This window comes from Protomyctophum bolini, assembly GCF_963924005.1.
Source record: "Protomyctophum bolini genome assembly, chromosome: 5".
In the NCBI taxonomy this organism is placed as follows: domain Eukaryota; kingdom Metazoa; phylum Chordata; class Actinopteri; order Myctophiformes; family Myctophidae; genus Protomyctophum; species Protomyctophum bolini.
The window spans coordinates 40,928,709-40,991,480 of NC_137866.1; the positions used below are offsets into that span (position 1 = coordinate 40,928,709).

General features: G+C 43.0%; 3 protein-coding genes across 4 annotated transcripts in view; all 3 read left to right on the forward strand.

Moving 5' to 3' along the window:
- The window catches only part of LOC308315702 (kinesin-like protein KIF11), a 13,256-nt gene extending 7,501 nt beyond the window's left edge, over positions 1-5,755 (forward strand). Inside the window, exons 17-26 of the mRNA XM_080763817.1 lie at positions 107-279; positions 426-551; positions 1,339-1,494; positions 1,784-1,923; positions 2,315-2,475; positions 3,017-3,135; positions 3,594-3,813; positions 4,093-4,280; positions 4,767-4,850; positions 5,548-5,755. Coding sequence (XP_080619943.1) covers positions 107-279; positions 426-551; positions 1,339-1,494; positions 1,784-1,923; positions 2,315-2,475; positions 3,017-3,135; positions 3,594-3,813; positions 4,093-4,280; positions 4,767-4,850; positions 5,548-5,637 — 1,457 coding nt within the window. The 3' untranslated portion in view covers positions 5,638-5,755. The remainder of the gene's footprint in view (positions 1-106; positions 280-425; positions 552-1,338; positions 1,495-1,783; positions 1,924-2,314; positions 2,476-3,016; positions 3,136-3,593; positions 3,814-4,092; positions 4,281-4,766; positions 4,851-5,547) is intronic.
- An 8,264-nt stretch (positions 5,756-14,019) lies between these two features.
- On the forward strand, positions 14,020-14,874 carry LOC308315130 (E3 ubiquitin-protein ligase RNF13-like; the record flags this gene model as incomplete). The annotated part of the gene is made up of 1 exon (XM_080762966.1): positions 14,020-14,874. One exon carries the CDS (start codon positions 14,020-14,022, stop codon positions 14,872-14,874), a length of 855 nt encoding a protein of 284 aa, XP_080619092.1.
- A 14,771-nt stretch (positions 14,875-29,645) lies between these two features.
- Positions 29,646-48,049, forward strand: LOC308315810 (uncharacterized protein). Of its 2 annotated transcripts, none has more exons than XM_080763979.1 (3): positions 29,646-29,870; positions 31,440-33,005; positions 43,159-48,049. In XM_080763979.1, the coding sequence occupies exons 2-3, from the start codon at positions 31,489-31,491 to the stop codon at positions 43,325-43,327; spliced, it is 1,686 nt and encodes a 561-aa protein (XP_080620105.1). In that variant the 5' UTR covers positions 29,646-29,870; positions 31,440-31,488; the 3' UTR covers positions 43,328-48,049. The 2 variants fall into 2 exon arrangements, with proteins under 2 accessions (XP_080620105.1, XP_080620104.1); XM_080763978.1 differs by having other exon boundaries at positions 29,646-29,866.
- Positions 48,050-62,772: the final 14,723 nt, after the last annotated feature.

Consider the following 62,772-nt stretch of genomic DNA (forward strand, 5'->3'; position numbering starts at 1 on the left):
TGCTATTGTGCATGGGGGCTGCTTCCCCCACTGACTCACAAATCGCACTTTAGGACCTGGCCAGTCATGAGGTTTTATTTAGCTTTAACCCATCATCCCTCCATAGACGCAGTGCTGTCGTTGAACGAGGAGGCGATGCGTACCGCTGTGGCCACCATGGAGTCCTTCATGGGAGGAGTCACACAGCTGGTGGCCCAGGGTGTGGCTGGTTTCCAGGACAAAGTCCACCAGCAGGAGGCGCTGTGTCTGCAGAACAGAGAAGGCCTGCTGGAGCTGCAGGTGAGGACCTTAATCGTCGCCATTAATCACCATTTTGACAGAAGGCAGCTCATAAACACGTCGTGATGCGTTTGTGACCATGTAGAATGTAGATGGTCTAGTGTAATTTCTTGGAAGTTGGTCTTCATATCTGCTGTGTGTATTAGGAGGAGTTCAAGCAGGACCTTCAGGAGGCTCTTGCCGGCTCCCTTCTTCCTAGTGTGGCAGCCATCAGAATGCTGAATGAGGCCATGAGGAAGACCGTGGAAGACCACAGAGCCCAGGCTGACAAGGTCCGTATGATGCAATTACATTTACCAATGTGTCAGTGGTTCTTAAACTTCATGTCAAGCACCCCCAAATTGAAGAATGTATTTTGCTATGGACTTTTTTTGTCTTTTAGGGATCACCATACAGGATTGGTCTTAACAATTCTGATGCCCAGGACGTGTCCACATTTTATCAAATAAAACCGCGGGGTGTGTGGCGATGTCTTAAGGTCTTTTTTTTAATCAATAAAATGGGAACACTAAAATATATCTTTTTTTAGGGGGTAAACTGCAGCCGCTTGCTCCCGACCTGTTTCGCTTGCCTGAGCGCACAATTTACTTTATGGAATCTACGCTGCCTCTGTGCAGATTGATTCAAACGCTTATGACCAGACTAATTTCTGACTGCATCATGCACCACCTCACAATGTTAACGAGTCTAAAGAGTTCACTTACTGGCGCATTGTAGTAATGGAATGGATTTAGCTTCATGTATTTTCTTTTTGCCTAGAGGGAAGGCAGCCGTTATCCCAATAAAATATTATCTGCTTGGCACTGTAGCGCCTTTATTCTAAAAGATTCGGCAGCACCATAATAGTTACATTAAAGTAGTGGATTTTGAGAACATTCAATTGGTCCATCGCATTTTAATTGGCCATACAACAGCTAAATCATTTGGCTGACTGTAGAACCCCACTCCTCTGGGTCCCCAAACCCTACTTTGAGAACCACTGAGCTATTATATTTACTAAATGCACAGTGATTACTGCACTCACTTGATGTCTGGCTTTACTCCCTGTCATCCAATCAGGTGGAGGCAATGAAGGAGGTCAATATGTTTCTGACCAGTCATGTTCAGGCACTGGCTGAGCTGAGGACATCCTCCCTGGATGCTCTCTGTTCATTGGAGGCCGAACATGACAGTCTGTCTCAACGGATCCAACAAGAGTCAGAAACCCAACAGCAGGTATGCCACACACATTTTCTAATGCCCCCTTTTTTTTAACCTAACTCATTTTCTATGAATGCCTTTTTGAGCCTTTTTTACTCTAAAGGCGCCCAACACCGGTCTACAGCCAAGTTAAATCGGGCATTACTCAAACCCCAACCCCTAAACTTAACCTCTACATAACTCCAAACTGAATATTTTCCTAATCGTAAGCCTAACCGATATGCAAGTTATGGGACTAGTTATCGGGAAAGAAACTGGTATTGGTATCTATTTGTAAATGAAGCCCTTGTTCTGCTACCAACAGGAGATGGATCAAATGATCCACTGTCTCCAAAGCCAGCTCAGCCTGATGGCTATTAACAACAAGACCCGCTTTGGGGGTCTGGCTACAGCCAGCAGAGCTCTACAGACACCTGTGCTAAGCATGAAGGAAGCAATTTCAACGTGAGTAGACCACTACCTTCACTCCAACCATACAATCGCACTACACAGGGTTTCCACGGTCATGAAATTCCTGGAAATATATTGAAATGAGCAACCTTTTCCCTTTTTTTTTCCAAAAGATGTACAAAATGATTATTCAACAAATGATAATCACAACTTTTCATCTATTACAGCAATTTCATCTAGTTTAAATATTTCCATAAATTAATTTAAAAAAAACTCAAGGCAGATCTAAAAGCTCACATGCTTCGTTTGTGAGCCTGTTGATGGCCATTTTCACTCTTTGGTCCCGGGAAGACTTCTTGAGTCTTGTCTTGAGCTGTAAATGTTTGGCAACCACTGGATGCCATGCTTATTATCAATCCAAACGCAATCGACCCTCTCTGTCCAGATGTTGCAGTGAAGCGGAGAAGAGCGTAGCGGTCCAGGCAGACGACCTGTCCTCCACCGTCTCCTCCCTGGCCAACGCTATCCGCTGCACTGCCCAGGTGTCTGACGAGGCCCTGGAGGAGAGTACCGGCTACTGCTCACTCCTGCACCGCTCCCTCACTGGTAGGACTTTTGACTGGTGTGCTCATCGTAACCATTTATAGTTTTTATACCTCAGTCCGATAAAAAAATTAACTCCTAAATCCTACATATGCTTTCTGGAAATAACTAAATGTATGTTTCTATATATCTGCCGGGTGGAAACCTCATGTCCTGTTATAGATTCAGAAAAGTAGCTGACATACAAGTTCAAACAGTTTTTGATGCTTTGCTTGTGTGATGCTGTAGTATGATCAAGTAGGGCAGTATGTGAACAATTTAGAATACTAAATTCAGTGGGAATTAAGTTGCCAATTTCATCTTGAAAGGGGAGAGACTTATCAGTTTCAATTTAATGGCGTTTATTTTCCCTAGAGTTATCTGATTGGATAAAATTCATATCCTGACCTAAACATACATTTTCTCTTTAAAGTGCCAGAGATAGACTCACTATAGCAATGAATAGAGCTATAGGCTATATGACACATAACAAAAAGACGGAATGGCTTTACTTTACTTCATTCTAGTGTTTGTTCACTTCTGTCGTGCCTGTGCACCCCAACAGGTCTCGGAGAACGCAACGGCAATCACTGCTCCAGAGCTCAGGAGAGGGTCCAAAACCAAGCCCAAGAACAGATGGCCCTCCTTGGGCAGAACTCTGCTGCCAATCTGGCACTCCAAGAGGTAAAATGACAAAGCAGATGAGACATGTGGTTTGGCCCTGCGACACGTCGTCTGTAACCTGTAATGATCTCTTGATCACAGGTTGACATGCAAGTGGGGGGGGATGACATAACAGAACATTTTTAATATCGGTCGATACAGAGTACCCTTCCTGTACCAGTGTATAAACTAATCTAGGACAGTGGTTCTCAAGGTGGGGTTTCCAAATGGACCCTTGCAGGTCTAACCCTGAGTGTACAAGGCAAATGGACCCTTACCATTTCACTCACTGACTTCTGGGTCCTTGAAGTTAGGTTTGATAACCACTGATCTAGGGGGGGAATGGTCTCCTGCCCTTTGAATTCTCAAAGCTTACTGCGCTTTCAGAAATTCCATAAAATCAAAACTTCAATTTCTTCAACTGGTTCTGGTTGCCTATATGTAGACTGACGCCTTAACATTTGTATGGTTTCTTTCAGCGTGTGGAGAGCCATTCCAACACATTGCTCCCAGACACCAGGGCCCAGCTGACGGGGCAGCAGGAGAAGGTGACCCAGACGGTGCGTTCACTCCAGACACGGGTCTCCCAGGACCAGGCTGTGTTTGACCAGCAGCACGCTGACCTCCAGAGCCACGTGGAGAGCGCCCAAGAGCTGCTCCACCACTTCCACCAGGAGCTGCGACAGGACGTCCCTACTGGTAAGAACCAACAAAGACATGTTGACAAGCCCACATTGCAGGTTTGACTGCAGTATTCATATTATTAGTACATTGCTATGTTTCAAATTGGCAAATGTACATGCTTGCAGCACAAAGTGATGCACAGTAAGCTTGTACTGTATCTGCTTTTTTTCTTTTCTTTTAATGGCAAAAAAATTACACTGATGCTTTCCCTGTTTTTAATGGGGCAAAAATACATTTCACAAAACGTGATGGCCCTTTACTGACGGATCCCCCAAAACCTCTGTGGTCCTCCAGGTATGACTCCTCAGCGAAGGGAGTTTGAGTACCCCAGGGAGCTTGTCAAGTCTCGCAGGCGCTCTGAGCTACTGGAGAGCCTGCATCTCCAACAGGAGGAACTGCAGGCCACCATTGAACTGCAGGCCGCGACTGACGCACTGGAGGTAGAACGAGAGCTGGAGGCTGAACAACACAGAGTAGAGCAGGTAAACGCTTCAACCCATTAAGACCTGAGGCCAACTGACTGCCCTACAAAGCCAAAATGCAGTAACGTCCTCTTTGGACACGCAGGCTAATTTGACCTACCTGGCAGTCACTGCACTCTGGCTATGTAGGGCAGAACAGTTTTCTTTAAAATGTATGTTATGTCAGTGGTTGTGTTTTTGGCTAAGGACCCCATCTCAAAATCATCATCCAGTGTCTCTGAGCTCTAGATCGCCCATTACTTCCTACAATTGGCAGTTACCGGGTTTTTCATTTGTCATTTTGGTCATCTACCACGATAGTTTTCAGTAACTTCAAATTCCATGTTGGCCATCTTGGACTCACAAACATCTACTGTTGACTGATGGGGGGAGGGGGCTAAGTTTCAGAGAAACTTAGTGTTTTATTGTGTGCATATATATGAACTTCTGAAATGGAATAGTCCTTGGCTTCTAGGTAGCATTCTAATGATCGAATGTGGTGTCTAGGATTTGCTTGAAGTCTCGGCGGAATCGTTCGAGAACGATGAGAACTTGGTCTGCAGCAACGACAACCGTGGACCCTTCTTCAAGGTGGGTAGTACCAACCGTTAAGATTATTCTGTGCAGTGGTTGTCGAACATTTTAATCTCAACCTGAGACCCTCTTGGGTCCAGGCCATGGACCCTTCCTGATTTCAAATGGACCATGAGGGCATATTCATACTACAGTTTTAGGTGATGCGGTGAGCTGAAACGGTGGTGGGTAAAAGCAGGCGTGTTTGGATGAGTGGTGAAGCACTTGCCACCACAGCTTTGTTCTAGTATTTGGTGGTCACCTTATCAGCTAAAACTGTAGTCTGAATATACCTTAGGGGCTCTATTTTCGTCACCGCTAAACCCCTTATCTCTACATTTCTTTGCCCTTTTTTTTTTTTACTATTTTGCAAAACATTTTTCAATGCTCAACTAGCCAATCTACATTGTGAGCTTGTAGGGCCATTTTAACTATTCAAATTTGTTTTGCAAAATGGTAAAAGGCAAAGGTTTATGGATAAGGGGTTTAGCGGTGACAAATGGAGCCCCAAGTCTCTAACTGAGTGTACAAATGGAACCAAATCTTGTACACGTTTTGTGGGGGTCCTTGAAATTGAAGTTTGAGAAACTACCATCAAAAGTTGTCTTTAGAGGTTGTGGGTATTTGTAAATGTTATCCTGATTAACCTCAGGATGACTGCATTCAATGCTGAATTTATAGCTTCATTTCAGTAATCTCCCCCTTTTCCTTTCAGGCATCCCAGCAACGGAAGAAGAAGAGAGTCCCTGCTAAGACTGAAACGCTAACTCCGAGGTCCAAATTGCCGCTACGTCATCAGAATTAAAGCATTTGGCTTTTTCCATTTTTCATGTTCCGTGTTAACTGTTTTAATGCATTATTTTAATTTCTAGCATTTTAGTGTTTTTTGTTTGATTCAAATAATAAAACGTTTTCATACATCCTTTTTGTAGCTTATTTGAGCTCAAATCACAATCAAACCAAATTCTCAGCCACTAGCCCACTACTGTTGATCCGTTGGTCTTTACCAAACTCTTGTTCACAAATCATACCTTGCACAGATCCTGCTCAGAAAATTCCATTGTCATGGATAAGTTTTATATTTCAAAATGTGAAACTTTCATGTATCTAGTTCTAGATTCATTGCACAATTCTCATTGGTCGGGCCAGTTTACTGGTCAGTCGAGCACAATACCATTGTAGTTTTGCCACTGGGCAGGTGGCAAGTGCTGCTTGATCATACTAGGTGCCAAAAGTCATTCAACAAGCTCAAAATGTGTCACAACACTGAGCTTGTAGATCTTCCCCTTAAGTACATTCTGCTCACTTTAGCTATATGCTTTGAATCTGCAAGTTTGGGACATATGAGCTTTCCACCTGATGTGCAGAAACGGGTAATTCACTGTTTGCATGTGCTTGAACTTTCTTTTTTCCTGTATAGTTGAGGTGCTTTGGGGTAGTTTTTATATATATTTCACTTTAAGATCTCTTTGAAATTGGTCACAAGTCCATACCTACACTGCATCACATTAAATGTCCAATCTACAAGATCCCATGGGAGCTTGTAAATCGGCTATTTTCGAATGACCAATGTACTATATTGGGCTTGTTCATAGGCCTGGCTGCGTACGAGCGAGGCCTGATGCTGCCCCCATGGATAAAAATAGATGGGATAAATTAAATGTATAGGGAATTACATTAAGCCTAAAGTTGTGATTCTAAAAAGAAATGTGATTACATTTAATGATGCATAATAGGCTAGACTGTACATGCAAACTGCAGAACTCATAATTAAATGTTTGCACTTTTATTGTATTGCTGTGACAGCTAGTATGAAGCTCAATGGAGTGGAAATAAAGCTTAAATTATTATAGGAACCTTTTATTGGGCAGTTCACACACCACCATATAATCTATTTAGGACAAGGTTATCAAATCAGAAACTAAGTGCACACCAGCCATTTTGGAAAGAACTCTTACTCCTACTTCCAGGCCCCTTCCCTACTTCCTTCATAGGTGTTACGGAGTGATTAAGGCTTGATCTGTTTCTTTGGTCTATAGACCTAGTGTTTCTCAAACATTTTAATTTCAAGGAACCCCATGAATCTGAATGTGTACATATGGAACCAAATGGACCCTTATCTTTATGGATCCATTTGGTTCCATCTGTACACTCTCAGAGTTACACACCGGTATGGGGCCATTTGCAACCCACTGGGTGTAAGCACACTTGGGCTTCCATGCGTGGAATGCGTCTCTTCCTGGTTTTTAGAAAGCTGGTGGTTGGAAATTCAGCTCTACCTAAGCGGCAGAATGCCGCGTCGGCCAGATTCCCGGAAACACTTGCTCCCGCGGCAAATGGAAGCTGTGTGCAAGCTTCATTTTCCATCCACCAGCTGTCTAAAAACCAGGAAGAGTGTGCCTGCGCTGACTCGAGGACACTAGTGCAGCAGTGTGTTTCCAGTGAGCCAACACATACAATAGAGCGCCGTGGTACGTCCCCATTTCATGACGACTTATATTAGGGGAAATAGCCAATAATCCACAAAATAACACCTGGACCTCTTTGGTGGGGACATAACTACAAATAAAGGTAAGAAAGCCTTCTAGCATGGAATTCTCCTTTAACACATTGGATCCGTATGAGGAGTATACCTGTCCTATAAATGAACACCGAGACACCGAGCAGACAGCAGGATGAAGATGGTACTGTGGCTGAGTGTGACCTCAGTGTGTAGCATCATATACTCTTGTTTCCTAACACTTGTTTTGTGATTTATTTGATGCCTTGGAAAAAATTCAGACTCTTTAAGGAAGTGTGTAATATAGTATAGTTAGTCTAACTGGGTCATGGTTTACCTTGTTTGAGTAGATTGTCCAATTACTAATCACTGTGGGTGCCACCCACCTGCGAGTGTTTGTTTTGACTCAAACTCCTTCGTGTTTGTTAGTAAAACAGTGAAATAAACAAGTTAAAACGTACCAACTTCCACCTCATGGAAGATGAGGAGAGTTGTCACTTGTCAGTGTTGTCAGGGAGTGGAAAGTTGAAACTGCCCAGAGAAATGACGGTGACAGCAGGAGGAGAAGTTTAATTATCTTCCTTGGACGATAATTCCCCAAGAGACCAGGTGCGTTAGCTTACCTAGCTACTCCCTACAGTTAATTAGCTGCTTTAGCATTCATGGTTAACCCATTCTGACCTGAGATCAGATTCATACGAGGTTTCCACGGGACACACACTGGTCTGATGAACCCATTCTGACCTGAGATCAGATTCTAAAAATGCCAGTCGATCTTCGATTTTTCAAAAATAGCAGACCTACAAGCTCGTATCGCGCCACTCGGTGGCGCGATATGAGCTTGTAGATCTGCTATTTTTCAATAGCTAAAGCATAACATGATGCCGACACCAAAATGGGTTCCCGGTCAGAATGGGTTAATAGAGGTGAATTGTTTGTGTGTAATGTCATGTCACTAATTATATTTACAAAAAGTAAAATGAAAGAACTAGGCAGGATATAAAGCATTGTTTGTGTGCTGTGCCTGTGAAGTGAATAATATTGTTTGCTGTTAAACAGAAATATCATATCCCCCATTTATATATTTATATAAAAATATATTTTTTTCTGAAAAACCTCATGTTTCTATATCAGTGGTTCTCAATATTTCATGTCAAGGACCCCAAAAATGATATGTAATATGCCACGACCCCCATTGAAAATATGTTGTTCCAGGGACCCCCCAGAAGCAAAGATTTGAACTGAAACTCTGAAAGAATATGCATTCAAAGATTTGAGGCAAATTTTCACTATTTTTTCAAAAATAGCAGACCTACAAGTTCATAGCGCACTATGAGCTTGTAGATCTGCTATTTTTCAATAGCTGAAGTATAGCATAATGTTTAAAACACCAAAAGGGGTTCCCGCCCTATACTTCTTCATACAAGACTGTCACTAAAGTATGAGAATAGGCATTTCTACAAGCTATGTGCAAATGTTTTTTTTTAAATACTAAAATAACAATAACTGAACAAGTATTTCAACTATAATTATTATTATAAGTCAAGGTCAAACAATTTACAGTAATAAAACCATACAATGTAAAAAAAAAAAAATACTCTACTATATTCATAGTATATTCATGTAAAGTGTTGTTTTCTTAAGGTGCTATATAAATTCAAGTTATTATTATTTATGATTTATGAACCCCTAATGGCTCCTGATGTGCAGGTTGGTGCCTTGCATGGTTTCCGCCGCCATCTGTGTATGAATGTATGTGTGAATGGATGAATGTAATGCACAATCTATGTAAGGCGCCTTGGATAAAGGCGCTATATAAATGCACCATTTACCATTCATGATGTCCGCTCTCCTATATAGCTGTGAATGCTGGACCCTGAAGCCTGCTCTATCGTCCCTGGCCCCACTGTGCTACACCAGAATGCTACGTGCAGTGCTAAACATCAACCAGGATGAACACGTTACCAACATGCATCTGTATGGAGTGATACCGAGGGTGGGTGAGAGAAGATGGCCTCCAGGAGGAGGAGAATGAGGCTGGTCGGTGCCATTGACACTGGGATCACACACACACACACACACACACACACACACACACACACACACACACACACACACACACACACACACACACACACACACACACACTCATACACTGATTGCGGTGGAAGCCATGCAAGGTACCAACCTGCACATCGGGAGCAATTTTGCCCAAGGACCTGCTCTACCTCCTGAGCCACAGTCGCCACAGTCGGGATGTATGGAGGTTGGAGAGGACTGGAGACCCCCCTGGAGGGCTCATCTGAGGACCAACTAAAAGAGGACTGCTCTATCTCTCTCTATCCATTGGTGGGTTCCAAACTTTGACCCTGCTGGCCGCCATCCCTTCTTCTACAACTGAAGTAGAAGACAGCTCAAGGTACGAACCCTTTTCCCCATCTTTGCTGCTGCTGCTTGTGTTGCAAATGAAGCTGTGTGTACACTTCAAGCTGTTGCTGTCATTTTAGGACGCAATGATTGGGTGGCAATTAATGAAACATGTTCAGTCAGTGACTGTTTGTCTCTGGGATTGGATGCTGCAGTCTGTGTTGTGTTGTGTTTCTGCTCTGGGATTGGACGCTGCAGTCTGTGTTGTGTCTGCTCTGGGATTGGGTGGATGCTGCAGTCTGTGTTGTGTCTGCTCTGGGATTGGGTGGATGCTGCAGTCTGTGTTGTGTCTGCTCTGGGATTGGGTGGATGCTGCAGTCTGTGTTGTGTCTGCTCTGGGATTGGGTGGATGCTGCAGTCTGTGTTGTGTTGTGTTTGCCACTGAACAAACTGAGTTGTTGTAACAGAGAATAGTATTATCATGTGGATCTTGGCCACTTCAATTAGCCTTTTAAGTTCAAGCTAGAGGTTTTGGGCTTTCACATGACGACAGCCATCATTTAAAAATGAAGACTGATGTTCATTTACACTACAGTTAGTAGATAGTTAGTTATTGTTACTAAGTGTGCGGCTGCTGTGTTGTGGGTGTGTTGAAGATTGTGTGTTGTGACGGCTATTGTTTAATGACTGGCTTGACGGCAAAACTTATCTCTATGTACTGGTCAATTCCTCATGGCCCGCCGTGGCCATAATTTTTCTTTCTTTCTTTTCTTGCTCTCGCTCTCTCTCTGGTTGGTTCATATGACGCTGGCTTGTGTCAACACCTCTGTCAATGTAGGCCTTTTCTTAAGTCCTGCCAAGCATGTAGCCTCATCCTTCTCTCTCTCTCTCTCTCTCTCTCTCTCTCTCTCTCTGCATGTAGCCTCATCTCTGTCTGTCTCTCTCTCTCTCTCTCTCTCTCTCTCTCTGCATGTAGCCTCATCTCTGTCTCTCTCTCTCTCTCTGCATGTAGCCTCATCTCTGTCTGTCTGTCTGTCTGTCTGTGTGTGACTCTCTCTCTCTCTCTCTCTCTCTCTCTCTCTCTCGTATGTGTAGGACATGTTAGTGATGCGTGGGTTCATACATGTCCAAGCACCCAATTATGTGTGACAATTAATCATAAACTTATATTTGTAATCGTTACAGCCCTACCATTTGGTGTAAGAGTGTGTGTCCTTATTATGGAGAGAAAGTGTGGGTACCTGAGGAATAAAAAATAACATACAGAACATAGCGGCAATACAAAATGCCATCCTACAATATTTAATACAACAATTAAGTTTCGAAATACATTTTAAACCCATGTCCTACTTTCCTTTTTAAATAATGCTTTATTTAAATTATTCATGGAACTCCTATTCCATTGAGTTTGGCAGTACAGTAGTAAGGAATTGCAATACACACACAGAGTGTTTATCAGTTTTTCTGTCTTGATTCCAGGGTTCTCTGTCTTTTCAGTTCAGTTACTATTTGTATGAAGACCACCTCTCCAGAGATGGCCCTCCTGATCACTCCTGGTGATCCAGATCTTATTGACCACAGTGCAAACCACAGCCCAATATAAGTCTTGTTCCATAGCAGACATGTTTTTCATCAAAGACTCCATACAATATTGCATTATAAGTAACGTTAATGTTAAAAACCGATCTGTGGCATTTTCCCCCATACATCTCTAGACCTCTGACAGTCCACTAGCAGGTTCTCTATGGTTTCATCTGGGTTACAGTTTGCATCCGGGCATTTAACAGTTTTTACAGTTTTTACAAAACAACTCCATTTGACCACCTCCCTTACTCCCTTAATGACATCCCTCTTTTTTATGGATATACTTTTACTACCAATGTTCTTTAAACATACCTGTTTTTGTTTTTCATCAAGATTTTTTTTTCTAACTTGTATATATATTGCCATTATAAGCTCATTTACATGCAAAGACATGTTCAATTTTCTCTCAGTTCATCATTTTGTTTTTCAGTGTGAAAGCAAAATAAGTGACATTACACTTTAACCCATTGTGTTATACGTTAGCTATTGAAACATAGCAGATCTACAAGCTCATAGCTTGTAGAACTTGTAGGTCTATTTTTGAAAAATCGTAAAAATGCGGCACAAATCATTTAATAGGTATATCTTTCAGAACGTTTTTTTTTTTTTTTTTTTTTGACGTCAGGCCTGAATGGGTTAATATACTTTTCAGATGGTCAACATTTCTCATTTAAAAAAACATTTTTTTATCTGTCTCGTAAAATATTCTAATTCATTGAGATAGGATTTTTTTTTATGAGCTGTATGCCATAATCATCAAGATTAAAATAAAAAAAGGTTTTAAATATGAATGAATTGATAATATATGAAAGTTTCACTTTTTGAATTATATTACAGAAGAAAATTAACTTTTACAAAATAATGACAATATTTTGAATGCAGCTTTATTGTCACATCACAGTAAAAAAGTGGGTGAAGTTACCGGTATTGTGCATAATATAAGTTCCCATCGTGTCATTTTTCCAAGAACAAACAAAGAAAGGGTAGAGGACGGGGGAATCAAGGCAGAAAAGAAGAAGGACTTACCTTTCACAGAGTATTTCTACATTATTGGTACTTTTACTTGGTAAAGTGGTAGAGTATTTCTTCCACAACCTTTGTGAAACGTTCACATTTCTTTAGTCATATCCATTCAGTGTATGTGGCGCCATCTTCTGTCAAATGTAGATGCATACACATGGCCTTAAAAATTGCACAGTAAAATTTTACTCTGGTTTGGTCCATACAGTATATTACTCTTTCGTTAACACCCTGGATTTTGAGAGAGAGAGAGAGAGAGAGAGAGAGAGAGAGAGAGAGAGAGAAACTTGCACAGTTGTATTTTGCAGTCATGATTTTATTGTTGAATACCTTTTCCTGTTTAGCTGAGATGGCCACTGGGGGAAATGCTTGGTGATTAACAATAACAAACATGAGGGGCAAGTGCAATGTGGGTTATAGATTCAATATGTTTTGGAAGTGCAATAATGTGGAGTTCTATTGTTGAGGTTTGATTGAATGCCTAACAATTGCCTGTGATGTGTTTCAGTAAGGATTGGGCTGGACCATGTCAGGATAGCGGGGGGTTAAGATGTGCTGTTGTGATTGATTATTTACGTTGTAGTGTGAAGGACTTATTATATAACTTGTATAGTTCATGTAGTTCACAGAAACTTGTAACATTTGTATGTATTTATGGTATGTTCTCATTTGAAGACACCCCTGTAAGCGGGATAGTCCATTCTCATTAGCTCCAGCTGGGTATAAAAGGCTGCCATTTTGCCTGAAGTCTGTGCTGGGAGTAGAGAGCTTCCTGTTGTTGGTAGTGCTCCTTTGGTGAATGAACATACCATTGGTTAATCTTTACCAATGCCTCTGTGCTGTTTCTCCAGCCACTAAAACACGGTCATTGAGAGAGAGAGAGACACTGTGTGTGTTTGGACCATGTGAAGACCTGTGGGTCTTCACATGGTTTCCGTCATCTTGTCCCTAACACAAACATTAAATGCCCTTAATTGTTTTTATGATTTTTGTGTGCGGATGAAATTTAGCATCATTGCTATTATATTCATCTTTCATTAATATATAGTGTCCTGTCTAAAGTAACAAATACAGTAAAGTAATAGTGTCTGATCCTTTGGATGTTGTAACTTGTATAAACTTAGGGCTGATTCATACTCCTATTTTACCGCTGTTTCGGCGCTGTAGTGCAGAAATGATTTAGGCTCGTCAGAAACTTTCAGTAGCACCGAAGAGGCGACTTTAGGACGGTACCCGCCCCCCCGCTCTACAGCACCAAACCGACTTTTATTCGGCTCTAAAATAGGAGTATGAATCGGCCCTTACAGGATCGGTAATCGCTGCAATGTGTGCCTGGCTTAAAGTAATGTGCTGCATGCACCGCAGTGGTAGGAGAGCTTGTGAGAAGAAATGACAGAGCCAAGAGATTTGTTGAAGAGGGTAAAAAAGGAGGGGGGCCAAGTACAGACGCCTGTGTCACCCAGTCAAGAGGGTATGGGGCAATGAAAGCAAACTATTCCTTCTCAGCGGAAGTGATTAAAACCAGGAAAAGACTAGACTTACTGTATGCCATATCAACATATTACATTATTCAAAATTCCAGGTGATATTCATATCGATATATCGCTCAAATCTATTGTGACGTCATTACAGTCTCTGTCCAATCGACTTCCAGCCGTGACAGCTGTAAGTTTGGGGATATAAAAGCAGGAGTTTACCTGGCTTCAATTCATAGCGATGCTGTTGACCAAACAGCTCACCATTGTAACTGTCCTGCTCTTTACTTTCCTCAACCTCCTGCCGGTAGAGGCAGGCATCGCTGCTTACAAACAGAACATAAAGCAGGAGGACTTTACACACCTTCCGGCACTTTTCAGCAGATACATACCGGGCGGCGATGGGCTAAGCAGCCGTCTGGTTGTGGCAGAGCCAGAGGACGCCTGTGGGGACATTGCCAAAGCCTCCGACACTGGCATCTCCGTCCTCATAAGGAGCTTTGACTGTGACTTTGATGTCAAGGTCAGCAATGCTATGGCAGCCGGGTATGAGGCAGCCCTTATTCACAACGTGGGCTCCAACGAATTAATCCTAATGGGATCATACTGGGATGTTCTGAAATGGATCTTTATAACCATCCCAGCAGTGTTTGTGGGTGAAGACACCGCCACCGCACTGAAAGAGAACTACACTCATGAGGGAAATCATATTGTCCTCACATCAGCTTACCTTGGTCAGACTATCCTCACTGAATTCATCGAAGTGTTTTTGACCTTAGTCTTCATGAGTCTCATCGCAGGACTCGTTGGGTTGATGGTCCACACTCTTTTATCTCTGAAAGTGTTTCTCCAAAGACGCCGTCGGGCTCGAAGAGTCAAGGAACAGCTCAAAAAACTTCCCGTCCACAATTACCAGGAAGGAGACGCATATGATATGTGTGCCGTCTGCCTGGAGGACTACCAGGCAGGAGACAGGCTGTGGGTCCTGCCATGTTCTCATGCCTACCACAAGAAGTGTGTGGACCACTGGCTGAGCAAGATGATGAAGAACACGTGTCCCACGTGCATGCAGAAGGTGTGCTCTGAGCAGGCGTAGTTGTCACAGCGTGGCACCTCTATGGGATAAGCTGTCTACACCAGATTCTCAACCCGTTCAATTTTAAGGACCCCAGTTTGGTTTGCATTACACCACAGACCCCCAGTTGACAGGAGTTTTTGAGGGGCGCTAGCCCCTCCTATATACTGTACAGCTTCTGTCCCCACATGTCTCATATTTGCCATTGACAATGAAAGGAGAAATTAGGCCATATGTCTGTAAAATTTAGCCTGGGTAATAAGCCTAATATCACACAACACTGTCGCGGGAGGCAATTTTTTTTGCCAACGGCTGATTCAGTCTGGCTTATTAGCCAGGCTATGTGAAATTATGATGTAAATCCGTGGCAACACAAACATTCTGAGTGAAGGGAAGATTTACGTCATATGTAAACGAGCAAATCGGCTAACCAATCACATATACAGCTTTTGTCCCCACACGTCTCATTTACCATTGACAATGAAAGGTCAAATTAGGTCATATGTGCCTCAAATATGATGTACATTTGTGGCAACACAAACATTAAATGCCACTGACAATGAAGGGAAAATTTACATCATATGTAGACGAACAATTTAGCTCCGAGATGAGGTTCCGTCCCGTGATATCCCTCAAGCCCGTCCACAAACAGTGGCAAAAACCCTTTTTGCAGTATCGTTTCCAAAAAGTAAAGGTATCAGAACCGAGATACAGAAACCTATAAGGCCGGCACATAATTTTTTTTGAGCGGATTGAAACAACTGCTTAAATCAGGCTTAAATACAGTCCAGTCAACCCCCGTTCGCATGCGCAGTATTGAGAAAACATAGTAGGCTACTGGCTGACAAAAACAACCGCTTGGTAAGCGGTTGTTTCACCCTTAACTTACAATTTATGTGCCGGCAACTGTATCTCGGTTCTGATACCTTTACTTTTGGGAAACGATACTGCGAAAAGGGTTTTCGCCACTGTTTGTGGACAGCTCAACCGCATTTTGATCTGTGTAGGGATATTGTAACCTCTTCTCTATGCACTATTCTCTGGCTTGCCAAAGAAAACAACTGACAGGCTAGAACGAAGATGAGAGAACACATTACTCCAGTTTTAGCCTCACTACATTGGCTTCCAGTAGTTTTTAGGATTGATTTTAAAATTATTTTACTGGTTTATAAAGCTCTAAATGGTCTTGCACCCTCTTACCTCCTCGACTGTCTACCTAGTTATGTCCCAGGTCGCCCCCTCAGGTCCTCCACTGCTGGCCTGCTTGAGGTGTCTAAAGGGATGGCAACTAAAAGACACAGTGAGGCAGATTTCTGCTTCTATGGGCCAACAGCCTGGAATAAACTCCCATTACAGCTTAGACAGGCACCCTCCGTAGCCATATTCAAAGCACAGCTCAAGCAAGACCCACCTTTTTACTCTTGCCTTTAGTTGAGTTTTTAAACCTGCTTGTTCTTACTGCCTTGCCTGTTTTACTGCTATTGTTTTATTGTTGTTTTATGCTTCTTTACCGTGTTTTCGCTTGCTTAATTGTTACTTTACGTTTGTGTTTTTATCTTCTTCTGCCCTGTAAAGCACTTTGTGTTGCATTTTATGACATTTGAAAGGTGCTATATAAATAAAGTTTATTATTGTTATTATTATTATTCTCTGAGCGTAGATGGTTACAAACGGAGCTAAGTCTCAGTCTTGTTCATATAGAGCCAAATCGCAACAACGATAATCTATAACAGAGTAGGTTATAACATACTTCATTTTTTCCTTTCTCCCAATTTAGTCGTTATTCTGATTCTAGTATAGTATGTATTTTAGTCCCTTGTCACTGCTAAACAAAACACACGCGTGCGCGCACGCACGTGTGACGTACACACACACACACACACACACACACACACACACACACACACACACACACACACACACACACACACACATTTATAGATAAATAAAATAGCATACTGTAATTGGATTGATAGGTAACAGGTTGGATCTGAGTTTTCTTGTGCAGTGTGCTACTGATTATTTCACAAACACTGAAACAGGAAGTTAACCCGTAGAATGTTTATGTTGTCAGTATAATGACGTCCTTTTTAAATCCATGGCCTGTGTCTTGTATTTTAGACAGAGGGGTTCTATTATATACACCACTTTGTACACGTAAAATGTGACATCAGGGTTGGATTTGTAAAAAGAAACAAGAATTGATTAAATCAATTAGTTACCAGCTGCATTATAATTATCTGCGGGGATCCGCTATAACTGCCTCTGTGTCAGTTTCAGCGCAGTAGTCGTTCGTTTCCGCCCGGACATCATTTGCGGTGGGACCGTGCGCACATACATCAGCCAATGAGAAAACCAGCTGGATTAGAGGACTAGCTTGCACATCGATGATAGACTCAGCTTGCTATTGCATAGCAGCTGATAAAATCGGTGGAGGCAGAGCCAAACATATGCCGATGCTTGTGGGCAATTAAGTGGGCTGATATCCAAAAGTAAAAAAGGGTGAACTCAAAAGACATCCATGGCAGAGGCCTTTATAGTCATATGGCTAAGCTAGGCAAATATAAAAAAGCTACCTGTGCGTTAACATTTTGGGACGCAAATTTCCGGGGGTTACACTGGACTCGTTGACAGAGTGGTTAGGGAGACAGAAATCAGAGTATTGTGATTTGCCTATATGGTCAGCTCACACCTACACAGCTGTCTCCTGTTGAACTCGTTAAGGCAAGCTTATCAAGAACTATGCACAGCTCCCCTCACTTTGTAGGTGTGTGGAAGCCGGCAGCATATAAAAAGGTAGATGCCTCCTTCGGCTCTGGGGCATGTGTCTCTCTTGAAGGCAACCTGGAGGCAAGCTTTCCCGAGATTCCTTGCGAAGCATTTGTGTCACAGAAGGGTACATTCAGTAGGCCAATCAGAGGCTCGACTCCCTCTTTCACAGCGGCATTTGCTTTGGCAATATGAAAGTTTGTTTCCTCGTGCCAATAAAGCTCGCTTGGATTTAATTGATAAGTGCCGGTGATTGGCCAGTAGTTCCGCCTGACTTCCGACTTCGCTGCTAGGAAGTTCCTATAGCTTCGCTGGAGACACATCGCTCCAATGAACTGCAGCGGCCAATGAGGCATCTATTCTTTTAGCTCATCAGTTTAGCAGAGCTGGGAGGCAGCACACTGTTGGCCAGGTGTAGCTAATCAGTGCTGATTACACCTCAGTAATGGGCCTGGCTGTGCACAGGGCACCCCTCCATGGATTCATCTACCGGTATATGTATTGGCTGCAGACCCTCATCTGTAAAGAGTTTGTGCCACAGTGCCAGGGACCCACATAAGAGAAGATTTGTGTTATTTTTTCAAAATTATTCGAAAATAGTCACCTTGTTGTGTTGCGAGCTTAGATCAGCTATTTTTGAATAACCAAAGTATAAAATACGGTTGAAGTGGTTAAACTGACTTTCATGCTATATATTAAGTAATTTAGCTGGAGACCCCCACCACTTTGAGAAGCACTATTGTAAGCAGCATTTATGTAATGTTCTGAACTACAAGCCGGATAGCAGCCCAGCCTAGTTAGGGACCGGCCTTTCACTTATATGTCAGCTAGTATAGCCCCAGTGGGAGCCGCTATTATTTTGACAAGACTTCTATTTGCGTCTGTTTTGTTCTCAATAAAAGCCCCTGGTCATTGTCCAGTGTGGGGGACTGCAACCACACTGCTCCTTCCACCAACTCCTTCCTGTTGCCTTTAGTTTTGTTACAAAAACAAACAAAGACAGTCTACATTTCCCAAAAGGAAATGTGTGTATTAAATACAGTCTGACCAGGAGCAAGGATAAAACATATCCCCCCACCGGCCATAAAAATATATGACCAGAGGGGGGGGGGGGGATCCCCCGCAGCAAATCCAACTCTGCATGACGTTGATGAGAGGTGGAAGTCACACTGATGTACACTTCCTCTTGCTCTCATTTACCTGCTACTGCTCTCTCTTTTCTACAGTGTCGGACAACAACAAAAAGCATACCTCCCCTCCCTACTCAACATTTTTTTTCCTTTTTTTTTACGAGGACGTGGAAAGAAACGAGGAACAACATCTGGGGAAAACGTGCGTTTTTTTTTAAAGGGACTCAAACAAGCCAGGTTTTGTGGGACTTTGGGTAATAGGTCAGGGAGGCTTAGCTCAGGGAAACTTTGGGCAAATATAAATGGAGCCTTCAAGCAGAGAGAGAGCGAGAGAGAGAGTGAGAGAGGATGGAGATGAACTAGTGTTGCTGCTTGTTATGTAGGAATGGAAAGACAAGCTGCTGAAAAGTAGCTACTTTATTTATCTTAATTATAGGTACTCTTTAATAGCATCAGTATTAATTTAACTCAGAGAAGGGTAACCAAGTAGACTCGAAAGGATCCTATAGGCCTCCATTTGGCCCTAACACTAGACGGGCCTGCCCCAAAGTTATTAGTGCAGCCGCAGCCGGCGAAAACTACCCGGCCCTACCTGGGCCCTCATCATATACACTCAAGACACTCATATACACACGAGTTATCATCAGGCCCGTAAATTAAGACCCGGCCCTAACTGGGCCCTCATCAATCCCTGTACACTCAAGACACTGCCACCCTTAGATCTCCATATATATGGAGCTGACCTGTTCTGACATTCCATATGTTGATCTGACCTCATCAAACCCTGTACACTCAAGACACGCTCCATATATGGTCAATACAGAATTGATTCCAATTATGTTGATCTGACCCCCCATGCCAAAGCACCAGCACTCACCCAGCAGTCTGCTGTCACCTAGGCGGATGCGTGTACGTGACCTCGCCGCTTCTCCCCCTCAGGCGCGTCTTACTGGTGCTTGTAGGCTGGTGTGCTTGCATGTACTATGCATTGGGAGTAACCTGCCATGGGTATCCCCTGGCCCATACCTTGAGCTGTTGAGTTAAAATAGTATTTGTCACGGGGCATATATATATATATATATAAAAACTGATGGTTTGCTAATTGTCTCTCCTGCACTGCTGCATTTCCCTTGATTAGGAAGGGGCCAAGTGCTGTGCAGGGGAGGGGTGTTCTTCTTATGCTGTGAGTAATGGTCATTGAGTTTTCATGCTTATTTATATTTGTTTAACTGTAACACATCTTTAGTATGTTTAGGTTACTTTTATACAATGGATTATTTATGGAAGTATGTATTTATAAGTAGTTATTGAGAAGAAATGTTAATTGATTCTGTCCTGTGGTAGGATCCACTCCTATTTAAGGGAGGCTGCAGGGACAGGGACATGGTCTGGACACTTTTGTTTATTTGTGTAGTCTACAGCAGACTTGAGCCACAAGACACCGCCAAGCGAGCGTTTTCACGTGCTGAGTGTTGCAAAGTCCGCTTCAGCCGAGTTAATGTCCTGATGGGGACAGAATCGTAGTCGTGTGCCGTATTTTCCTCCCCTTCCAGTCAAACCTATTTTGTGTGTCTTGTGTACCTTGTGTACCTTATCTTGTGAATCCTGATATACACATGATTCAGTTTCTTTCTTTTGTCTAAACCAGTGGTTTTAAAAGTGGGGTCCTTGAGGGTGTTCCGGGGGGTCCCAAGCAAAATGACTAAATATAGCATCAAAGTCAGCTAACCACTAACCCTATATACATTGGTTACTTGAAAATAATCAATCTACAAGCTCACAGTTGTGAACTTTTTTAAATAATCTTGAAAACAGACAAATTTTGAATATTTGTATGGGGTCCCTGGCACAAAATGTATCCAATTGCCAAAATATCCATGGTCAAATACATAATACACATACATATACATTACATTGGGGGTCCTTGATATGAAAAGGTTACAACAGATTACACATTTATTCCTCTCTCTGGAAGCTCTCTACCTAAGACTCCAGTAAGACATGTGCATGCTTAACACAAAACGTATTTATGAAACTTAAAACCAGCTTTTAAGTGGCCGAAACATGCTAGCAAAGTGACTGTACTAAATAAAAGTGGAACGACTTCGATGAATCTGTTCAAATAAGTTAAATAATTGCAGAATTACTTAGTATACATGATGAGTTTCTAGCAGTGGTTGCAGAACCACACAGACAGCTGTCCTGTTTTTCCACTGACCTCACACACCTCAGATGCTTTATAAAACACAGTTGTTGTTGTTATTGTTTCGGGCCTTGGAGCCGAGACGTGTTGCGGACAGATTCTAAATGAAGGAGAAATTATGGTCCAATGTACCGTGATGTATGACCTCACGTTATGTCTCTCCTGAGGACTGTAAGTAACTCCTCTGCTTTTCGTTGTAATTGCCATTTTTAAGAGTTATAATACACAATAAAATCCTCATTGTTACCCTTGTGGATCCATTTGGTCCATTTTGTACACTCCTACGAACGAATTAACACTTAGGATTTTACCGTGTAGTTTATGAGGGGTCGGCAAGCTTTTTTGACATGAAGTGCTGTGTTTTTATTTTCTTGATAGTCAGTGTGCCATGTCAACGTTATGTTGAATTATGACAGCATAAAAATCTAAACGATTCCAGTTGATTGTCCATAAATATAACAACATTTCTTTCTTCTTCTGGACTATATGTTCTCTCACATCAGGACATTGTAATGATCGTTAGAAATAATGCACCTATCTCTCACATGTCAGAGTTCAGTTTGAATAAATGGAAGATTATGTGCAGGATTTGCATGCATTTGAGAGAGCTTAATTTAATGTTATTTTATAAGGAAAAATCCTCTCTCTCTCTCACACTTGATCACTGAGTGCCAGTGATCACCCTTCACTGTGCCAATGTTGGCACCCGTGCCTAAGGTTGCCTACCCCTTTACTGTGCTGTAGTGGGGACGATTAAGCAAGTTACACTTCTGCGTTGCTTTCGGACAGCATCGCAGGCATGCATTAATGACGTTAAACCACCCCCTCTCGTCTAATACAACAGTTACCCTCAAAACTAAGAAAATCGCTGAAAAAACATATTTTTTTAATGACAGATGTAGCCACTATACGACCACAAATGTCCCAAGAAACTAGCTAGCCTAGCCACCGAGTATGCAGCGCTCTGGGAGAACAGAGCAGCTGAATTATTTGTTTTGATTAGCCGTTCCATGATGCTCATTTGAAGCATGGCTACAAGGCTGTTTCAACCAATCAGATTCTCAGTCAGTCTATGAGTGAAGATGGACAAGAAATAATTTTGTTGAGTGGGATGTCGGTCGGACTATCAGTTGTCCAGAAGCAAAAATACAAACCTCTCTGAAATTGTCTATCTACTCTGACAACGGGTAGCCTACAACAGTCAGATATTACGTAACCAGATGAGTTATATCATCAGGGGAATGAAGCCTTTGAACCAGATGGTTATGGGACAGATTCACTAACCACTAGACCTCCCACACAGTCAAATTACTTCATCACATTTTATGTACTTACATGGCATCGGGACGATTATAAAACTCACCACTTGGATTGACATGCAAATGCCTCATTCACTTATTAATTTAGTTTTTTATTTATTTTAAACCTTATTTAGGACCTGAGGTCTCGTTCTCAACGTACCTGCTTCAGACGGCAGCAACGATCAACAAAGTTACATACAAAACTGCAGTTCATTCAATACAGAGACAAGATAAAGAACACTTAATCAAAATTAAAGTGTAAGTGCTCACAAAAGTAAAACAGCTAAAGTACCAGTGCAAACTGCTTTTTCTAAATAATTTTAAATGTTAATAAAATGCTATTGCCTTATTCACTCCTTATTGCCTTATTCACGCCTCATCGCTTTCGAAAACATCATATGATGTAATCTCCTGTCACTGGCGTCTGAAGATGGAGGGAACATTATTGTTGGAAAAGGGGGGAAACTAGTTAAGCCAATAAGCCGTAAAATCGTGTTTGAGGTGCTGCGGTTGCATGTGGAAGCGCGCTGGTTTTACATGGGGACAGCGAGGGGACACACGGGGAGGAAGTTAGGAGGATACATGACACCGTCCTGTTGGACTTTGAATAAAGGCAAAGCTTTGTTCTCTGGGTCTGTAAACGGTTTGGATCTGGTCCGGGCCAGGCCTGCCCGAGCAGATCCAGGACTTGGAGGCAGAATATTCTCAGTGGAGCGTGGCGGTAGCGACAGTAACCCTAAACACTGCTGCCTCTGTCTTGGAAAACAGAGTCGTAGCTGGACCGTGAGGGGTTTGGAAAACAACGGAGATGATGACTTCAATTTTACTCTCTTTCAGACTCACACACACGCACTTGCCTAGGGCATGTGTGTGCCGTGCGTACGTGCGCATACACACGTCACGTGTATACTGTATGTGTGTGTTAAGCAGAGAGCACAGGACAGTCCTGTTTAACTCTGATGGGCCCATTCTCAACCATGTGGATTTCACAGTGTGGGAAGGTCTCTCGGGGATTGGAGTGATAGCGTGTAATTTGTAGGCTTTGGACAAACCAATGGAACAAGCAAAGTTTAGCATCGGAGTAAATTAAATTATTATAAAGGATTTTTATTGGATGCAGCATTTTCCACAACGGCCAGTTTGTAGCTACAGCCTACAGTATCTTAAGCTGCGAGCAGGGAAAATGTAACTATTTACATAAAACCTCAAGTGTCGAATTATCTTTTGTGCACCTGGTCCTCTGGCCAGCTCACAACAGCACACATTAAGTCAACTCCGACACAGGCAGGATTACTCTCTGGCCTTCTCTTGTCAATGAGTAACGGCTATTTTTTCTTTCTTTTTATGTGCTGTTATGTGCATTACAAAGTGCTTTGGAACAGGAAATGTATTATGTTGGCGTTGCTCAAGTAAATACATACTGTTTCTGATTACATTATTGTTGCTTTCAAACATATTTTCTGCTCTATGACTCTGACCATGCTTTATTTGTTTCAGGAACAGTGCTTCCAAGGAACACTAGTTCCTTGGAAGCACTGGAATTCTGGAAATCACAGTTCAAACAGATGCTGAAATGTATATGAATGAAAGATACATCATAGGACCTACCTAGAAGAAGTATGATTACTTGGTTACAATGGCTTTAATAGTTTTACAAGTATGATCAACTCAACTGTATGCAACGGTAACCCGAAGGCTTACCCCAAAGCACAAATTGCCCCCATTCATGCCCCCCAGTGGTTCTTGTAGGCCTATTCTTGTATTTGTTTTACTGCAGGTTAGGGTTAGGCATATAGTTTTACTGAGGTTACGTTTAGGAATAAGGTTAGGTTTATGCATAGTTTTACTGAGATTACGTTTAGGAATACATGGTGGCGAGCGTGTTTTGGGGCAACTTGCTGTTTCAGACATTAAAACTGAATGGTTCAATTCAGTTACTGTCGATGGACAATGGAGCAGCTATATTCTGTTTTTAACGTAATGGGGAAATCTAGAGACAAATTGAGTGGCAAAGTGAGTTTAACATAGTTTAACATTGTTTAATTATTTTCTGTTGTGTTCCTCTGTAGTTACTGTTACCTGTCTTGTATCACCTGTGATTATTAGTTTTCTCCACCTGTGTCCTGTTAGTTTCCTACCCCAATCCCAGAGTATGGAAGCGCTCGTTATCAGTAAAGCAACCTCCTGCTGCCTCCTGCATTATGTTCACATTCAAAACAGGTGGTACGCATGGGCCGTTGAGTGATAGTCAACGAGCACTTCCAAACTCTGCAGCACTTACAGTACATGTCTACGGTGGATTTTTATGAAACAAACCCTTTACAGATTGAAAGAGGAAAATTCAAGCATTCCCTACAGCTGCAATGTTGGTGATTTTTGGCCATCACGTGGTATTGTATCATTGGATGTGTAATTTGTTTGATTTGTGTCATGCTGAAAGAAATCTGCCTGTTCGATTTTGAGATATCTAGTGTGCAATTAGTATTTTGGCCTGAAGATGGCACTAGAGCAAAGGTCAAGGAATCACTCAAATCAGTGGGGTTCAGGCGACCGCTGGCCTAGTGGTCCAGGTGCATGCTACATACATTGATTATAGGCTCTGGCCTGTTGCGTGTTTGAGTCCTGTTCATGACGACCTTTGCTGCATGTCTCTCCCCTTCTCTCCCCCTCTTTCCTGCCCGTCTTCACTGTAACTATCAATAAAGGCACAAAAAGCTAAAAAACAAAACAAATATCTTGAAATGAGTGGGGTTCATCCCCCTGGGGAGCATCAATTCAGGTACAAATCCAGCAAGTGCATTTTCATAATATTAAATATAGTTTGACTGAATTGTTGGATTGACAACTGGACCGTCCAATTTACATTCTTAGACCCTGCCCAAACAAAATCAATGTACACAGTGGAACGAACCCCCAAGCTCTATATTGTGATAGTAATCATTTCACAATCGATATTTGTATTTAACATATACACGTACACCACCTTTAAAGTAATAGTAAAGTAATGTCGTTTTTTGCTGTCACACACAAAGACTTTCTAACATTTCGTTAACATACAGTATATACTGCATGCACACAAACCTCTCAATCTCTCTCAGCCACTGTACACACTTGACCACGGAGACACACACACACACACACACACACACACACACACACACACACACACACACACACACACACACACACACACACACAACGTTAAACACAAAAGCCACAAACTGCCCTTGAATAGGACTCTACAAAGGCTCTCCACAACTGTGCCAAGTATGAATCACAGTCCCTGAATACTAGCAGGTCTGTGTGGATGTAGAACCCTAATCCATCAAATAGGATGAGACTAGGCTACTACTGGAACTACAATTAAGCCAGACGACGTGCAATCGTGCATTAGACTTATGGCCGGGAGGTGTGTGTGTGTGTGTGTGTGTGACTGTGTGTGTATAAAGGGGATGAGCAGTTCACTGAGAGTTTTGTTTTGTTTACAGACTTATTAAGAACCTGTTGCATAATTCTTGGAGGCGTCTTTGTTCCAAAACAAGCCGATATATGTTTTTCTCAGTGTATTTCATCTTGTTATTGGTACAATGAATGAGAGGGAACAAAAATGGACAGTTGGCAAACATGCCATGTGCCCCAAGGCAAACAGGGTTGGGTTTGACACTGTTTGCTCAAAGTGGCAATATGTTCCATCAAGATCTTACAATTTTAGCTTACTTTGGCTTCATATTTACATGCAGTCTATAGATGCGTATAGGCCTCTAGAGTGCCAAATTAAGTCCTGACGTCAGTCGCTCATCCCCTGGTTCCAAGGGGTTCGCAGAGGTTTTTCTTAGGTTAGGTGTCAAAAGCGCAAGGTTTCATAGTTAAAAAAAAACACTGGATATTATGATGATGTGTTTCTCAAAACATCTTTTAAACACATCAACATCATGTTTACCACACATCATCAAAATGCTATTCTTTTTTCTTTCTTTTTTGGGGCCTATTTTTGAGGGGCGCTATATACAGGTTTAATGTTTGTTTTTAGTTCAATGTTTGTTTTAAAAACACCATTGACAATGAAGGGAAAATGTACATCATAATGTCCCTCATTACGTCATATTGCCTCTTTATTGTTAATGGCATTTAATGTTTGTGTTGGCACCGTTTGTTTTACATCACCATTACATCACCTAATCAGTAATCAACATGAGTTAGACTTTAATATATTAGCGCCCCTCACTTCACACGGGTGTGATTTTTCTCCACAATTTAGATGTTATGCCAATTGACTCTTCCCCACATACATTTGTGTGTGACACTACTGTTGTATCCTACTGACTCAGCTGCCAGTGAGGAGCTCCTGTTCTGTTCCACAAGCATCACGTTTATGCTATTTGGCTGACTCTGACAGACTCACTCAGCTGCCAGTGAGGAGCCCTCAGCGGGAGGACGTAGAGCCCCGGCCCATAGGATTCCTGTACAAGTGTGCAGTGATATCACCCTCCCTGCCCAGCTTTCCTCACCCGGACACGGGCCAATTGTGCTGGTATAGACTTCCGACAAAGAGAGAAGCACCACGGTGGATGCAAACCCACAACCTCTGAAGTGGTGGGCAGGTACTTTACCACTGCGCCACCCGACTCCCAGAGGGCAGATCAAAAACATATTCTGATGTTGCCATTCTCCTAGTAATTGCATAGCCAGATTGATATGCCTACAAAATACAGATACAGTACAATACAACGGGTGACATTTACATTCAATGAAAAGCCATTGATTTCCCCCACTCACCCAGTTTTAGCCCATTGACTTTGTTTAGACATATCATTAGGCAGAGATCGTCTTTGCTATACGTGACTCGAAACTAGTGTTCTCACTTAGATTTGGTTACTCGGGTCCATTGTGCCATATAACAGCACTGGAAGACAGATCTATTGACTATGATCTACTAACAACAGGACTGTCATCATCGATTTGGGGTTTTGACTCAAAAATGTGATTTTGAAAGCCCTACAAGCCTGTGGGGACTCTGAGCTACAGGGGCCAGCTAAAAAAAAGTCATTGTTTCAGTCTTCATTCCTCTGCTCAGACAAGAGAGTATTATCTGCATGTGAATTTGGAATTGCAGGTATCACATGGCATGCTAATAATAACCATGTACAATAATTGAGCAAGGCACAAAATCCTTTTATGCCTTCATTGGTAGGGGCAGTAGACAAGACATGGAAAGAGAGATTGAGTTGGGGAGTGACACGCAGCAAAGGTCACGGGATCAGGATTCGAACCTGCAACACGCACGCTGCATTGTAGCCCCCCCGGACTGCTACGCCAGCGACCCGGGACAAACTCCATGAATTCAAGGCTTCATGGGGTGTGTAATTGATAGGAAATATGTATTGCTGGGGGTGAACTACTCCTTTAAGAAAGTCTGATCTTCTGTCTGGTGAACTGCAGTGTAGATGTTCTTCTGTAAGAGCTCAACGTTCTGTAATCATTACAAGCTTGACAACTGGACCCCAAGAAGCACACATTTTCCCCATTCTGCTTTTGGCGAGTCACAAGCCACAATTACCAGCGGAAAGAAGTCAATTTGATTCATTAGGTCCATCTGGGTCTTACATAATATACTTCTGTGTAGGTGTTTGTGCGTTTTGAATAGAGCGAACACCAGCCCAAATCCAATTAGTTTGTGGGGGAGAGAAAAAGAGACCTCTGTAGATTACATAGACTCTGTTATTGATAAATGACACTGGAGCCCGGCGTTTCTTCAAATATGTGGCCTGGGGCCCCAAAGTGAGTCGCAGGGCTGTTTATTTTAGGTCCCACTCCCAACCTGATGAGTGTACTCTGATTGATCTAATGAAACCAGCAGCACAGGGCCCGAGCATACAGTAGCATACAAAACTGGAGTCTGGCTGTAAAACAGAAATAAAATAAAACTCGACCCACTCCCCTCTACAAGCAATCGCACCACCAAATCCAGACTTTCTAATAGATTTCACATAAGCCCACCATTGAAACGAGTGGCAGATCTAATCTGTCAGTGAAAATGGGGAAGTGTCGAGCTATAAGTGAACAGCGCCTGCCTCTCTTCTCAGTGGGGAGTTACAAGCTAGCGTTGGTCGCAACCTACAAGCCGTGCTTTCAGGTCAACTGCCGTGGCGGGAGGGGACACTTTGGATAAGTTAATGAGCCGTGGTTAGTTTAATTTGCAAGCGGAGAGAGACTCGGGCACATACAGTATATATTGAGATGCATTCATATAGGAAACAGGTCTTCTTTAAAACTGAGATTATTATCTTACCTGTTTACCACCAATATTCAGAAGCGTGTGCTGATCATCGGCATACATCATTGGTTCTCAACGTGGGGTCTGGTCGCTATGGGCCTATAGGGGGGCCCCGAGGGGCTTCCAGGTGGTCAAATGGACCGCCATGGCTCTGTAACTCCAGCAGTGAACAAATGGAACATAAAATGGGGTCTGTGGTGGTCTAATGCATATCTAACTGGGCGTCTTTGAAATTTAATTTACATTACAAAAATAGCCTGTACACACACACACACACACACACACACACACACACACACACACACACTTTGTTTACATGCAGGTCGAAACTGGATTATCTACACAAACAAAACTGAAAAGCAATCTAAAATGTGCTAGAAAATGCAATTAGGCTGGAGCCAGTGGACTTTTTTGAGAGTGTTATTGCTCAGATGAGGTTATACCATCATTACTCATGTGGCGCTAAAGTAATAGTCGTTACTGGTGCTGCAGTTAGACAGCGTGTAAACACGCTGAACGGCTCACATGTATTCACTCACTCACTGGAGGTGGGTTCCAACTGGCAGCGGGGATGTAAAGGCCACTTCTCGGCAAGGCAGCACCAGAAACACGCGTGTATGTTTTAAAACACTGAATATAGTGTTCTCTGTGCCAAGGAGCAAAGCTTTTATATTACCCTTCAAAAAAATAATACACCACATGGAGTCCACACAGCCTGTGTTGGAATATATATCGTCTCTCTAACTCTGTCTCTCTGCCTCTGTCTGTCTGTCTCTCTCTCTCTGTGTGTGTGTGTGTGTGTGTGTGTGTGTGTGTGTGTGTGTGTGTGTGTGTGTGTCGCGCGCGCGCGCGTGTGCGTTCGTGCCTGCCTGCCTGCCTGAGTGAGCAGTGTGTAGCGCCCCGCTCGCGGGAGAGAGAGTGAGCGCGTGCGTGTGTGTGAGAGAGAGAGAGAGAGAGAGAGAGAGAGAGAGAGCTCTCCCCCAGAACCAGCCTCCGTGGCCTCGGCAGCCAATGGGTGCGCGCCGAGCGGGCGAGCCTTCGTAAACCGAGCCCTACTTTGAATGCTATAACCCGGCCAGCTCCAATCATGTGACGGTAAATGTACTACTGGCCACATCACACACCTCGACTGGAGTGGAGGAGCGCGTCGAGCCGTCCGGCGAGGCAAGCTGCTCACATACTGGAGTTATCAGTGTTCTGAGCCACCATGCTGCTCCTCTGACAGCTGACAGCTGCTACACATCCAGGATTAAAGACCGACTGAAAGGACAATACGTCGTTTATTCACACACAGACACACACAGACACACACACACACACACTCAAACACACAGAGGTAAGTGCGTAATTTGCGCTCTGCCTTGCGCACATCGATTTATTGTGAACGGTTGTTTGTAGGCTAGCCTAGACTATATTGAGCTATTTGATCTCCTCTCTCTCTCTCTCTCTCTCTCTCTCTCTCTCTCTCTCTCTCTCTCTTAACTAAAGGCTAAAATGTACATTTTTCGGTACGGGACACAAGTTGTCACTTTGTTGACAAGCTGATATACAAGCTGAAAACTAAGGCTGTGCACGTGCAGGTTGGCTGGACAGGTAGCCCATCATAAACGGACATTAGCCTAATAATTGTATTATTCCAAAAGTAGCATAAAAGTGGACTTCTTAATCATTACCATATTGCGTTATTGGACGCACACAGCGCGTGGCCGCCGCGGGTTACTGTCGGTCAACTTAGTTTACAGAAGGGGGCGCACAAGCACAAACATGCACTTTCATCCATTCACTGACGTGTGTGTAATTTTGTAATCATAAGTGAGTAGGCCTAATGTAAAAAAAAAAAAAGTTTGCCTATAGGCCTATAATTGTAATGATCTCAATAATGTTGGTGCTGCATGGGGATAAATAAAAGCCTTTGATCTCAGTGAATGATTTATTGATTTTATATGCAACAGACCTACTACACACACACAGTGCACAGGCACGGTGTACGGATCCACACACGCACTGATCACGCACTGCACTGTACTGTTCCACAAGCATCACGTTTATGCCATTTGGCTGACTCTCTTGACAGCAGACACTCCGCACGTGGCCCCACGCTCCCTCGAGCCTAATATATTATAACGCCGTAAAACAGCGCAGCTTGCAAAAAAAGGACTGATCTACAACAATCGTGCTGATCTGTTGTGTTGTATGATGGAATATGATTTGAATTAAGCTTAAACAGGAGTTTATAGTTTGAGGTTTGAGGTTCAAATCACTTGAAGAAGCAGGTTGTGTTGTAACTTGTGTCACACATTTACACATATTGTCAGGCAGAAACCTCATATCTCCATAAATTAACCTTTTATGTTTTATTTCCCGTAAATGATTGTCCTAGGCTATACTTCATGATAAGAGTGTTGCACAAAAGTAGTGAAAAAGTGTCTTAGAATGAATAATTATTAAGGAACGTTTTGGACAAGGTTTCTACCCAACAGCGATGTTAAGAGCTACACCTTCAAACCATTTTTATCTCAAGGATACCAATCTATACTGTAAATACACTGTGTTCATTTGGAACCAAATTGGGACCGTTTTGGTTCCATACACTCTTGCAGTCATGTAGCCTATATGCATTTGGTTCCTAATTGACCCCTGGAACCCCTCAAGGACCCCTGGGGGTTACCAGACCCTGAGAACCAGCAACAGACAGTCACCAGTTTCTTTGTGTGATTTACTTGTTTTAAACTTCCTTTTACTACAGTATCATGTTTCTGCTGGTCATCCTTGATTGGAAAGCATTTTGGGTCACCTGCTGTCTATATTGTTTTTAAAGTGTGCGATATACATGCAGGTGACTTGACACCACCTTACAAATTAAAACATGGCTTTATGAACCGTAACAAACGCCTGGTTCTCCTCCGCAGGGAGAAGAGACCATCCGTCCAGCCTGTGTGCAGAGCAGAGCAGACAGGAATGGTGGATCACTTGCCGCTTGGCGAGGAGACCTTCCTGTACCTCAGCGGCTCTCCGGCGTCCGATTACAGCCGTCGGTGTCACCGCCGCAACGGCGGTGTATCGCCACCGGGCACCATGGTAACGGACGTGGGCATCTACCACCACCACCACCACCACCTCCACCAGGGGGCGGCACTCTCCGCGTCGCCGTTTGCCTCGGAGGATGACCTGAGCGAGTCGTCCAGCCCCTGCTCGTCGCTCTGCTCCAGCCCGGAGTCCTCGTCGTCCTCCTCGCTTCACTTCCTGGGCTCCAGCCCGGAGTCCTCGTCCTCCTCGGTGCACTTCCTGGGCTCCGGCTACGACAGCAGGGGTTGTGGGAGCGGCTCCTCAGGCAGGGAGAGCCACAACGACTGCCTGTTGGACCTCCTCCTGTCGCAGTCCTCGCTCGCCTCCTCGTTGGGCGGCGGAAACGTCACTCTCTCTGCTCCTCCGTCTTCCTCCCAGCCACCCTCCGCCCCGGCATCCTCCCCTCTGCTGCCGATGGGCCTGGCATGGGAGGCCAGGAGGGAGCAGCGGCTCAGCCTCCTGCAGCAGCAGGCCAAGGAAGATGGCTACGAGTTCCCTGTGTTCTTGGAGGAGCTCCATCAGCTCCACCAGCTCTTCCAGCCCACGCTGGAGGAGATCGAGGAGTTCCTGGAGGAGAACATGGAGGACATAAAGGAGGAGGAGGGGAGCGACGGAGGGATGTCGCCGGCGTCGGAGGAGGCGGAGAGCCCGGGAACGGTAGCCGGAGACGCCGGCGCGGCGCCAGAGAGCTCCGATCAGACCGTCCCGGTGGCGTGTGGCGCACAATCTCCAGACTCCTCCCACTTCGCAGAGGCCAAACATTTGTCATCGAGGACTGAAGCGGACAACGCTGCGCCAGTCGCGGATTATAGTTCTAGTCCTGCTAGTTCAGATAGTGACGTTATGGATGGAATTAAACAGGAGAACTGTTCATCCCCGGCAGTCTCCGTAGAGGGTTCGGGCGCTACATCCGGCATGCCGGTCATATTACAGATCCAGCCCATACAGATCAAACAAGAACCCAGCCCCAGTGCCGTGTCCAGCCCTGTCACCCAGCAGCCGCCTCCCCAAGCGGCCCAGACCCCCTCGGACATCAAAATAGCCCAGCTCCTCGTTAATATCCAGGGGCAGACCTTTGCCTTGGTGCCTCAGTTGGTGTCCCCTGGCAACCTCACCAGCACGCCCGGAACCGCCGGATCGTCCAAGTTTGTCCGGATCGCACCGGTGCCAATCGCTGCAAAACCCATGGGCCTGGGAGAAGTCGGGGTCGGAGGAGGCTCCGCCACGGGGTTCCTCATCGGAGGCCAGAAGTACCAGAAGAGCTCTGTAGCGGACCTTATCAAAATGCACAAGTGCTCGTTCCCCGCCTGCAATAAAATGTACACCAAGAGCAGCCACCTAAAAGCCCACCTGAGGAGACACACAGGAGAGAAACCCTTTGCTTGCACGTGGCCAGGCTGCGGCTGGAGGTGAGCATCAGTGAATCTGTGCATGAGTTGTGATTCAGATAGGGATAGTTACTGACTGCCAACTGAACTAGTTTAGAGTCTCTGAGTTAAATTGGCAGATTTGTTACGGCGTGGCTCTGTAGGAGGCAAGAGGCCTAGAAGCGGATCTGTCCATGTGTGTGTTTGCTGTCTGGAAAATAACCATCGCCAAATTTCACTTTTTTTTTGTTATTTAATTTTGTAATGGAAGTCAATGGTGGTCAGATCAGGCTGAAACCTGAGGCTATAGCCACATGAGGTCCTATAGATCCACATGGGAGCCACGCTTGTTTTGATTTGTTTTTTGTTTTGTTTTCAATGAAATGCATGATAAAATAAATCCAAATTCTCGCATGACAAATCAGGCACTTGAAACAATTGATGCGTGTGTGTAAGCATGTATGACAGCCACTCTTCGTTTTGCTATGGCCTTCCATGTTAATAGCCCGAATGCAACCTTCCAGTGAACTGGACGGCACAAGAGTGGATCAAATACATCAAAATCACGTTCACGTGCGTCAGCGCATTTATCTAAAGTCTATACATCCAGGTCAACAGGGCTATCAGCTTCTTCTATTGACAGATAAGACAGACTGTACGCAAAACACATGTGTAGCAATAACTCATGGAAGGATGAAAAAAATCTGATCTGGAATTAAAAGCTACCTTTGTTTGCAATGATTTGGCCCAAAATGGTCTTCCTTGGTCAAATATTGTTTAGTTTTTGCCCGAGGAAGACTGAGCAAATAAATAAATGCTCTGCTTACACACAAAAATATTAGTTCTTCAGCGATTCCTCAGTGGTTGTTTGGAGTGGTTGAGGTGCTATATAGCACCATTATAGCACCAGTCATACAAAAGTCCCTGTATTAGTTCTTTAGCAGTTCCCTGCTGGTTCTTTAGTATAATTTAGGTACCTCAAATGGGTCTATATCGCACCATTTGACAAAGGTGTATATGGTAATGACTTTAAGATAGGTATGGATAGCAGTAGCACAACCAAAAAACGGTTCCACTACGGTTAGGACTATGGTTAGCATGCACTAAAAGTGGTTTTCTCCTGTTTTTGTTGAGCGGCACCGTCGTACGCCAAGGTATAAATTGGACATGAGGTAATAATTTGTTCTGGTCGTGTAACTGTGCTATCGGTGTGTTTTTCCTGCCATGGCAGGAGTTGTAGATTAGATAGGGAGGCTTTTGAAGTTTCATTCAGACTTTGCACCGCGTTGGCAGACCCACACTTGTTTGTTCTCCGTCTGCAACAACTTGATATATGCTCTCTGTGCCTCACACACACGCGCGCACACACACACACACACACACACACACACACACACACACACACACACACAACTGGCCTGTTGCAGTATGAAGTTCAAAGTATTTATTAGTTACTCTTTTACTTTGGCAGACCTTTGTGGCCTGCTAATTCAATGTGATCCATCTGCGGAGGATCCATCCATTTTTGTTCTATTGAAGATGGGATAGTCCACTATTCCTCAACGTAGTGTAGCACCAAATTCTGGGCCCTGGGAGTCTGGGACAAGTACTCACTGTCAATGTTTGTGTGGGCGGAGGGGGCACCCCGTTGCTACATCCCTCCAGGGGTTTTTGTTTTTGACAGGGTTCTAGATGGTCCCAAAACGAGTTTGATGTGGTTCTGTCATTCGTCAGACACACATCATCTCAGTCGGAAATCCTGTATCCTGCTTCCAAAGATTAGTCTATAAACCACGTTTATGAGTTGTTTTTTTTTTACCCGCTACTGCCATTGCAGTGCTCTGCAGTTTTTTTCCCCCCATTCTGTGTGAAGGGAGGGGGGATCAGATAAGTTGTGCTCTGCTAATTTCCCCCCCCCCATTCTGTGTGAAGGGAGGGGGTATCAGATAAGTTGTGCTCTGCTCAGCAGTAAGTCCTGCAGCTGTGCCAGGCCTTATCAGTGGCCTGGGTTGCCCCCGGTAACAGCCAGCTGGGTGGATGGTGGGATGACAGTGGCATCATCACAGCTGCAGCTGTTTTACATCTACTGTAACCAGCTGGGCCACTATCTGCCCCATCCATGCACAATGCACTCCTGTTCATCTAAATGTAGCCCTGGGTTAGTACTGCATTATAGTAGCGCACGCCACCGTTGTACAAACAAATTATAATTAACAGGGTTGAGTTGTTAATCAGACTAATCAATTTAGTCGATTAGAAAATGAATATTGGACATATATATAAGGGGACAACGGATTCTCGATTATTCATAACCTTCTTGAGCCAAATTAAGTCGGTTTATTTCTGGTTAATTTCCAAGCCCTGTGGTACAGTACAGCTGAGTGTGCTGCCATCAGTCCTACCACTGCTATGCACTGTTTGATGATGCTCCAACAGTATGGATGTTTTGGATAGAAATAGGTTTATTGAGCCCCCCAATAAAGGGAGGTCATTTTGTGGCGCCAATGAATTGATCCAAAAACAACACATATTTCACAATTATTTAAATCTTGGCAACTTGGCAACTAATTCAAACCGCTTATGCTGTTGCATCATGTCCTTGTGGGTTAATATAACCGGAACACTGTACAACTCATCACTCCATTCATCAGCCTCACAGAGGCTGTAACCATTTGACCAAAGACATGGTGGGACATCCAGGAAAATCAGACGGTATAGGAAAACTGAGAGGGAGACAGTGTAGGATTGATAGACGGTAGGAAAGCTGAGAGGGAAACAGTGTAGGAGAGATAGACAGTAGGAAAACTGAGAGGGAGACAGTGTAGGAGAGATAGGCAGTAGGAAAGTTGGCCATGGGAGGGAGATAGTGTAGGAGAGATAGGCAGTAGGAAAGCTGGGAGTGAGATACTAGTGTAGGAGAGATAGACAGTAGGAAAGTTGGCCATGGGAGGGAGATAGTGTAGGAGAGATAGGCAGTAGGAAAGCTGGTAGGGAGACAGTGTAGAAGATATAGACAGTAGGAAAGCTGGGAGGGAGATAGTGTAGGAGAGATAGACAGTAGGAAACCTGGGAGGGAGATAGTGTAGGAGAGATAGACAGTAGGAAACCTGGGAGGGAGATAGTGTAGGAGAGATAGACAGTAGGAAAGCTTTGATTGATTGATTGAAATATTTATTAACAGTTTGAGGAATTACAGTACATTTCAAGCACAAACGCAATACAAAGACTGTTAACTGTGAGTGGACGACCCAATTAAGCATTACACTTGTTTACAAGAGTGTCCACCATGTTCAATTCATCAAAAAGCTGGCCATGGGAGGGAGACAGTGTAGGAGAGATAGACATTAAGAAAGCTGAGAGGGAGAGAGTGTAAAAAGGCTTAGTTTAACATGAATCGTGTTTTATTGTTTGTTGTATTGTTTATTTTGTGTCTGTATCAATGAATAATACAATAATAATAATAATAATAACTTGGCCGGTCACTGGTCCATAAAGCCTATGCCATGCCAGTCCGTGACATTCTATTGTGGCTAATGCATTATACACAGCACCATTGGAAAGGTCACAGTGTAAGAAACGGCCATTTGTGCACCACAGAGTTAAATTACCTGTGTGTACAAATCCCACGCTGCCATTTAAATGTGTCAGCCAGGTGACAACATAATGTAAAACAAGATGACATTTACTAAAACACACACACACACACAGAGAACAAACGGGACACAAAAGGGCTTGCAGTCTAGTCTTGTGATATGTAACCTTTACCTTTACATGCAGTGAAACAATTCTTAGTGTGAATTTATCCACATTTGTATGTAAATACTCTCAGAGTTCAATTTAAAACTAGAAATATGTGCTTATCGGAGCACAGATCTCTGCCAGGCTGGGTTGCCTATACCCAGGGGTGGCCCGCCCACCAATAATTGTCAAGGCAAAGTGTATTCAAACCCTGTTTGTGCCTGTTGGTATCAGTGAAATCACCTTGGGGTACAACAGGTCCTTTTTTGCTAAATTCGGAAGGCAATCGTAGCCAATCACACAATGGAATATGAAAAATCTGAACGATCCATGAGTGATATCAGACGATAGTAGCAAAAAGAAAAGGCTGTGTCGACTCATGATCCAAGGAATCATATACTGCCTGACCTATGTTAATATGTTATAGGCCAAAACATAAAGCAACCTGTCACCATATTGCCGGTTATTCCTTGGCCTTACTGGAAGTGTGGGAATATCTAGTTATTGTTTTAGCTCAAACCTGCTGAGATGATCTCTTGCCTCCTCCTCCTCCTCCCCTCTCCACCCCCGTGGAGGACCTGCTGTACTCAGTGTACTGTAGCTGCTCTCCTCCATGAGGGAGCGAGAGGTCTAGGGACGAGGGTTTAGAGGTAGGGACGGGTATAGAGGGAGCGAGAGGTAGGGATGGAGGGTTTAGAGGTAGGGACGGGTATAGAGGGAGCGAGAGGTCTAGGGACGAGGGTTTAGAGGTAGGGACAGGGGTATAGAGGGAGCGAGAGGTAGCGAGGGAGGGGAACTGTATGCCTTTAGTCTCTGGTAACATGAGAAGCTCATGTGTTGTCGCTACTGGAGTAAATAGAGCTTGAGGAATTCAAATGGCTGGACTCAAGCACACAACCTGCTGTGACACATAGGCCTACTGTCAAAATCACTTAAAGGTGTTCCTACTTACTGTACATTCTCCTCTCTCTCTCTCTCTCTCTCTCTCACAGTCACACACACACACACACACACACACACACACACACACACACACACAGACTGTTGTTTCTCATACACCTGCATCCCTTTTTCCGCACATTTATTGTATGTGTGGCACAGACAAAAGTAAATGTAAACACATAAAAGAGCATATATACACATAAACAAATGGACACACACTCACTACCTGCTTCCTCATCAAAGCACACAGTCAAATAGTCCACATCAAAGCACAGTCCTGAGCGCAGACCTGCATGCAAACTTTGATGTGGGCTCGATGATGGACAGTGTTCAGGTTTACTGCATGTGACAACAGCGTGTGCGTGCACGTGTGGGCGCGCGCGTGTGTGTGTGTGTGTGTGAGTGAGTGACCGATGACATCATAGGCTTCTGCCTTGTTCATACTCTGTCGTAGAACAGTGTTGCGTGCCAAAAATATCCGTCGACAAGCTCACAGAGCGTCGTAACACGATGCGCTGTGAGCTTGTCGATCGGCTATTTTCAGCATGCAACACTGTCACACGAGGAAGTCTAAATTGGACTTTGCTTCTTTGTCAACTAACTGTTTTGAGTGAAGTTCTCCTTTATAGAAAAGAGACAGTATAGGACATTTGACAGTGTAGGAGAGACAGACAGTGTGGTAGAGACAAACAATATAGGACATCTGAAAGGGAGACAGACAGTAGGGAAGCTGAGAGGGAGACCATGTGGGAGAGACAGACAGTAGAACATCTGAAAGGGATACAGTGTAGGGGAGACAGACAATAGGAAAGGCTCAACTGGGATTTGACCCTACATGTGTGATTCCATAAGTCAATGTCACCGACTCACCGGTGAAACAGTGCTTCTGTTTAAATAAAGAAGACACGTGAAAGTGGCTTTATTGCAGCCAGGCATTACATAACAATGTTTACCTGAAATGTGTACACACTACACATACTTGGTCGAGCAAGATTATTGCAGAATGAGGACCCTATCGGTGTTCTGGCATGTTTAGTTTATCAATTATGACTCATTGCTCATTGTTTGGTCTTTGAGGAAACCATTGTTTTCTATTCATTTAATACAAACCACATTCCACGATGCTGTTATGTTTCTTTCAAAGTTCAGTTTTCATTACATTTGAATGCATTTAACATGCAAATTGGTTTGAAAGGTCAAATCGAACACTCATGTCTTCTTAACGGCTCAGCGATGCTTAGCCAATATTGACTCATTTATTATTTAGCAGGTTTGGTAACATTTTTATGAGCTTGGAGAAAAGGTTTATACAAAATGTATCTCTGCTGTCGGGAAGAAACTACCTAACTCCAAAATGTTCATTTTACAAGAAATGGAAAATGTAGATTTTTCAGGAAATTAAGAAAACGTATTTAGAAAAGAAAGCAATACTGCATGCCTCGTCTTAGTTGGTGTTGACTTTATATATCGTCAATTACTTTGCATGAGAGGGGGAGAGGTGATGGAGTTCGTTGCTTTAGCGGCCGACAGTTTGAGGAGTGGAGTTAAGAGGTTTTGTCCAAAGCATTCTTTACTACTTTCCATTGGTTCAATATGTTCTAAACAACACACAGACACAACACAACGAAAGTCCTCAAAAATGAAGATAGGTGGTTTCCTCTCGACAGCAACGATATATCCATTAGTGGACAAAATGGTCTGTGCTTAAATGGTAAATGATGCATTTATATAGCACCTTTATCGCTTTACATAGATTGTGCATTACATTCACCCATTCACACGCACATTCATTCATACACCGATGGCAGCGGAAACCATGCAAGGCACCAACCAGCACATCAGGAGCAATTAGGGGTTCAATCTTGCTCAAGGACACTTCGACACTAACTCTGGGGGAGCTTCTGTGCAATACGTGGCCTAAGCTGTGATCAGACAATAACATGTACTGGTGGTGGGAGACCAAACACCATACTGCTAGGCAAAGAGGGTGTTCAGATGAGGGGGTGCCCTCTTGGCCTATAGGAGTAGATGCTTAGATGCTTGGTCTGGGGGGAGTGGTGCGTATGAGCTTCAGGCTGTACTACTTGTCAACCAGTAGGTGTGCTACTCAACAACACCGGTGTCTAAATGTCTTAATGGAAAAGCACAAGAACAACTCCAAGCAATATAGTATTAATATGTTCTACAGATTTTATTCCTAGAGTTGGATCGCTCACTCCACACAGCGATCGCTTCAACTCCTTACATGATGCTTCAAGTAACTGTACGTTCTGTAGGCTGCGACAAGCTAGGACAAAACCGTGTGTGTGTGTGTGTGTGTGTGTGGTGTGTGCGTGCATGTTCTGTGCCCACACTAACGTTACCCCAGGGGACAACCACAGTCTAGAGGCAGAGAAAACATCAACTATCAAGCTCAAGTTCCCACCCACCCCCCACTCCGCTACCCCAAACCGTACAAATATGCACTCATTGACCCTTCTGAGAGTTGAGAGACCACTTTAGAGAGGGGGAGAGAGAGAGAGAGAGAGAGAGAGAGAGAGGGGGGGGGGAGTTGATATCGAAAGAGACAGAATCGGTGAGAAGAGAATCGCCCCACATGATCAATCTTCGGCATGTCATGGATTTGAAGAACACTCCTGGTGTGTATTTGCACAAGACATCAATACATTAGCTTCAGAGAGTTGGGGTTAGGTGCTGTGGTATGTTATATTTGTTATATTTGGGCCCCAGCCCAGGTTGAGTCAGTGTAATAACCGTACATGCTTTCTATCATGTCTCAGCATGAAGCTGATATGGAACAGCATCAGCTTTAGGGTGTGGTGTGTGTGTGTGTGTGTGTGTGTGTGTGTGTGTGTGTGTGTGTGTGTGTGTGTGTGTGTGTGTGCGGTACGGGGGCATGTTGTGCGCCCACATGCCTGTGTGTGTGTGTGTGTGACAGTCTCAAAATGTACGGTACAGTTTGTGATGTGACACACCCTCCCCGCTGTTGACGGAAAGCTCCTGTTAACCCTTAAAACCACTGGACCCCTGCACACACACACACACACACACACACACACACACACACTATTTAAACCTCTGGTTTCAGCCACATCTGTTAACCTACACAGTCTCCAGACTTGGAGACTCCTGTTGCATTTTTATTCCCAGCGTCCAGCACAAGACATCTTCCTCAGCATAGCAAAGGGACGACAATCGTTAAAGACAGCATAAGTCCCCTTTTGTTCTGCATCAGTGCTCCATCAGTACTAGATCAACAATCGACTGCAGTGATTCTTTTCATCTTTTTAATCTCAAGGATCCCCTATTTGACATACAGTATAATACATTAGGGGGATTTTGGTTACTGGGACTCGAGGAACATGTTCTTGTTAGAGACGATAATGTCTGTCATTTGGTCCAGAATTCCTTTTATATTCTGTAACTGTATTGATAACTGTAGTGATAACAGTGAAACGGATCAAAACACGTGATCTACTTGTACTTGTACATGTAATATTGGTGAAGATGTCAAGTTTTATCAGAAATGGCTCAAGATGTGCTCATAAACATAATCAGCAGCCTCACTTAAGTATTATTATGAATAGATTTAGTTAATAGATTTGTTTTGCACTGAAAGGGATGGTTATTGTATATTTGGATTTCCATTAGCTACTACCTTAGCAGCAGCTACTGTTCTGCAATACTTCCACTGTCAGTCAGTTGCTCTGCAGGAGCCAAATACAGCCGTACAGGTCCATTTGGTTCCATCTGTACTTCTGTAGACTCTCAGAGTTAAATCTACACTGAGGATATTAGAGGGTACATAGACATAGTTCAGTTAGCACAGACCTGGTTGGAATTTAACTTTCCATCTCGGAAATTGAACCGGCAACCCTCTTGGCTTTAAATCTCACTGACCGCTGGCCAGCCACCTTGGCCGAGACAAAGGCAAACGCGCTCTCAGAAAACGAAACGGTGTCACATCAGTTCAAATTCCATCGCCGCGCGTCCCAATAGCCACATCGCTTATCTCCCCAATCACCCCAATTCATTTGGATACACGTTTTTACTGCCGGCCTTTAAAAAGATAAACGGGCCTCTTGTGAAATCCCACGTCTGTGAATAAGTGCGAGTGATGTTTCTACTTCTCTGTGAATTATCACCTTCATGAGAAGTGGGCCTCATGCTGCTGTGTGTGAACAAACCAATATGGGTTATAGATTTACACATTCAACTGAGTGTTACACTTTAACTAACGCACCAAGATACACACACCACTGGCAGACCAACCCACATGCACGGTTACACGTTTGTATTTCTATACTTATGAAGACATCAACCTAAATACAAAAATAGCAATTCTACAAGCTTGTAAATCTGCTATTTTTGGCATGCGGTGCGACACTCGCATACAAAGTATAATTCAGGCATAATTCCAACCCTAACCCACTAAACCTAACCTCTAATGCTTAAACCTAACCCTAAACCCAACCTTGGTTTTTAAGGCCTAACTCTAAAAGAAAAAGTCCTCACTAATGTCTATTTCTCAAATGCTACGCGCACAGTGCACCCACCCACACACACGCACGCACACACGCACGCACACACACACACACACACACACACGCACACACGCACGCACGCACACACACACGCACACACGCTGTGTGTGTGACACACACACAAAGTGGTTTGCCATCGTGCCATCATGTGCATGTAGTTTGTTCTGTGGTCACACAGGCCAGATCAGGAATAGACCCCCGTCTCGGATTTACGGCGCACATGTGGTGTCCACGGCTAAATCCGGAATGGACGTGTTAACTTCCCTGAGACCAGGCAAAGTTAATACACACGCACCTCTCCCATTACCCCAACATGCAACTCCTGACGTAACGGTGAATGTTTTGAATAGTAGAAAGACGGCCTCTCTTTGATCTGGGCTCCGTGTTATCTAAGCTTTACCTCGCTCTACAGTAGGGACCATGTGCAATGTTTGAAGTTGCAAGCCAGAACTAGTTTTAAAGAACAAAACATTATTTTGGAATAAGTTGTATGGTGGAGACGTGTGGTTATATTTAGTGTGTGATTTATATATAAATCACACATGTATAATTATGTGTGTGTAGTACTGCCTTAAGCTCATTGTCTCCCCTGGCCAAGTGGGGATTCCCTCTTCCAGCAGTGGTAGAGCTTTGGTGTCCCACATGGGAGAAACTTGCAGATTTGTTGGTGAAAATATTAACTAATTGCACACCTGAAAGCATAATATATATTCTACACAAAATACTATATATTCTGACAAATGATTTCCATTAGTCCTATATATATATGGGAACCAGCCGATGCTTCATTCAGTCAGAGCGACTTAAACAAGATCTAAAGCATTCCTGGTGCTTCATTTCTGATTGGTTGTTTCAGGAATGAGCAGGAATTCAGAGCAACCTAAAACCGCATGCATGTCTTGTAGAAATAAAAATGTATTCCTTTTTTTCTTCCTCCGATTAATCTAATGCCCCTTAATTTATTTTGATAGATTCTCACGGTCGGACGAGTTGTCCAGGCACCGGCGCTCTCACTCCGGAGTGAAACCGTACCAGTGCATCGTCTGTGAGAAGAAGTTTGCCCGCAGCGATCACCTGTCCAAACACCTCAAAGTTCACCGCTTTCCCCGAAGCAACAGGACAGGGCGCTCTGCAAACTGACCCCAACGACCCCGGCAACCCCACCCACGTGTGTGTGTGTGTGTGTGTGTGTGTGTGTGTGTGTGTGTGTGTCTGTGTGTGTGTGTGTCTGTGTGTCTGTGCGTGTCTGTGCGTGTACGTGTGCGTGTGCGTGTGCGTGTGTGTGTGTGTGTGTGTGTGTGTGTGTGTGTGTGACTGTGTGCACGAGCGCGTCTGTGTGAGAGAGAGAGAGAGAGAGAGAAAGTAAGAGTGAGAGAGAGAAAGTGAGAGTGAGAGGAGAGAGGGGGGGAAGATCCATTCTCAAAGAGACCGTGCCCGGACATCTGGACATATCTCGTTTTACTTGTGGTCCTTCTGTCAGAACGTCGGTTCACGCCGTTTGTGGTACTGTGATAAATTATTGGGAGGTGAAGAAAGGACTTGAGCTTAGCTGAAAACTGTTACTTGACATGACACCCTCATCGGTGTAATAAGCTTCTTGTATATTACAACAATGTTTTTTTGTTGTTGTTTTTTTTTAGTCTTGGTTCCATTCAAAATGTTTTAGATAAAACAACCGGATGCTTTCAAAGAAAGAGTATTTTTACACTTTAACCCATTCTGACCAGGCACCCATTTTGGTGTTGGCATCATGTTATGCTTTAGCTATTGAAAAATAGCAGATCTACAAGCTCATATCGCGCCACCGAGTGGCGCGATACGAGCTTGTAGGTCTGCTATTTTTGAAAAATTCGAAGAACGACTGACATTTTTAGAATCTGATCTCAGGTCAGAATGGGTTAATCAGACCAGTGTGTGTCCCGTGGAAACCTCGTATGAATCTGATCTCAGGTCAGAATGGGTTAAGGTGCATATTGTTGTTGGCGTGTATGCTTGTACAATTCATAAGCTTTGTGGCTATAAACGTTATGACATCACGGGGCCTGAAAGTACAATGATTGGCCAAAAGTTAGTGGACACAATTTCTAATTAGTGTTTCTAATTGGTGTCCGTTTCTTCCAGTGAACGGAAATCTCAATACAATGACATTCTAGACAATTGTGTTCATCCAATTTTGTGGCAATGGTTTGTGGAAGACCGTTTCCTGTTTCAGAATTACAACAACGTTATTTTATCCAATGTGTGTGTGTGGTAGAATATGTTAATACAATATAAGTAGTATGTCTCCAGTGAGACCCTGGCATAGGAAATAGCAATATCTTCGCTAGTGTGGTAGAAATGTGGTCTCCAATGTGGGAGACATGGGTTAAAACCTTGGGTTTAGGACACGGATTGCAGCTTTAATCATTATCCTTTTGAAAGAACTGTCTGACCTCACTGATGCTCTTGCAGCTGAATGGAAGCAAACTGCAGTGGAGAACCATCCCAGAATGGTGGAGAATATACAGTAGCAAAGGTGGACCAACTCTATATCTCTATTATCATGTCAGCAATTTGTTTTATTGTGTAAACATGAGCTCTATTTTTAGATAATTTGGAAGAATCGAAGCTATGCAGATTCTGCTTTTAATTTATTTATATTTTAACAGTTTTTAAGAAGAAAACATTTCCCCTTTTATAAGCTTTAAATTCCTCCACGACTTTATGACTGCAGTCAGCTGATTGGCTACAGATAATTCCACATGACTTCAGCATGCTGCTGCTTCTCTTTACACCCTGTAGCAGTAGCTCAAACACAGTACGATCCTCAGTGAGTCAGTGTCAGTTTAACTCTGAAAGTGTACAAATGTATCCAAATGGAGCCGTAATGGTGCATTTTGCTAACATTTGTACACACTTGATCAATTATCACTGGGGAATTTACTCTGAAGTGTGGTTACTGGCTTCTACTTGATGTTTTATGGATCGAATCAGATTAAAGGTGGCCAGTAGTGGTATCGAACCGATACTGAGACTGATACTGAGCATCTTATGTCTTTAATTGCGTGTGTGTGTGTTATAGAGCTGTTAAACACATCAGGCTGTGTTCTGGACTAAATTGCTTCTATAAAGATTTATGGACCAGAACTATTCATGTGGAATTGGGTTGACTTTTCAAACAGACAGACAGGGGCCTTTTGATCTACCAGCTGTTAGGGTTAGGTTTAAGTGTCTCGCTCAGGGACACTTCAACTAGACTAGACTCACTATGGCAGCCCGCAGAACACCCAAAACATCTCTGTGACATATAGCACCTGTATACTGTAGCACCTGTATCGCACCAGTGTGCAGATAAACACGCACAACTGATTTGTTCTTATGACTTTGTCATCTAATCAGCGTTGTTGACAGTGTTGAGAGTAACTGACTTTATGTCATATTGGCATTGAAGTCGTGATGTGTTCCACCTATTCCAAAGAGTATTTATTGTACGCCTGGCCTTTTTGTATTGAAACACATTGGGGTAGAAATGTCAGCTTCATTCATTATGTAATATTGTGTGCCCTCACAAAAAACATGGAGTAATCCTGGTCTCTAAACTGCCTCCTCCTGGTCATGGATGATGGCTGGGAAAGAAACTGGTTGGAATAACGTGTTATCTTACGTCCTACCGGGAAAACTCTCCCCTGTCAAGTGATACGAAGCGCCCTGCTCACTCCTCATGCATTGAAGGAAGCATGAGCTCAGTTTGGGACTCTCCCCAGGTTGGCAGAGGGAAGTAGCACTCACTTTTAGAGGAGTGTATGTCTGCTACAGCAATTAACAATCATGAAATGTGGCACCTGGGAAGGGTGTCATGAAAACATAACATGCCAGATGTCACTAACCAATGACCACAGATATTTGGGGTCCTATAGTTATGTACCTGCACTTGAATAAAACATATTTCTGCTCCCATAAACTTCTAGCCAAACCACAAAATGTAATTGTTGGTCTGCCTGAACTTGTCTTCGACCTTAATGGTTTTCTTGGCCTGGAAAGATGGTTAACATGGTCACAGAGACATATTAAGAAATCAAAGCCACTGTCGAGATTTAGCACAATAGTAACGACTGATTTGTAAAGCTATGGGGCAGCGAAGCAAATTGACAGCAATGATAGCCAGTTTACAACTGGCATGTTAAGTGCCATATTAATCAATGCAACACTTACTGTCACTCTGTAATTATCTCTTCCACTGCTACAACCCTACAAAGCCTTTCCTCTTAAACCAGCTGCCAAATACAGTAACTGAAGATGCAGCGTGAATTCTCCAAATGTCTTTTAGCTGTAATTGTCACTCACTAGGAAATCACGTTTAATTGAGATTAAATGTGACTTGTCACACCATATTTAATGACTCATGGAAGAATCGAAGCTATGCTGATTCTGTTTTATTTTTATTTTTTCGGATGAACTGTCAAGCCTCCAGAACAGATACCATGGCCTATAATTTATCACTAACATCTCCCTGCCAAAGAAATGTGCTTTTTACTTGTACTGTAAGAGAACAGTTGGGTCAGAGTGTAGTTTATATACTAATGGATTGGTTTCATTTCATTCATGCGTTGGATAAAATGAGGGACGCAATATGGCTTCTGGAAAATGAAAATCAGAGATGTAGGCTACAACCTGGCTGTTAATTTAAAGAGGGTATAACTATATGTGATTTGTTGTTGTTGAAAGTTAAAGGTTTATATTCCAATACAGTGGTACTGTAACAGGAGTCTCTCTCCACTATTTAGTAAACAGAAATACATTTTCTAATCAGGAGAGTACGAGTTCTCTCATCTGATTGGGTACAATTATTGGGATCACAAACTCAATTTTCTGTTTACTAAAGAGCTGGAGGAGATGGGGAGACCCCTGCTACTATTCTATTGCAATGATTACTATCAGAATATAGAACTTATAAAAACAATCTACAAATAGACTCAGTGTAGATGGAAAGCAGGCCTATAGTGCCCTGGGGGACCCTGGTCAACTATGTAGTTAAATCAAGTGGAGGCAAGCCATCAACTTTACCAACAGACTTTGCCATCGATATAACTTGAACAAAGGAATGTAGAACTTTGGGTTAGGGAATAAGAAACATGTACTTTTTTTCCCTTTTTTTGTTCAAATGGTTGACAGACGCTATTGGAGGTACAATGTGCCTTAATGCCAACGTGTATGTATGAAGTGTTCGACTTTGTAATATATGCCATGCAAGGCATTTCTTCCATGCAATATGAAAAGAAAAACAAAAAAACAAAGCTTTTATGAATTAGTGTTATTATATTCTCATGAATGTATGTAAATATTGTACATGCATCTGAAAGAAGAACAAATATATTCTTCTAATCATTTCTGCAGTTATATGAAAATAATTTCTACAAATATGTAAAGAAAGTGTACATAACATGATAAATCAATATATATTGTAAAAGTTGTAACTTACACTTTTTTGCCAGGGGTTTACAAAGCACATTCCATGTGTTACACAAAGGTCATGAATATTAATGAATGACATTTCTCCCATGAAAATGTATTAAACATTTAATTGATTGGATGGCATTCGTATGCAAGATTTCAAAGTAAAATATCTATAGACGATTTTGAATTACAGCACAATGCATCGTGAAATATGACAACTCACTTAATGTGCTATGTAAATATAATTATTACAGTTACGGTATATGTAAACACATGACAATTCAATGTGTGCTATGTAAACTCCATACAAAGAAGAAGCCAAAAGTTACATAAAATGTTCTATTTTTGTTTGCTTTGTTCTACTACATGAATGCATTTACAAATAAAAATAAAAAACTTAAATAAACCTGGTGTTTCTGTTTGATTTGAGTGGATTGAAAATCATAATATGCCGTATCAATTCCAGTTGTTTCTATGTTGACATGGCGTATGACCTGATGAAAGATCATGTGAGATCGAAACGTCATGTTAACATGAAACATAATAATAATTCCCAAAATTATAATACATTGTGTTTACATGAAGGTTAATCAACTATACAGTATCATGACATATTTGATGTATATATTATTCTACAGTACGTGTCTCATTAACTTACTATAATGCCTAAAATGTCCTATTAGCCACGCCCCCCCCCCCCCCCCCTGTATGTCATAGGCACAATTTCCGGGGGGGAAATAAACAAAATGCTTGAGTGGTTAAAGGGGAATACCACTCATTTTCAACATTTTACTATGTCATTAATATATCACTGCGTGAAAACCCTAACCCTAGACTAGGGGGTGTAACAGGAGTTAACGGGCAATTATGGGCACTGTATTAAGTTTAGTGGGCATATACAGTAATATACGGTAATACCGGTATACAGGTGTGGTACAATTCGGGAGCTTACGGGAGTTTGTTGGAAAGTTTAACGGGAGTTCCCTGTAATATATATGTCACGGGGCAACCCGTGCCCTATACACATACGTACATTGATGGACAAACCTAAACTACACAGTTGCATCCAATTAACTAACTTTGCCGGCTGGCTTGGAAGACTGTGGAAATAGACATGAGGGCATATTTATATTTTTTATTATTTGTAACTCGGTGAATTGTAAAAGAGAACACGAGTACTTTGCAAAGATTTTCACAGCATATATGTTTATTGTCAATGGTGTTTAATTATGATTGTTTGGCACCTGGCTCTCCTGCAGTACTGGTGATCCTCTTGATTGAGGGGAAGAAGGTACCAAGTGCTATGCAGATGGTGTCTGTGGTAGGCATTTCTGTCTGTTACAAGAGCTCTTGTGTTATGTGTTCTATGTATCTTTAGGTTGTGGCGCATGTAATGTATTCTGAAATGTTTTGGAATTGGTTTAGGTAAACTAGATAATTGTGTAAGTTAACTCATGGGCCGTGGTTAGCCAGATGTTGAGTTAAGTGGGTTACCAATTACAGAACTGTTCCTTGGTATAGTCTTGCCTATAGCTAGTATAAGAGGGAGGCCGCAGGGGCAGTGAGTCAGTTCAGTTTGGCTTGAGGCAACCTGAAGCTAACACCCAGGGAGAGCTGCTAGGGGGCCCGTCATTGCAGGGTTTATAGCCTAGACGGTTTATCAAGTTCTGGGTTTGTTTCCCTCATTTGTTTTAAGTGTTTTTCTATGTTGTCTTTTTGTAAGTTAGTCTTTAGTGTTTTGTTTTGTTCGAGGCCTTTCCACTGTGAATAACCTGCATCGGGGAGAAACAAAAAACCCTAAAAGGTATTGCTGGATTCTGTAACTTTTTGGAGCCTTGGCCACTTGGCCAACTTTACAATATACATCCGTATTCCAAGCTTTTTGCCCAGTGATACCTTTGAGCTGTTAATAATAATAAAAACATAATAAAAAAGTCCCCCCATTCAGTGTTTCCTAGAACTGGAGGTATGAAAAAATCATTAACATTGTGAATCACATCTTAATGACATCATCGGAGTGTTTCCAGAGAGCCAACACACACACAATAGCAGCACCCTGACTCTGTTTGACCAGAATGGAACAGAGCCTTCATTAGTATTAGCGGTAACACCTGTGAAGGAAGTAGGGAAGGAGTGCAAGTTCTTAAAAAAATGGAGCCCATTGTGCTGAAATGGATGCTCGACCAAGCTGGATGCACGGCGGAGGATTTGAGGATTGTTTTCATGTTTGTTTGATAAAGGATGAAAGTGAGTAAATACAGTGCTTCCCTTAAAGTTGCACAAGAAACATAACAGTTGCAAAACAGGAGGAAGAATGCTTAACGGCAGATTCATACCACATGGTTCGCAAACTCCCCAGCCTTAACACTATAGGCCTAGCTCTCCTGTCTCTCCGTTCATGTCCTCTTTCCCTTCCTTCTCCATATTAGCCATTTCATCTGTTTTGTTTTCGCTGAGTCACTGTGCATAAGCAGAGAGGTATAGCAGCTATCTTATAACAGCAGAAGCATGGCCTGTGTCTGTCCGTTGAGTGTCTGCTACGGACGTAGCTCATGTTGATTTTCAGAGGCATTCGTATGAAGCAGGAGCATTTAATTCAACACATGCATATATACCCGGTCCTCTGCTTAGCTCTAAGCGCTCATAGTGTCCCTTTGTGTGTCGCCCTGTTCCTAATGTTTGGGCCCAAACGGCAGACACAACACCCCAAGGCGTAGCTTATTGCTGCAGCCAATGCACGTGAGACCACATGCATTCAGTGTTTATGTTAGCATGCACGGACATCAGTGATGTTATTTACAGCATGTTCTGCGTTTGTCTGTGTACACATCTGCAGTGGTGCTGCATGGAATTATGCGGACATGAATGGATGATGTTGAATTATAGTCTTCTTAGTTCTCTTGCATATTTTATTGACATTCCATGAAAGTCATAAGTCTTGATGAAATTTCCTTCTGCATTATGTTGCTCCGGGGAATTCTACTGCCCACAGAAGGTTTCTTCCATGCATTTCTCCTTCACGTTCTTACAGTATAACAAATCTTGTTTTTTTTATTCATCAGGTTATGTGTAAATAAAACAACAAAATACAATTTCATTGTTTTGTGAAATGTCAAAATATTAAAGAAGAGTTGCTATAGGCTACTATATTTTGGTGAGGTAAGTTGCATTTAGTGTTCTAGGGTTAAGGTCACCCAGGTGAAATATTTTTTGGAGATATTGTTTTGCATCTTCCAAGAACATGTGGGCGGAAGTGGAGGCCCTTGAGGCTGTTGTGCGAGGGGCCCCACACTCTCACAACCCTCCCACGCCCTTCCTTGAGGCAAATCGCTGACTTTGCATTCATGCCGGCATTCAAAATGCATGTCTGAGAGAGATGTACCCGTCGATCCTGTCACGTTACACATGTGTTCTTTGAATTCCTGGAAATACACTCCTGTGCTTTCATGAAAAAGGAAGACAAGTGAAGGGTTGACCTTTGTTTATTTTATTTTATTTCATTTTGTATTATTATTATTTATTTTTCTGAAAGAAATAGTAATTGTCATCAGTGGTCTGAGCATGTGTCACTGCCATGAAACTGGTGGAAATGTCAGTCATCATAGCATCGTTTTGTTCATTCCTGAAAAATGTCTTCTGTTTGTAGATCTGACTGCTGTCTTCTCTTCCCTCTGTGTCCATGATAACCCGCAAATAGCCGATCTAAGCGCACAACGCGTCCAAAATGGGATGTTTTGTGAGCTTGCAGATCGGCTATTTTCGCCGCATGACGCCGGTGTACAACAGAGCACACCCGAGGGTCAGATACGACTTTGCCAGTGTCCATGTGTCCCATGATGTGACATACACACCTTGACATAAGGGATCAGATGGTTGCTGTTGCGTAACAGAGCAACTGTGTGCGTGCGCGCATGTGTGTGTGTGTGTGTGTGTGTGTGTTCATTTCATGTTTGGTCAACATGATACATTTCATTCACATCCGGAGGGCATATACGACAGCAAACTTGAGCAAAGTCTGGAGGCAATGGTCTGGTCTGTACTCTGTGTGTGTGTGTGTGTGTGTGTGTGTGTGTGTGTGTGTGTGTGTGTGTGTGTGTGTGTGTGTGTGTGTGTGCGTGTGTGTGCGTGTGAGAGAGAGGGAGTCTGTGCATGCATGTGTGTGTGCATGCATGGCTTTTCTTTTATGTGCATATGAGTCTTCCATTGGCTGGATACTAAAATGTCACATATTTCATCGCTTATTTTTATTTTGCCAAAACAGTCGTAATGTTTTGTATTTTTCTCATCCTTTTGAGGATAATGACAAGCAGCAGCGATGAAATGTCACTGCGAGGTCTGATAAAAACGTCATGAAAGTACATGAAAGAAAACACATTCTGTTTCAGAGAAACAGTAACGGTAAGTTATGTTTCTCTGGTGCCTTTTTCGTTTTCTCTTTCTCACGGAGCCATAACATTATCTTCAAAGGAAATATGTGTCTTCCATCATTGTAGGTAGGAGGTGCAGGTAAAAAAAAACCTTAACGTGTTTTCCATATGTTGTTGTGCTCCTCTGCTGGGCTGTATGTATTTATGTATATGGATAATATGTGTCGTAATGGGAGAAACTCAATTTAAACCCCTTTTTTTTGGGGCAAATCCCCATTTTGACAACTGTTTCCCCCCTAAAATAGTGAAACTAGCAGATCTACAAGCTCACAATGTGTCGTTTCATCCGAGCTTGCTGATATCGTTATTCATCATATGACCCAAGTATATAGGGGTAATGCATATAAACATACTGTACACACACACACACACACACACACACACACACACACACACACACACACACACACACACACACACACACACACACACACACAGAGAGAGAGAGAGAGAGAGTACAGAGGAGCATCTCATCGTAACAGAAGTAGACATAGGAGCCGGCCAGCCATGGAAGTGAGAGCCAAGATTCTGACAGTGCGAGCATGGAATCCACATTAAAGAACAACAGCGTTGTAGCCGTTCACGTTCTGGAGAAAGCACACGCATGTGTTGCGTAATTCCCCCTGGATGTGCAGGGCTTTGTCGGACACTCTGGAAACCTGCTGGAAGCCTGATTTATATCTCGTTGTAAGGCCAGTGTCACGTGCCGAAAGTTGTGAGCTTGTAGATGCTATAAATGGGAGACGTTTTGACTTGTAGGTAAAAGTCGGAATACCACAGCGAAAATTGCTTACTTTAGTATTGGCAACCAAATATACTTACATTACCCAAAGGAAAAGTTTTAAAGTTCAAAAATAGCTGATCTACAAGCTTGTATATCAGGTCAGTTATTTTTCCATTAGTTGAAGTATTGTAATATAAAGTAACCAGTAACTAAAGCTGTCAAATAAATTACAGTGGGGTCAAATGCTCTAGATTTGCCTCTGGCATGTAATGGAGTAGAAGTATAAAGTATTGAAAAATGGAAATTTAGTAAAAATCCAGTAAAAGTACAAATTGGAGTAAGTGTACTTGAGTAAGTGTACTTAGTTACTGTCCACCACTGTAAATAATAAGCAGAATAAGATGAAAGGACAGAAACTGACAGAGAGATATTCACATGTTGGACTTGTGTGCTCTGCAGTTTCATGGGGAATAGCCTCACTATTGTGCACGCTCTCCGTCTGCCATCTGCACAAATCATATCCCAGTAATGGCTGAAACGGAAAATTGATTAATGCACAAAATGAGCTCTATCAAATCCATGTGTGTAATGTGCATAAGGGCAAAACTGTGGATGTACAGAAGAGGAAATGCACTGCTGTTAGCCCCTAAACGTCATATTATCTGCTCTGTAAATCATCTCAAGGGATCCTGTAAATCGTTGCAATGGCCTGCTCAGACACTGTTAATGGCCCTGAATGAAGACATACAGCCAGGCTTTTATGCAGCCTGTATCGATTGTCTTCTGCACCATGCGTTATGGTGTACACAAGGCTCTTAGACATATGAACTTATAACTCCCCCTTTAGATGTTTGGTCTGCATGGCTATAATGTATACGGCTGTATGGGAATGTCTCATGTCGGGTGCAGTACGTAGTTCAGACAAGTCATTGGTCCGACAAATGACAACCCACCTCATCTCCTAACCTAACCATAACCGCCAGCACGGGAGCAGACGCTAGTCCGACATGCAGATGCATGTCGGACTAATGCCCTGTCTGAAAAGCGTCCACCTCCCGGCCCTCATGTCAGCATCACAGTTTCCTCATGTCCTGCCGACTGCACCCGACAACTGAGCCAGTGCTGGGTAGGCAACCCAGCCCGGCGGAAATATTATGCGTGCGAGCAACCATAGTTTTTGGTTTGTTTTTACTAAATTGTCTGCTAATATAACCATAGCTAGCCATACCGTTACATTTTTTATCAGATACAATGTCTATGACTTTGCATTGTGAAATGAATGAATGAATGAATGAATGAATGAATGAATGAATGAATGAATGAATGAATGCCTTTATTGCAGACTCGGGGTCCATAGAAAAACATACAAAGCACAAAATACAATATACATCCAATAAAAACAGTCCAAATGTACATGTTAGACAGGCATTTGTGACAGTTACAAATAAAGGCTTTTAAGCCAATGTCTTCTAAGGCTAGAGGAGTATCTAGTGCAACTTTTGACAGAGTTATTTATACTGACGTTGATGCTATTCACAGACTCATCCAAGCGACACATGAATCTATGCATTAAGTTCCCGGAAAACTAACATAGTAGCCAATTCATTGAATTCAAAGGACAGCTTTTTTCTGCAATGTCTACATAGCCGCAATGAATAATAAATTGATAGTTAGGATATGGTAACGGCCGGCTATGGCTTCAGCCAATAGGAGAGACTTCCGGGACTGGGGAGTGAGTGACGGATGTTATGTGTATGTGCTGTGTGTAAAATGCGGGTGTGTGTGAACTGTGAACTACAACAGAGAGTTACACAGGGAATGATGATAAGTTGTACTGAATTGGTTATTAATAAATAGAGAACCTCAACTGGGATCGCTACAATATTTATGATTCTGTGATTTTAGAGTGTACTGTTGTAACAGAGAGGTCCGTTACTTGTCATTTGCACATATAGACATTGCAACCTTTATTTATTGAGTGCTTAATTGCATAGCATATGAATACTTTGGTATGCACATTGCACAGCATATCATTTGCAGTTTATTGTTGATTACATTCAACTGAACATTTTGAGTTGTTGATCCTTTCCAACTGAGCTGGCTACTCGGCTAATAGTTGCACCTGTGGAGACAGAATGTTTGGTGGCAAGTGCAATATGTGAAATATATGAGTGCAAAATAGAGACACACGCTCTCTCTCTCGAAATGCTGGTGCAATATGAGTAATGCTAAGTGATGATTGAAAGCTTAACATGTACCAAGTTGGGCTCTGCATGTTTGCCAGTGTAATTTGGCTGGACCAAGTCAGAATGGCAGAGGGGGGTTGTAATGTGTGTTTAGAGTTGCTATTAAGGATATTATTGTCATGTATTATTGTAGTAGAATCATTAGTGGTGTGCTTCAGGGAGTTTTTATATATTTTATGAGAGTTAATGTTATGTATTTGTATTTATTTGTAGGCCTATATGGGTTAATCTATACCCCTTCATAGAAAAGAATACCAGCACTCACGTTATATCCAAAAGGATTATTGGTATTGAATCCAATAGGATTCTTGTTCTTGAATCCAATAGGATTCTTGTTCTTGAATCCAATAGGATTCTTGTTCTTGAATCCAATAGGATTCTTGTTCTTGAATCCAATAGGATTCTTGTTCTTGAATCCAATAGGATTCTTGTTCTTGAATCCAATAGGATTCTTGTTCTTGAATCCAATAGGATTCTTGTGCTTGAATCCAATAGGATTCTTGTTCTTGAATCCAATAGGATTCTTGTTCTTGAATCCAATAGGATTCTTGTGCTTGAATCCAATAGGATTCTTGTGCTTGAATCAAATAGGATTCTTGTTCTTGAATCCAATAGGATTCTTGTTCTTGAATCCAATAGGATTCTTGTTCTTGAATCCAATAGGATTCTTGGATTCTTGTTTGCCTCCGGACGTTTCGGCCCGGAGGCCCCATGCACATGTTGCTTGCTGTGGGGGGAAATAAAAAAAACAAAAGCAAAACAAGAATCCTATATTGGATATAACGTGAGTGCTGGTATTCTTTTCTATGAAATGTGTCTGCCTGAGCCGTGCACCCGTCACTTTATTACTTGGAACTACTCAACGGAGTACTTGCTTATATCCTCCTTTCTTGAATCTACCCCTTGCCATGGTGGAGTCTAAACTACAGTAATTGCTGCAGCCAGCTGAGTATAAAAGGCTGCCAGCAACAAACATTTTCAGTAGTTTTAGGAGAGCCAGACATGTCACCTATGTTGGAGCTCTTTTTTGTGATTGTCTGATGGTGAATAAAGCACTTTTTGGTTGCACTTTACAAGAGCCTCTGTACTGCTTCCAGTCGCACATGGTTCATTCTCACATAGAATAAGGGTCCTATACTATAGTAAATCAGAGCAAGTAGAGAAAGGGGGTTATTAGCGTTAATTCAACTCTGGAATGTGTACAAATCTATTTGGTTCCGAACTGTCTGACTGCAATGTTATGAAGAATGTACTTTAGACTGAGTACAAAAATTGTCAATCTTAGATTTATCGTTTCATTCATTCATTCATTCATTCATTCATTCATTCACTCGTTCACTCGTTCACTATAATCCCTCCTTGCATCCATGCTTCCTCGCTCCCTCTCCTTTACTTTCTTGTACTTACTGCATGTTCCTTCTTTCCTTGTTCACTCCTCATGATAGTTTGCCTGCAGGCGACGTTGCACACACCTGCTCTCTCACGGTGGTGTGTTAATGTAGTCTCTGCAGAGACCACATTGGTATGCAAAGCAGACCGCCTGTCAGCTCAGCACTCTCACACACTTAGTTCTCCTCCCTTAGTTTTCCATTTCAAAATAAGTTAGAATTCATTTGTAGGTATACGTATAGGCCTATAAGGTAAGGCAAGGTGTCACGGGGCAACCCGTGCCCTATATACAAAGACACATGAAACTGTTTCCTATAACATGCAAGGACTGTTGTTTTAAACTTGAATGGTAATCACTGATTGGTTAGTTGTCTCTCCTGCACTGCTGGTGGCATCTCCCTTGATGAGGAAAGGGCCAAGTGCTATGCAGGAGAGGGGTGTTTCTCCTTATTCTTTGAGTAATTGTCATTGAGTGTTCATTCTGTTTTATACTTGTTTAATTGTAACACATTATTTAGAATGTTTAGGTTACTGTTTATTCAAGGTGGTTGGAAGTATTTATTTATTAGTGTAGTATTTGAGAAGAAATGTGCTAATTGAGTCTGTGCCCAGTGGTAGGACCCACTCCTATTTAAAGGAGGCTGCAGGGACAGGCTAGTTAGTTGGATGTGGGCATTGACACAAATAACATCCCTGAGGGAGAGCTACAGGGCCTTGTGTGATCAAGGTGCAGCCTGAAGAGAGCTCTCATCCTGTTTGGGTTTTGTTAAGGAGTGTTGCCCAAGTATTTATTTATCTTTTTGTCCTTTCTTTATTTTGTTGCCTGTAATATAGTTTGCTATTGAGAATTATTGCACTGAACAATTGTATGGACTTTTGGTGGAGGAGTTTGGGGAAAATAAATGCCCTTAACTACCATTCCTGACTGTTCTTGGAGCCTTGGCCGTTCGGGCAACTTCACACAAGGTAAGGCAAATTTCACACAAACACACACACACGCACGCTCACGCACGCACGCACGCACGCACTCACACACACACACACACACACACACACACACACACACACACACACACACACACACACACACACACACACACACACACACACACACACACACACACACACACACAGTTACTGGTAGTTACTGGTTACTTTGCAGGCTTAGACAGAAGAACATACATTAACTGAATGAGGATTCATCCTACTATCCTAAAATGTCTACTGGGGCGACGGTGGCTCAGGGGTAGAGTGGCTGGATGGTAACCGCAAGGTTGCCAGTTTGAACCCGGGCTCCCGCAGAGTTAGTGTTGAAGTGTCCTTGAGCAAGACACTGAACCCCTAATTGCTAATGTGCTGATTGGTGCCTTGAATGGTTTCCGCCACCATCGGTGTGTGAATGTGTGAGTGAATGGGTGAATGTAATGCACAATCTATGTAAAGCGACTTGGATAAAGGCGCTATATAAATGCACCATTTACCATTTACTATAAATGAAGAAACTGTGCGTGCGTGCATGGTTGCGTCTGTCTGTCCTCATCCATTTATCTCCGCAGTGGGTTGTCTGAACTTTCACATAGACATTGATCGTTGACATACTGTCTGCATGCATGGCGAGGAAGCCAATTCTTCATTTGTACAAGCTGTTTATCAGTGGCGGTCCCTGCTGAAATGAACTATAGGCCTTCTACAATCTAGAAACCGGGACGGTCGCGGAAAGGCCGTGCGCGTGCACGGACAATATTTTCCCCCAGCGATGGGATCCAAGCAAGACGTTAACGTCACCAAGTACCAGCTAGCCCTGGTACTTGAAAGAAAACGCCCAGCAGGGCAAAATTGAAATATGATTGGCTAAGGAACCTGTCAATCTCTATATTGCTCCCATTCATTTCAACAGCAAGGGGATTCACTGGATTTTCTGCAGGCCTCACGGTAGAAATTTTTACCCGGAGACAACACAAGGAAATAATCTCATTGGTAAAAAACAAACAAAAAACAAGCACTGTTGTACCTGCACAGAATGGAAGCAGAGCAGCCAGTCTGAGTGAGAAACAGTGCAGTGGCAGCGAAATAAATACAATATATAATATTTGTTAAAAATAAAAACATATTGTAAAATATATATTTCTGCATCAGGCAAGTGCAGGGCCAGCAGAGAAGGCCTTGCTGGCCCTGATGGCCCACCACTGCTGTTTATTAACAGTTCCGTGAACTCTCACTCAATTAAGAATGCTGGAGACAGAGACTGCAAAAGTCAATAGTTGCCAATTTCTTCACGTTGCTGTTGGCAGCACTTATTTTCCAAAACACTTGAATGAAAACAGTAAATAAAGAAAACACGCTCCCCTCACGTATTGGAAGAACAATATCAGTCACCAGAATGATGAATCTAACATGGTTAAAATGGAGTTTGAAGTTGCAATGGGTTTGCATATAGGAAGAGGCAGGGCAGCTAAAAGTTATATAAAATAACTAAATACTGAATTGAGCAACTTAAAAGCTGTCTGGGGTGTTCATGTAAACCTGAGTAGACAATGAAATGACCAAATATAATATTTGAAAGTGAAATATCCCTTTAAGAAGCATATTATGTGACGTGTCAAACTAGGGGCTTTTCATCATTCTGAATCCCAAGCATTCGTTTAGCCCACTCCTTGGGCTAAAAACGGCATCACAAATGTGTCCAAATGTGATTCCAAATGTGAATCATGAAAACCCCCTCGTTTGACAAGTCACATGCTGCTTAACCCATTCTGACCGGGCACCCATTTTGGTGTTGGCATCATGTTATGCTTTACCTATTGAAAAATAGCAGATCTACAAGCTCATATCGCGCCACCGAGTGGCGCGATACGAGCTTGTAGGTCTGCTATTTTTGAAAAATTCGAAGAACGACTGACATTTTTAGAATCTGATCTCAGGTCAGAATGGGTTGATCAGACCAGAGTGTGTCCAGTGGAAACCTCGTATGAATCTGATCTCAGGTCAGAATGGGTTAAAGCATAATGAAAGTATGTAAGTGTATAGCAGCTTGCGCAAACCTCCTGGGAGATGTGAATGGCATGATGTTGCAGAGCTCATCGGCACATGCAACACCGCCATTCATCCATCCATTCAACAGGTGACAAGCCACCTGCGTTCTACTCTAAGCTTGCCTCGTTCCTGGGCAGCCTCAGGTGACTACGGTACGTATTGTCATTTGTACTTCAACTTAACCCATTCTGACCTGAGATCAGATTCATACGAGGTTTCCACGGGACAGACACTGGTCTGATTAACCCATTCTGACCTGAGATCAGATTCTAAAAATGTCAGTCGTTCTTCGAATTTTTCAAAAATAGCAGACCTACAAGCTCGTATCGCGCCACTCGGTGGCGCGATATGAGCTTGTAGATCTGCTATTTTTCAATAGGTAAAGCATAACATGATGCTAACACCAAAATGGGTGCCCGGTCAGAATGGGTTAAAAACACGGGATCAGCTTAATTCCATCGTCCTTGGTACTTCAAAGCAGGTAAGAATGTGTTCTTTCACGGTTCATCACCCGCTCTGTCATAATGGAAGAATTAGGATCTGCAAAGACTCAGCGTTAGCGTACGCCATGATGGAAGAAAGTAGTTCAGCCTCAACTGCTTCAAAAGTAAGGAAAATTACCTCCACTGAAACCACAATGAACAGCAGACAAACTTTCCTTACCCTGAGCAAAAGAGGCTTATAGAAAATGTGTGTGTGTGTGTGTGTGTGTGTGTGTGTGTGTGTGTGTGTGTGTGTGTGTGTGTGTGTGTGTGTGTGTGTGTGTGTGTGTGTGTGTGTGCGTGTGCGTGTGCGTGCGTGTGTGCGTGATCCCTGTGCACAGATTTCCGTGTATGACATGTGTGTAACTGTATATGTGAATGTTTAATTTGTGTGTAAGCACATTTGTGTGCAAGCATAATATGTTTGCATGCATGTGTGCGAGTTAGTATGCAGTGTACATGTTCAATGTAGTCGATTTGTGTGTGTGTGTGCGTGTGTGTGTGTGTGTGTGTGTGTGCGTGTGTGTGTGTGTGTGTGTGTGTGTGTGTGTGTGTGTGTGTGTGTGTGTGTGTGTGTGTGTGTGTGTGTGTGTGTGCCAGCACGTCTGTGGAGAATTATCTGCTGTTGTGTAACATTGCACAAAGCTTCAGTGTAGCAGTGCAGTTTGCCTCTAGTCTGAACTCTCCTTTAAAACCACTACGTACACATTAAGGAGTAATTAAGATCCTGTTGGCACTTTTTAGTGCGTCTTTCATTCAGCCAAGCATTATTTACAGCATTCTCTGTTACCTTTCCACTTGTTTATGAGTTGCCACCGCAGAAATCAATGTTTAAAAATCAACTTTCTTCCTAGCTAAACGTGCTGCAGAGTCTGCGATGAAAAGCGACTATATGGGAACTTGGGAAGCATGCAGGCAGTGGTGGAAAAAGTACTCAACCCCAGTACTTGAGCCAAAAAACTACTATACTGTAGTTTAGGTGGTCAAATATTACTCAACTACTCAAAGAGTAGCCTATACTGTAGGTACTCCTGGACAAATATGAGTGAAAGTTGCTCTGTCGATTGAAGTGGCACAGACTGGCGAGACCGCGCTCCTCAACCTCCTCATTGGCTCTACCACTGCAGAGTTGAATGAGAATTATGCCAATGAGGGTGTCGAAAACAACCCGGTTTAAAGCTCATAGACTCCAATGCATTCCGTAAACTTCCGGTGCAGTCCTTTGTCACTCTTCGCCAATAGAAGTCTATGTAAAAGAGCCGCCATTGGGCTGGCCCCATGAAGTGAACGGAGATGTCGTATACAGTAACTCTCCTTCAATGGCTCTGTGCCACTGTAGCTGTTACCTGTCTTGTCCCCCCCACCCTGCTTATTTGCGATGGCACGTCGCATACTGACTATAGAAACATGCAGGAAGCATGTAACGCTTGCATCCGTCACATCCAAACGTGCAGGAAGCATGATGTAATCCGTCACATCACGTTCATTTAATGCTGCTGCTGCACACACACATGTTTTGCCACTACACGCACGCATGCACGCACCCACGCACGCACGCGCGCACACACACACACACACACACACACACACACACACACACCCCACTCAGACCGACACACCCAGGCTGGCACACCTGCAGCAGATTCCCCTAATTGTCCTCTGCTGCAGCCCTCTGCTATAAAAGCCAGCCAGCTCAGTGTCAAGGCAGACACAGACCCAGCAACAACTCAGTCCCAATACCATGTCAATACTTTTTCAGGTAAACTGAAAGTTTTGAGTACTCAAAAGTACAAATGAGTAATTACTACTTATAGGTTTCTAATTCATTGTAGAAACCTACAGGCCATAACTTGAAGGCAAGAACTTAAAGCAGCCGAGTGTCTTCCTGCCTACTGGGAGTGTGCAAGCAAACTTTAATACTGATTGGTCTGTACACATGCAGACAAATGGGGCAAAAACAAAGACTTCACTTATACCGGCCTGTCGGCCTGGCAAAGACAATGAACCAAATGAATCAGCCCTTCAGAGGGTGAAAGAGGAATTTTCGCAGAGGCCAGATTTGGCCTGGAGGCTCTATGTTGGGCAGCACAGTTCTAAACTGAGCCTGTGGGAAAACATTTATAGTTGCAGTGTGAAGTACTGTCCAAACCTACTGCATGGCACAGTTGTTCTGTGGGTGAGAGAATTGGAACACAAGGTAGTTAGTAATTAACAAACTGACCTGATGCCATTTACTGTATTCAATGTGGCAATAATGGCGAGAGAGAGGGGGGGGTTTGGGTTTAACCACTGGAACCACTTGAGCTCCAGCATCCATATTGTGTGGGGGGGGGGGGGTTAACAGCGTATCACTTTTGCAACACTTTGTGAACTTGCTATTTTGGGGCGTATACTGCTTAGGGTTTAAGTGGTTATAGAGGGTATGCACATGCATAAGTGTACTTAGTTCCGACACTATTATTGGTCCCACAGTCATTAGACCGACAACCTATATACCTCTATCCCTAACCTAAAACACGGGAGCAGCGCATGTCCGACAGTTGTTCCCGCATGTCGGACTAATGCTCCGTCGGAATTACGTTCGGATCCCGGCAAAGTGATTTAACATAATTGTACGTAGTTTATGTAATCAGATAGTATTTTTCTGTTTGGATGTATTGGGCTGTCAAGGCCAGAAAGTACATTTATGTTTTGCCACTCAGTAGGCGTTCCCTGATATAACATCAGGGATTGATGAATAATGAAAAGAGATAACCGATAATTGACGATCTACAAGCTCACACTCAAGCATCACACTCACACTGTGATGCGTGTATTTATTTTATTTGTTTATTTTCCTTTTTTTTGGGGG

Excerpts from the sequence above, each read along its gene's own strand:
- LOC308315810 (XM_080763979.1), top strand. The coding sequence starts at position 31,489 with ATGGTGGATCACTTGCCGCTTGGCGAGGAGACCTTCCTGTACCTCAGC. Across the intron at positions 33,006-43,158 it reads TGGCCAGGCTGCGGCTGGAG|ATTCTCACGGTCGGACGAGT; the intron begins GTGAGCATCAGT and ends TTATTTTGATAG.